This window comes from Panicum hallii, chromosome 1 (assembly GCF_002211085.1).
Source record: "Panicum hallii strain FIL2 chromosome 1, PHallii_v3.1, whole genome shotgun sequence".
Lineage (NCBI taxonomy): Eukaryota > Viridiplantae > Streptophyta > Magnoliopsida > Poales > Poaceae > Panicum > Panicum hallii.
Window position 1 is genome coordinate 32,503,456 of NC_038042.1, and position 72,089 is coordinate 32,575,544.

Genomic DNA, 72,089 nt, shown 5'->3' on the forward strand with positions numbered 1-72,089 from the left:
ATATAAGAGACCACAGTTATCTTTTATGCAGCCTTATGAGAACTCTAAGAGTATTGTCTCGTCTGAGGCAAAGACCTGCTACTTTTGAGTGCAACTGCTCAGAAGGTAGTCGATATAGCTCTGCACGTGAGCTTGTCGGGTAAGCCAGATGAAATCCGACCGAGCGGATCCAACTTGCCCGGAGCGCGCAATATGTGGCGCAGCGACTAGGATGCCTCATAACAAACACTCAAAAACTACCCTGAGTATAACGACGTCAGGGGTAGTCGATACAGCCCAGCGAAGGGACAAGCCAAACAAGTTAGATAAAACCCGAACAAGTCGAGCCCAACGAGTCTGGGAAAGACATGATTGTCATCACGATGACACAAATGCGTGTAGCAAGAAGTCGATTTGAATAATATGGGCGTGGCCATAGCCTCTGCAGTGTATTCGAGAAATTACCTTTCGGGTCATGTGGCACAAAAAGCCGCCATATTGACCCAGAAAAGGAAAATAATCGTGGCGCGTACAGGAACTGGGGACAAGTCCCCTTAAGGGTAGAAACATCGCAGGTGTTGTATATTCCATGAATTTGGTACATCCTGACCGTCGGGGTGTTGTAGTCGATAAGATCCTGGTCTTGTAACCCTCTTGATGATGAACGATCCCTCCCATCTTGAATTAAGCTTGTGCAAACCCGACTCATCCTGAACGCGACGAAGGACGAGGTCGCCTATGCTAAAAGACCGTTCCTTGATGTTGCGATCATGATATCGCCGGATCCCCTGTAGGTAACATGCTGACTGAACGAGAGCAGAGCAGCGAGCCTCTTGGATAGAATCCAGCTCCAGCTGTCGTGCTTCGTCCGCCTCGCCTTCTTTATACATCTCGACCCTTGGGGATTTCCACATGATGTCCGCTGGGAGAATCGCCTCGGAGCCGTAAACCAGAAAGAATGGAGTCTACCCTGTGGCTTTGGATGGCTGAGTCCTGAGCCCCCAGATAACATGTGGCAACTCGTGTATCCACTTCCCGCCCTTTTTGGTATTGGCGTCATAAAGTCTTTTCTTGAGACCGTCAATGATCAAGCCGTTTGCCCGCTTGACTTGCCCATTTGCCCTTGGGTGTGCCACCGAAACGTACTTGACCTCGATGGATGAATTTTCACAGAATTCCCAGAATTGGTTGGCCGTGAAATTGGAACCCAAATCAGTGATAATAGTGTTGGGGAAGCCGAAACGATGCAAGATATCAGAGATGAAGTCGACCACCCTGTCTGGAGTAAGCTTGGCGATCGGTTTGAACTCGATCCACTTGGTAAACTTGTCGATAGCCACAAGGACATGAGTAAACCCCCCTGGCGCCGTTGCAAAGGGCCCAATCATGTCAAGGCTCCAGCATGCAAACGGCCAGGAAGGTGGTATGGTAATAAGGTTGTGAGCCGGGACATGTGATTGCTTGCCGAAGAACTGACAATTCTGACATCGTCGCACCAGGTCCTCAGCGTCAGCCACGGCGGTGGGCCACCAGAAGCCAGCTCGATATGCTTTGCCGACTAGCGTGCGTGACGCTGCATGGTTAACGCATACTCCCTCGTGTATCTCTCGCAAAATGTCCTGGCCCTCCTCTGTTGTGACGCACTTCATAAGCACGCCAGACCGTGCACCACATCGATACAGCCTGTCTGCGACTAAGACGAACCCCTTGCTCCATCGCATGACGCGGGCGGCATCAGCGCTCTTGGGATCCATCCCTGCCGGTAATACGAGATCTCGGATGAAGTCGATAAAGGGTCCTCTCCAGTCCTCGCCAACCAGCATAACCTCCCGTTCTGGCTGTACAGAACCAGTGCCGGTGGAGACCTGTGGTGAAGGGCTGATGGACGGTTGCTTCAACTCTTGTACGAATACCCCTACTGGGACTTGTGCTCGGGTGGAACCCAGCTTAGACAAGGTATCAGCGGCGACATTGTGCTCCCGTAGCACATGATGAACTTCTAAGCCAGAGAATTTGTTCTCTAGTTTGCGGACCTCTTGTACATAGGCCTCCATAGTCTCTTTGTTGCAGTCCCACTCTTTGTTGACTTGCTGGACAACCAAAAGAGAATCACCGTAGACAAGTACCCGCTTGATCCCTAGTGATATCGCCAAACGAAGCCCGTGAAGCAAGGCTTCATACTCGGCTTCATTGTTGGATACCTCCCAGAGGATTTGGAGGACGTACTTGAGTTGTTCGCCTCTTGGGGATATCAACAACACGCCAGCGCCACCACCGTCAAGCTTGAGAGAACCATCGAAATACATGGTCCAATGCTCTGGCTTGTCGACTGGAATTGGAACTTGATTTTCCCTCCACTCTACCATGAAGTCGACTAGAGCTTGGGACTTGATCGCAGTGTGTGGCTTGAAGTCGATCGACAAAGCCCCTAGTTCCACTGCCCACTTTGAAATACGGCCCGTGGCTTCCTGATTGTGTAGGATATCCGCCAACGGGAAGTCTGTGATCACGGTGATCCGGTATTCTTCGAAGTAGTGGCATAATTTCCGTGAAGTAATCAGTATGCCATAAAGAAGCTTCTGGACTGCCGGGTACCGCACCTTAGATTCTAAGAGTACTTCACTGACAAAGTAAACAGGCCTTTGCACACCAAACGCATGGCCTTCCTCGGAGCGCTCGACAACAATGGCACTGCTGATAACATGGGTAGTTGCCGCAATGTAAAGTAAGAGGGTCTCACCCGGCAATGGTGCTGTGAGGATCGGGGACGACTGTAGGTGCTGTTTGAGGTCCTGCAGGGCCCGCTCGGCTTCCTCTATCTAGTGAAATTTATCTTGGTGCTTCAAGAGCTTGAAAAAAGGAAGTCCTCTCTCCCCGAGTCGGGAGATGAACCTGTTAAGGGCTGCCATGCACCCTGTAAGTTTTTGCACATCTTTGATTGTGGCAGGTGCCCCCATATCAGTGATGGCAGTGATCTTTTCCGGGTTGGCCTCGATGCCCCGGTTACTCACGATGAACCCGAGCAATTTACCCGAAGGAACACCGAAAACGCACTTGGTCGGATTGAGCTTCCATCGGTATTTCCGTAGGCTGGCGAAAGTTTCCTCCAGATCCGCGATCAGGCCCTCGGGACTTCTGGTCTTCACGACCACATCGTCCACGTAGGCTTCCACATTCCGGTGTAACTGATCAGCGAAGCACATCTGGATTGCACGCTGATAGGTAGAGCCTGTGTTTTTCAACCCGAAGGACATCGTCTTGTAGGCATAAGTCCCAAACGCGGTGATGAACGCGGTCTTGATTTGGTCTTCCTCCTTGAGAGCAATCTGATGGTATCCTGAATAACAATCAAGGAAACATAGCAGTACGCAACCTGCGGTTGAGTCGACTACCTGATCGATGTGAGGGAGCCCAAAGTGATCCTTCGGGTAATGCTTGTTGAGATCGGTATAATCGACACACATTCTCCATTCTTTATTCTTTTTCAATACAAGAACAGGGTTATCTACCCACTCTGGGTGGATTACTTCTTTAATGAATCCAGCCGCGAGGAGTTTAGCTATTTCCCGTTTGATAGCCTCCCGTTTATCAGGGGCAAAACAACGAAGTCATTGCTTCTTTGGTACAGCTTGTGGATACACATTAAGACTATGCTCGATCAGCTCCTTGGGCACCCCTGGCATATTCGATGGTTTCCATGCGAATATGTCTCGGTTAGCCAACAGGAAACTAACGAGCGCGAGTTCCTATTTGTCACCCAAGCCCGCGCCGATGATGGCTGTCTTGGATGAGTCACCTTCTTGGAGCTGGATCGACTTGAGAGCCACATCGCCTGTCGACTTGATGCCTGATTGGCTCACCTTCTTCGTCGGGATGTCCAGCTCGGCTTGAGAAAGTTGCTGTGCGGCCGCGAGTACTGCTCCGGAAGCAAATGGCACGCGGGAAGTCGATGCATACTGGATGGCCTCTTGGTTGCAATCATAGGACTTCTTCAAGTCGCCGCGGAGCGTGAGCACGCCGCTGCGTCCTGGCATCTTGAGAAGTAAGTAGATGTAATGCGGCACCGCCATGAACTTAGCGAGCGCCGGCCTCCCCAGTATAGCGTGGTAGGAAGATTCGAAGTTGGCCACCTCGAACTTGATGAACTCGGTTCGGTAATTCTCCCTCGTCCCGAAAGTGACTGGGAGAACGACTGTTCCAAGCGGGTGCGCAGCATTGCCAGGGACAATACCGTAAAAAGGAGCCTTGCTCGGAGCAAGCATGTTGGTCAGGTCCAGACCCATCTTCTTCAGCATACTGGTGAAGATAAGATTAAGTCCGCTCCCGCCATCGATGAGAACCCGAGTGAGCTTAACTTCTGCGACCACGGGATCCAGCACCAGTGGAAACTTCCCAGGCTCGGAAAAGCTGGTCCACTGGTGATGAGGACATCGCCACTAACGATACATCCACACCTACACCAGTATCTACTTCAACAACACCTCTTGGACCTATTACTCGCGCTCGTGCTCGTCGGCTTACCCATCAAGTAAGTTCACTCTTAAGCTCAGGTTCATCATATTTAGAGAATGGAGACACGTGCACTCTTGTTTTACTCAGGAACCATGGATTGGATCAAAAGGGAAGAGGCATCGCGCAGGCTGGATTCGGACTGCAGGACAGACACGAATTGTAACAGCCGCCACGACTTCATCCGGACTCCGTTTTGGTCGGTCAAGTACTTTCTGGAAAGCTTATCAAATCTACTTTCCAACGGATCCGGAATCACCTCAATATCTATTCGGAATCAACCGCAATCCTAGATTTACTACAGAGTCCTTTTCAGCCACGGTGCTGCGTCACCCTAATTTGGCCCAACGGGCCGTGTATCAAGTAGAGTCCAAGACGGATGAGTCCTAGGGTTGGAATACGACCCCAGCACCCTTGTGGTCGTTCTCCCACTTCTTTATAACCTTTAGCCGCTGTCAAGAACACTCGGGTTTTGTTAGATGCAAGTTTAGCTTTTGCTACTTCCTTGTAGACGCGCGTGCTGATCCAGCCGCCCGTCCACTTGTTTTCGGAACCCCTCCATAATTGAGATTCGGTTTGAGACCTTCAATTACATCTCGTAATTTTCAGTACTTGTTCTACTTGTTCTTGCTAGTTCTTCGATTGCTTGCAGAACAAGTGCCCTAGTGGCCGGGTGTCGCGCTCCACAAGATCGCGGCAACCAAAGGAGGTGGTGTATCGGTTGCTAAGGCGCAGCATCCTTGGAAGGCTGTAGTCGGGCCGTGAACGTCGTCTCCTCTATCAATCGAGTTATTCCACGCCTCTCATCGAAAGATCAGGAACAAACCCTAACGGGTTCACATCAGTTGGTAATCAGAGCAAGGTTGTTCGGTGAGAGACTTCCAATCCTTCGCTATTTTTATTTTCCTACAGTCCAGAAAAAGCCAAAAATAATAGAATTGTTTTTCCCCCACCGCAATCCTATAGACCCTTTTGAGCCTTTACTGGTACTGCTTAGTTAGGGCTTGTTGAGTTTTCGGTTGCATCGGTTGTGTCGAGTTGCTGGTCTTAGTTGTAGTCCTTTAGAGTTTCGAGTTCTTGTCACGTTTGGTCACGTACGTTACCTTTTTCATCACTGTTTTGGCCGAATCAGAAACCACTTTGGTTGTCAAGTTCGACTTGGAATCGGTTAAGCGCGTGTTGGCCGAGACCGATTTGAATTCGGGTAGCCTATTCATCTTGTGGTTGCCGAATCTGAGTGCCTCTTTGTTATCAAGTCTGAGTTGAATTCGGTGCTGGTTGCATCTGAGTCCGAACTGTGCACCAGAAGCAATAACACTTCACACATATATTTAAGTCTCGGCCTACTCCAGAGAGAGAGAGAGAGCGAGAGAGTATCTTTTAATTACCTGTATACCCCTACTCTTTCTGGAAAAAGCGTGTGTGGTGACTTGCTCACTTGTACTCCTTTGTTCATAGCATCTGTTTTTGAGGTTCCCCTGAAAAAAAAAAGAAAAAAAAGAAAAAAAATAAAAAAAAAGGATCATTGTTAAAAAAAAAGAAAAAAAAAGAAGCAAGGGGCTAATTCATTGTGTTTGTTTTTCCCTTCTGTTCGGAGTGGTGCTTTGTGACTTCCTTTGTGTCCAGGCTCGCGTCTCTAGCACGGTCTAGACTAGGACCAGCACAGTACCACTGTTGAACGATTATTCAGCTTGCCTTTGTGACTAACGTGGTGCTAGTACTTCCTTGTTCAAGCCCACCTACAGCTCCACATATCCGACTACAGCTCCACAGGTCTTGTTGCTGCCGCGCTGATACACTTCATTCCACGGTTGCGGACTTGTTGGTTGCCGTTCCCTCCTAGCAGCAAGGTAAGAATTGGTAAGAGCTTGTGCAACAGGTTGAGAGTGAGCGCCTTGCTGTAGCTACACCCTATTAGCTGTAGGGATTTTACTACTTCACTTGTTTTCTTGTTGTCCTTGTCTTTCTCACCATGGCAGGCTCCGAGGAGGAGGATCATAGCTTGCATCAGTCTCCACGTACCAGGGGCATCATACAACATTTTGAAAGGCAAGTGCAGCGGCACACAGAGGGACTTGATAATGATATGCAGGTGACGAATGACAAGATTGGACAATTGGAGGCTACGCAGATTGCCACCAACACCAAGCTTACGGGCCTGGAGACAGCGGTCGGCAATATTGACAAGAGTCTCGCTGCTCTTTTGCGGCGTTTTGATGAGCTCCATGCGAAGACCAACAAACAGCGTGATGATTGGGCGGATGAATATATTGCTGATACTGAACAGGATGAACAAGACGCTCGCCATCGCCGCCGGCTACGCACTAATCGTAGAGGTATGGGTGGTTTTCGCCACCGTGAGGTACGCAACAATGATAATGCATATAAGCTAGACCTGCCTGTGGATTTTGGGGTTAGTCCCACATTTAACATTGCAGATTTGAAGCTATATTTGGAAGAGGATGATGAGCTTGAGTCGAGGACGACTCAAATGCAAGAAGGGGAGGATGATGAGGACATCGCCACTAACGATACATCCACACCTACACCAGTATCTACTTCAACAACACCTCTTGGACCTATTACTCGCGCTCGTGCTCGTCGGCTTACCCATCAAGTAAGTTCACTCTTAAGCTCAGGTTCATCATATTTAGAGAATGGAGACACGTGCACTCTTGTTTTACTCAGGAACCATGGATTGGATCAAAAGGGAAGAGGCATCGCGCAGGCTGGATTCGGACTGCAGGACAGACACGACTTGTAACAGCCGCCACGACTTCATCCGGACTCCGTTTTGGTCAGTCAAGTACTTTCTGGAAAGCTTATCAAATCTACTTTCCAACGGATCCGGAATCACCTCAATATCTATTCGGAATCAACCGCAATCCTAGATTTACTACAGAGTCCTTTTCAGCCACGGTGCTGCGTCACCCTAATTTGGCCCAACGGGCCGTGTATCAAGTAGAGTCCAAGACGGATGAGTCCTAGGGTTGGAATACGACCCCAGCACCCTTGTGGTCGTTCTCCCACTTCTTTATAACCTTTAGCCGCCGTCAAGAACACTCGGGTTTTGTTAGATGCAAGTTTAGCTTTTGCTACTTCCTTGTAGACGCGCGTGCTGATCCAGCCGCCCGTCCACTTGTTTTCGGAACCCCTCCATAATTGAGATTCAGTTTGAGACCTTCAATTACATCTCGTAATTTTCAGTACTTGTTCTACTTGTTCTTGCTAGTTCTTCGATTGCTTGCAGGACAAGTGCCCTAGTGGCCGGGTGTCGCGCTCCACAAGATCGCGGCAACTAAAGGAGGTGGTGTATCGGTTGCTAAGGCGCAGCATCCTTGGAAGGCTGTAGTCGGGCCGTGAACGTCGTCTCCTCTATCAATCGAGTTATTCCACGCCTCTCATCGAAAGATCAGGAACAAACCCTAACGGGTTCACATCAACTGGTCAGTACGGGAAAATGATATGGGGACCTCCGACCATCGGAGTGGTCATGGTACCGCCGGCTCGATGGATAGAATTTCCCGTAGCAGCAACTTCTATTCTCGCTTGGAACAAAAATCTTCATCACCACCAAAGATAACATTGATGGTCTTGGAGGCATCCTGGAACTTGGCTATCTCAGATTTATCTTTTGGGTCCTCGTCTTCGGGCTCTTTGCCCATCGACTTGTTCTTCTTGCCGTTTCCAGGGGAGCCAAAGGTGCGCCTGAGCTGAAAGTAGCCGATCGCTGCGTGTTTGGAGTTGACGCACCATGGGTACTTCTTCTGCAGGAGCTTTTCAAACTGCTCCTGTGTGGTCGACTTCTTGCCCTGCGAAGGACGTTCCACAGCCGCGACGAGATCGTCTGGCTTGCATTTTCGGGAAGAACCCAAAAAGTCCTGCTGGCCTTTGTCAGCCCGGTTGTCGTTGTTGCGCTTCTGGTTGAGGTCGGTGCATCTTGGAAACCTCTCACGCATCTTTTCTTCTTGTTCGGACCAGTTGTGCATCATGTCACGTAATCCTGCAACCGTCTTTGGCCTGTTACGCCCAAAATCACGATATATACCTGGGTCCGTTAGGCCGTTGTAGAAGCAGTCGATGATGTCCTCCTCCGTGATGTTGGCGATGGTGGCCCGCACGTCGAAGAAACGGCGGGTGTAGGACCGGAGGAGTTCGTTACGCTCCTGCTTGCACTAGGCAAGGTCATGCCGGGTTCCTGCGCGGGTTATCGCCCCCTGGAAGTTGTCGATGAAAACCTTCTTGAGCCCTCCCAGGAGTCGATGGAGTCGTTGGGGAGGCTTTCCAGCTAGGTCAGCGGTGCAGGCTCCAAAGCCATTGGAAAGTAGATGACTTTGGTAGTGTTGGAGCCACCGGCCACCTCAATGGCAGTGGAGTAACAGCGGAGCCATTGTTGGGGGGGCCTGCTTACCGTCATACTTGGTGATACCGATCGGCTTGAAACCCTCCGGGTACTTGTAGCTGTTGAATCTCGTAGTGAACGCAGGAAAACGATCGCTGCAGTCAGCATCGTCCCGCTTAGCTACCTCGCATTCCCGTCGCCTCGAGTTGATGACTGGCCGGACGTCGCGCCCCTCATTGATCTTCTGGTGAAGGTCCGGTTGTTGACGTGGGTGGTTGGGCTGCCTCAGGTTGTTCGCCGGAGGTGGCTGCCGCCTCCCTCCGGTGACCTGACTCCCGCCCGCACCATCGTTGTTATTGCTGCGTTGGGGTCGTGGGCGATCGCCTGTTGTTCGACTTGGGGCCTGGCTCCGGCTGTCTCCGACGCGCTCGTCCCCAACGAGTGATGTCGGGGCCTGCTGGTCCAGCTGGATCCATGCCCGTTGGGCGTAGCGGAGCACCTGTCGAATGTTGGGATCGTTACTTCGCTCAAGTAGGCTGTTACAGCGAGCGATGTTGGCCACAGGAGTCCTGAAGCCTCGTTCATCTGCAGCGGCGAATTCAGCGTCGAGTTCGTGCTGTGCAGAACGTATGCGCTCGTTGGCCCGCCTTCTACGAACCGCACGAGCTCTGTTCCTGGCACGCCGCGCGTCGCGCTCGGCGTCGTTCTCATCGGCAGCATCGGCAGTGTCTTCGTCTTCTGATATCCCGTCAAGCACGCCGATGGGGATGAGGGCATCGTCGTCCCCCTCCTCCACCATCAACACCTGGCGGGTTGCGAGTTCTTCAGAGGAGGCTTCGACTAGTTCAGTCGAGCCCTCGGTGAGGGTAGCCAACTCCCTGCCCTCCTGAAAAGGCAAAGGTTCAAGGTGGGCTACCAAGCGGTCTTCATGTCCGAGTAGATCGGACAGATCCATCCCCTTCCAATGAACGATTCGTCCTTCGGAGGTGGTGGTGATCATCAGCCCACAAGTGGCTAGGTGATCCTCAGCCCCCCGACATGCGGTGGCATCGGAACCCCCAGCCTGGAGCAGAGAGTCCAAGTCCTTCTCCAACGCGGAGAAAGGAACAGTAGTGACAGACTCTACCTCGGTTTCCCTGGCAGAATCAAAAAACGGCAACTCGCCGAGATTGTCGATGAAATTGTCGAGCCCTGCGGCGGATGTCTTCGGCTTGATGGCGTCGTCGACAACGTGCCGACGAAAACCACCCGCGCCATTGGCGACGCAGACCTACGAGCCAAAAACGAACATCGTGCCCTCAGGGAGCACGGGACTGAGGAACTTGAAAAGAACCATTGAGTTCTCCAGGGGATCTCTGATGCGCCCCCCTACCTGGCGCGCCAGCTGTCGGGTTTTATCCGGCTGCCCACCGAGGGGTATACCCAAGGTGGTAGGTTTTGGGTTGGGATGCGCCGAGATCAGGAACTCGAAGGTGCAGACAACACAAGATTTAGACAGGTTCAGGCCCCAATATGCGTAATGCCCTACGTCCTGTATGATGGTTTGTATTGCCTTGATGTTGATTTGGTGATCTTGGTTTTGATGGGGGTCCCTGCCCGCCCTTATATATCCGGAGGAATAGGGTTACATGAATCCTAGCCTGATACTAGCTTAGGAATCATACTCAAGTACAACTCGAGTAGTTTCCTTCTGTATCGACTAGTTCTACTCAGCATGCGGGTAGAATACAACATAAATAAGGTACAGGACACGTCATATCCCCTAGCCCAATATGGACTCCTTGATGTACACAGCCCCGTGGCCCTGGGCCTGACATAAACCTCTCAGAGTTGCTCTCATTTGACCCTGCATCCGTTGGCTCGACCATACTCAAAGTGGATAATTATCAGCCACAGCCGACTGGTGTCGCTAGCCAACTTCTCCGCATAAAGGGACTGCTATTAGCTCCGATTGATACTTTGGTCCAAGACTCCGACGAAGTGAGGCAAACTCTTGAGGAGATCAAGCCCCAACTCCCGGAAGTCCTTCAGATCAAGCTCTGGCCAACCGGACATCTTCCTTTCTTTTGGGCAAAGGTAGAAAAGGCTCGGTAGAGGATTGAAGCCCGTCGCTCACAAGCCCCCTTGAAAGCCGATATTGCCGAGAGGTGCCGACTGCTCAACAAGAAGAAGGCGGCTCTGGACGCCAAAACTGACACTTCTGCATATTCTCAAAGGCTTCAACTTCTGGAGAAGGAGTTAGAAGACCTCAAGGCGAAGGTCCGGGCAACCGAGCAGCGCATCCAGGATGAGAAGAACCTCATGGCTGCTCCAAACAAGAAGCAGAGGACCTGACTGCCCAGCTGAAGATAGAACTCACAGAGCTGAGTGTTTTGAGTTGGCAGATAGTGTCAGGTGAGGACAAGGATGATGAAGCAGTGATTGCTGAAGCTGATCGCGTCCGTCTCGAGGCTATCACAGCCATGGATGAGTTCCTTCAGTAGACTACTTTGTAATCACCTCTTGTAGCCCGTTGTCATTCAAAACCTGCATGTACTCAAATTAAAATTCTAAAGTCGATGGTTATACATCGGTTATTTGACCAACTCAGTGCGTTGGGTACAAAATATGTGTGTGTTTTTATATATGGGCCGACTGAACGTGTCGGCCCCCTTTTCTTGTGTCCAGCCTAATGCGTAACATCGGCTTTCACTTGTACAGGCCATCTAAATGTATCGGCTCACAGCCTGATGCGTAGCATCAGCTTTCACTTGTACGGGCCAACTGAATGTATCGGCTCACAGCCTGATGCGTAGCATCGGCTTTATTGCCCATCATCCCACATACTTGGGAAGTATTTCTTGAGATGTTGACCATTGACCACCACCAGAAACTTGACGCCATCTAACTCCTCAAGCATATATGCGTTTCCAGGTAGGACTTGATCAACTCTATAAGGCCCATGCCAATTTGGAGACTATTTGCCATACGCTGCATCCTTAGTCAACAATGGTAACACCGCTTCCCAAACCAGATCTCCAACTTGGAATTCTTTTGGCTTTGTATGCGTGGGCTACCTTGGCCTTATTTTCTTTGATCTTCTCAAGTGACCAAAGTCTGAGCTCCGTAAGGTCCTCAACATTGTTGTTCATTAGAGCAACATATTCTTCAGCTGTTAGGTCATTTTGGAACTCTATGCGTCTCGAGCCGCCGTAATCTCCCATGGTAATACAGCCTCCTGTCCATACACCAGATGATAAGGTGAAGTTTTTGTTGCTCCGTGGCACGAAATATGGTATGCCCACAATGCCTCTAATAAGACTTCATGCCAACGCCTAGGATGCTCATCGATCTTTCTCTTGATCAACTTGTTAAGGTTCTGATTGGATGCTTCAGCTTGTCCATTCACTTGAGCATAGTATGGAGATGACCTGATCAGCTTGATGCCCATGTCAGTAGCGAACTTTTTGAACTCCTCTGATATAAAGACCAACCCTCCATCTGTTGTGATGGTCTGAGGAATCCTGAACCTGTGAATGACATGTTCTTTAATGAAATTGATGATGTCCTTCGATGCCACTGACTTCATAGGGATAGCCTCCACCCACTTGGTAAAGTAGTCTGTGATGGCTAAAATGAACTGGTGGTCTTTGCTAGATGGAGGATTAATTTTGCCGATCATGTCCATACCCCAACCTCTGAATGGCCAGGGTTTGACGATAGGGTTCATTACTGATGCTAGTACCATTTGTATCTTCCCAAACCTCTGACATGCCTGACATCGTTTATAATATTTGAAACAATCTTCAAGCATGGCGGGCCAGTAATACCCCGATCACCTAATCAGCCACTTCATCTTATGAGCCGATTGGTGAGTCCCACAAGTGCCTTCGTGAACCTCGTGTAAGAGCCAATTCGATTCAATCGGCCCCAAGTATTTGAGCAACAATCCTTCTAGGGTCCTGTAGAACATGTCGTCCCCTATCAGGACGTACTTCATGGCCTTGTAACATATCCTCTTAGGTGCCCCCCGAGCTGGATCCTTCAAGTAATTGAAGATATCGGCTCTCTAGTCTCCTTGTTCCAGCAGGTGTACCTGAAGACCGGCTCCATCTGCCATAGCTTTATATCCCGAAGCCATCTATGCAAGATCATTGGCCTCTGAATTTTGCATCCTTGGTATCCAATAGAAATTTATGTACCTAAATTGGGCCATCAGCTCCTGACATTGTACCCATAATGGGAAGAGCAACTCGCTCTCACACCTGTACTCCTCTGTGAGCTGAAAAATCACCAACTTTGAATCCTCGAAAATTTCCACTGCTTCAGCTCCGGCCTCAAGAAGCAACTCCATACCCTTACGTACCGCTTCATATTCTGCTAGATTGTTGGTGCAAGCGGTAGGTAATCTGATCCATTTCCACAAGCCGATCCATCGAAGTACATGGCCCATGCGTGCACGGAGAGTGCTGCTATGTCAGTATTGATCCTTTCTGCAATAAGATCCGCCAGCGTTTGCCCTTTGACTGCCTTCGCAGGTTGGTCGGATATCGAACTCTGACAGTGCAAACATCCACTTTCTGAGTCAGCCTTTCAACATAGGGGCCGATAGCATGTGCTTGATAACATCTAATTTAAAGATGACAATCGTCTCGGCTGATAGCAAGATATGACGAAGCTTTGTGCAGGTAAAGAACAAACAAAGGCATAGCTTTTCAATGTCAGGGTATCTGGTCTCCGTATCTAGCATCCTTCTGCTAAGGTAGAACACAGCCCTCTCCTTGCCGTCATGCACTTGTATCACCACTGAAGCGATGGAGGTGTCGCCTACTGATAAATAAACGTAGAATGGCTTATCCTGTTGGGGTGGAACTAACACGGGTGGTTTTGACAAATATTCCTTGATTTCTTCAAATGCCCATTGTTGCTCTGCCCCCCAGCAAAACTCATCATTGGCTCTAATCTTCACCAACTCCATAAAAGGCTCAATCCGCCCGGAGAGATTGGAAATAAACCTTTCTGACAAAGTTGATTTTGCCAATGAGTTCCTGGAGCTCCTTCTTTGTAGTAGGTGGCACCATTGTTTTTACCGCTTCCTAACTCTTTAGGCCGATCTCAATCCCCCTTTCATGAACCAAGAAACCCAGGAACTGACCAGCCGATACGCCAAAAGTGCACTTCTTCGGATTCATCTTAAGCCCAAACCTTCTGGTTCATTCTAGAACTTGTCGTACGTCTCCTAAGTGTCCTTCAACCGATGCAGATTTAACCACGATGTCGTCAATGTATATCTCCACCAACTTGCCGATCAGATCGTGAAAGATGTAATTCATGGCACGTTGATATGTGGCACCGGCATTCTTCAACCCGAAGGTCATGACCACATACTCAAACAATCCTACTGCCCCGGGTACTCTTAACGCGGTCTTGTGTATATCCTCCGGAGCCATGAAAATCTGGTTATAGCCGGCATTGCCATCCATGAAACTCAAAATCTTGTGACCAGCAGCTGCGTTGATCAATGTCTCCGCGACAAGCATCGGGTATTCATCCTTCGGAGTAGCTCTATTGAGGTCTCTGAAGTCCACGCAGACTCGCCATCAGCCATCCTTCTTTTGCATAGGTACAACACTTGAAATCCACTCGGCATACCTGCACGGCCTGATGAATCCTACTTCTAGCATTTTCTCTACTTCTTTCTTGACTTCTTCTAGAACTTTAGCCTTCATTTGTCGCGCTCGCTGCTGAAATGGCTGAAATCCCTTCTTGAGAGGGAGCCGATGCTCGACGATGCTCCTATCCAACCCAGGCATCTCCGTGTAATCCTAGGTGAAACAATCTGCGTACTCCTTCACCAAAGCTATCATCAGCTCTCGTAGACACGGGCTTAACTTTTTGCTGATAAATGTTGGTCGTGGCTCATACCCAGGACCGATATCAACCTCTTCGAGCTTGTCAGCGATGTAAACCCGTATCCTAGCTTTCCATCATCTATCAAGTCAATGCTGCAAATGGACAAAGAATGTGATGAAAAAATTTTTGGCCGATCATTAAGATCGGCCGCCTTATAATCTTCATTATTCCTTGAAATTTTACAATTGATGTATGGCCAGCTGCTAGAGCGGGCCTCCTTGTAACTGCTACAATTATGCAATATACTTGTCATCAGGAGTTTACATTTTATTTTTTAGGGCCGATCGCAGGGATCGGCCTTGCCAAGTGCATCGGAATAACCCATCCTTGATGTTTCGTCTACTCTGTAAGGCCAGTGGATAAGACCAGCCTCACCCTATTTTTTGTAGCTTCCACACGATCACAACCTTCCAAACTGATTCCTGAGATCGGCTCTTGATCTTCTGCATCCCAAATGCTCATGGCGGCGTGTGAAATCTCGATCGAGTCATCCACATGAACCACCTCTACTTCGTCTCCATCCCACTGAATATGACATTGGTGCATCATGGAAGAGATGCAGCAGTTGGCATGAATCCAATCCCTCCCAAGTAGGACGGTGTAGGTACTCTTGTTGTTGATGACGAAGAAAGAGGTGGGGACTGTCTTGCTTCCCATGGTCAGATCCACACTAGGGACGCCTTGTGCCTCTGATGTTTGGCCGCTCAAATCGCTCAGCGTGACATTGGTCTTGATTAGATCTCCAGTGGACCGCCCCAACCGACGCAGCACTGAGTATGACATTATGTTGACTGCTACACCGGTGTCGACCAACATCTTGTTGATAGGCTGGCCGTTGATGTAACCCTTGAGGTATAAAGCCTTCAAATGCTTATAATTCTTTGCTCGGGGCTTCTCGAATATGACTAGCCGCGGCTCCAAGTCAAACTGGGCTACTGGTTACTCCTCACGGCCTTGGGCGTTGAACTCCGTAGGGAGTACAAACACCATATGTGCGTCAGCCAATGTCTTCGCATCGGCTCTTGTTGGCTTAGGACGCCACTCTTTCTTAGGAGGGCGCGATTCCCTTTTCTAAGTGTAATCAACCTTATCCGCAAAATTCGGGCGCGCCTTTTTTAGCATCTCAAGATATTTGGCCTCGGCTTCCTCCAAACTGTGCAGTCGTTGTACCCTGCATTTCTGGGAATAGTTAAGTCCATCAGGGCACCAGTGCGGCCGGTGATATTTATCCTCCTCCTTGTGGCAGAACCAACCTGAATTACACCGGCTCAAGTACGCAAGTCCTCTTTTAAGGGCCTCAACGTACTTCAAACAGTGTAATACCTTGGCCTATCGGGTAACGTCCCGATAAACCACCGAATGCAGGATCAAACAAGGTACCTCGCACGAAGGCGAGTCCAGAGATACAATCACCGTCATATTTTACATCACAGGCATTTATATTTCATGAGTTGTCAAAAGTAATATCAGTTTCAACTGATAGGATTTATTACAAACCGGTTCAAGTTTTCAAGTTTACAGCAGCGGAATTTAAACCACAACCACTGCACACGTCACCGGTACAGATATCATGCTAAGCCCTAGCATGATATCACTCGGTAGGATCAGTGTTGGCCGGGGACGGGTTCCACTCCACGGACCAACCATCGAGCAGAGTGTAAGGCCATGGCATAGGCAGAGTAGAGTCCTCAGGGAGATTACCTGAATAAAAAGTCACATTGCAAGACTGAGTATTCTAATACTCAGCAAGGCTTACCCGTTTCATGGTATACTTTAGCCATGTAACTAGATTTATGAAGGTTTTAATGGTTGTGGATAAAGTTTTCAGCTGAAAAGCAACAAAGAGTAGATCCTTAATTTCAATTTTAGCTTTCAAGTTCTATGTGATCATTTATTCTAGGTAAGCACCTATAACTACTCAAGCATGCTAGAATCTTTAGGCAAACATCATCTTTGATAACCATAAAGTTGCTCTTGTTACTCTATGTGGCAAAGAGATCAAGCAGTCTCAATCTCCGCGAGAAATGGACGATTCCTGAATCGAATTTCAGCCTTGCAAGGGTAAACCTAACTCACACACTTGGAATATCCAGAGATTATTCCAAAGCAACCATTTGCCTTTCATTCCGATTCATGGATCAGATCCACCACAAGCGACCGTAGGACCATACGCACATCCAATGTGCAGGACATACGTCTGTAGTGCGACTACATGACCGTACACCTGGTTGCCCTGCAACACGTATTCCCACACGTCGAATCGAGTAACTGGAAAAACCAAATATGAGTGGTGGGAGGTATGTCCACTCCTCGGGCCGATTGGTTACTAGGCTTACCGCTTACCATATTTCACGGCATGTGGCTAGTTATTGTCGGTCAAATCAAATTATAGCGATAACACTAGTACGTTCAAACGCTTAACAACCACTACCACACACTGCAACCTTAGCCAAATTTACCAACACAGACGGGGCACCATCTCCTCCATGATATCTCACACAAATCCCGTTCGTCATCCTTATAGTGATTACAGGAATGCAAACATTGCAATTCCTATATTGCGCGAGTGACAGGAAATCACCCGACTTCTACCGGTCCTATTAGTGTAGCAGCTATTTGAACTGAAGTTCTAGTATTCAGTATATTGGTTCCTAGGAAAATGCAACTAGGGTTTCCCATACAACTCCTAAGAACTTAATGCATAGATAGGTATAAATAAATATAGATTGCAGTGTAAATAAAGTAGTAGGTTATGTCCGGGGCTTGCCTTCTTGAGTGGGGTTGGGGGCAGGAGTGTCAAAGTTTTCCGAACTTTGGTTCGGAGCTTCAATTAGACTTCCGATGACATTCCCGGGGTCTTCAGAAATTTCCACTTCTTGTTCCGGGATCAGTTCGTAGTCTTTGTCGGCGAGAGTAGTTGAGTCTATATGATATGCAAAGATATAGCTTAAGGAATGCATACATTTTCATTTTATTTCACACTAAAGTTGCAATCCAATGAAAACACAGTTTATTTATCACATATATTATTTACTCTTTTACTGGGCAGTCATTTATCGGGTATAAACTAACTTAGTTAGCTTCTTTAGACAACATTTTTTTTACAAAAATTAAGTCACAAGGATAAATAACAATAGCACTTAACATATTAAGTATTATTTATAACTGTACATACACACAAGATTTGGTTCTAGATTTTTGTGCGTAGGTTATACTACTCAAGAGCAATACTTCAAAATATTTTCATAATTTTTAAGCATCTAGATCTGCAGATATTAAATACACAAGATTTAATAGGTATTATCATGATTAAACTCATTCATTATAAAAATACTATACAACAGTAGGTCAATTATTTTCCCTATGTACTACATGTCAAAGCAAAACAAACTCAATTGGTTTTACATTTTTACCATTTTTCTATTATTTACTAAGCATTTTCATAGCTTACAACTACCTAAACTTAATATTTAAATTAGAGTAGAAACTACTTAGAAATTGAATGTTCACCTATAAGTAAAGTTGTAGATCTTAGAATAAGGAATCCAACAAATTTTAGTTTGTATTTTTATGATTTTTCCTTGAATTGCTATGTAATTTCAAAGTCTGCAGCAAAAATAATACACGGGGGTCCCTATAGCACTATTCATATGAGTCATATGCTTTGTAGACAGCCCCCTGGGCTTTTGTATCTTTTAACTCGAGGCCCTTGGCCGTGGTCAGAGAGGGGGCGCGAGTTTGATCGGCCAAATCTGGCGACGGCGCTCGCCGGCGGCGAGGGTGGAGGGGTGGGGAAACATCACTAAATCCTTGCGCACCTGCAGACGCTCGGGATCGGGGTGCGACGGCCTGTAGCGGCGGCGCGACGGGAGCAGGCGGCCGGCGGCACAGGAGGACGGCGGTGGCGGTGCTCCGGCGGTTGTGAGCGGCGAGGAAGGGGTCGAGGAGCTTCAGGGCGGTGTGGGGAAGCCAGTGGTAGAGTCAATTGGAGTTGAGGAGGGTCAGGAAGGGGTGCTCCATGGCGAGCAGGAGGCGGTGGCGGGTGGCGGTCGTCGGCAATGGTGCTCCGGCCGAAATTCGACGGCGTTTGGGGGCTGGTGAGCACGAGCAGGGGTGGAGGAAGCTTGCTAGGGGGTCGATGGGGGCAATGGGTGGTCGAGGGTGGCTATCCACGGCGGCCCTTAGTTCACCGGAAGGGAGGAGCGGGCGGCGGTGGTGATCGGGATCTGGGGTTGGGGACACGGCAGAAGAACCAGGGGAATAGGTTGCAGGGGCTCTTGTAGTGCTAATGCATGCGCAAGATAAGGCCCTGGGGTTCTGCAGGAAGCTCTCCACGGTGGCGGCGAGGTGGTGACCGGCGGAGACTCGGGTGGTCGTGGCGCGCGCGAAATAGGACAGCAGGGGAGGGCTAGGGCGGCGGCCGACGTCCGGGCGACGCGTGGGGAGGGCGGCAGCAGGAGGTGGAGAGGCAGCGGCCTGCACAGCGGCGGCGGCGAGGTGCTCTGCACCGGCGGCAGTGAGGGGCAGGGGAGCAGAGGGGTGCCAGAGGAAGAAGAAAGGAGGGGGGTCCGAAGGGTCTTTGTGGAAATATCAAAAATCTAAGGGACCCTACTGTAAAGTAAAATTTCCTATTGATCTAAAACCCTAATGAGGAAATGCCTAAAATAGAAGTTGGAGAGTTTTTCAAACCCTACAATATTGCTTTAGGGTTCAAGTTCAAAAACCCAAAGTATACAGCTTTACATTTTAAATTTTGAACAAAAGTGGTATTTGAATAGATTTTGTCCTTACTGAGGTAGATTTAATGTAATTTTGGACACAATTGCAAGTTTTCATGCAATGTCATGATGACTTGCATTCTTACATTTTGGCCCTAAGTAAACTTTGAAAGTTACTTTTATACTTCAATAATTTTGCATAAAAGGACCCATACTTTTGCATTAATCACATCTAGGTCCTTATTTCCACATAAACCCCCAAATTTCATAGAATTTAACATAACTATTATAATTTCTTTCCTATTGTGATACAAATTTGACACTTAGTGTCATATGTGGCAGAACCAACCTGAATTACACCGGCTCAAATACGCAAGTCCTCTCTCAAGGGCTCCAACGTACTTCAAACGGTGTAACCCCTTGGCTTGTCGGGTAGAGTCCCGATGAAACCACCTAACTTCCGGGATCGAATAAGGCTACCTCACACGAAGGTGAGTCCAGAGATACAGTTACCATCATATTTTACATCACAGGGAATTACATTACAAGAGCTTCCAAAAGTAGTACTAAGTTTCACACTTAGTAAAATTATTACAAACCGTTAAAATTAAGGTTCTTGGCAGCGGAAAACAAACGCGACGATTTACAACACGTCGTCAAGATGGATGTCATGCTAAGCCCGGGCACGACATCACTCGGTATCATCAGTGTTGGCCGGGGATGGATCCCCTTCCACGGACCAACCATCAGGTAAAGCATAGGGCCATGGCAGGGTAAGAGTAGGGCCTTCAGATACATTACCTGAAACAAAGTCATATTGCAAGGCTGAGTACTCTAATACTCAGCAAGGCTTACCCGGGATTAGGGTATACTTAGCCCATAACTAGACTCATGAAAGCTTGAAATGGTTCTGGGTTTAATTTCAACTGAAAAGCAATAAAGAGTATGATCTACTTTCAAGTTTTAGCTTTCAGATTCTAGTCTCATTAACCATTCTAGGTAAGCACCTAATCTAGACAAGCAAGATAGAGATTATCATCCATCAAGATTATTCCATCAATAGTTACACTTCTTACTCTATGTGGCAGAAGGAATAAGCAGTCTCAATCTCCGCAAGAAACGGACAATTCTAAATCGAATTTCAAACCTTGCAAGGTAAACCTAACACACACACTTGGAACATCCAAAGATTGTTCCGAAGCAACCGTTTCCCTCATATTCCGGGTTATGGATCAGGGCCACCACAAGCAACTGCAGGACCGTACGCACACCAATTGTGCAGGACATACGTCTTTAGCGCGACTACATGACCCCGTATTCCTGTCTGCTTTGTAGAACGCACTCCCACACGTTGGTGCGTGTGTACAATAGAAACCAAAATAATCTAGTGGTGGAGACATGTCCATTTGCTGGGCCAATCGGGTACTAGGCTTACCGCTTACCATATTTCACGGCATGTGGCTAGTACTTTCAAATGCTTAGCCACCACTACCACACACTGCGACCTTATCAACTTTTATCAACACAGACGGGGTAAACTTCCAGGTCACGATATTGCACATGACCCCATCCATGATCCTTATAGTGATTGCAGAATAGTAAATATTCAACTCCTATATCGCGCGAGTGGCAGGAAATCACCCGACTTCTACTGGTCCTATTAGCAGAGCATCTATGCGATAAGGACTTAGGTACAATACATTGGTTCCTAGGATTTATGCATCTAGGGTTTCATCTCAACTCTTAGACTTAATGCAAGATATAATATATAAGTATAGAATTGCATAATGTAGTAATCTGAAATACTGGGTTATGCACCGGGGCTTGCCTTTACTGGTGGGGCTGGAGTCAGGGATGTTAGTATTATTATCTTCCGAACTTGGTTCGGGGCTTCAGATAATCCCTTGGTGACATTCCCTTGGTCTTCAGAAACATTCTCTGCAGACTTCTGGGAGATCTTGTAGGTACCGTTTGCGGAAGTAGTCATATCTACATGCAATGCAACATTACATTCAAAGTGTGCACATAAAACTATCTTAATTCATGATAAAGTTGCAATCCAACACTCATTTAATATATTACTCATATAACAACCCAAAAAGATCTGAAACTAAACTTAGACAGAGCTTTAGGTGGACAACTAATTAAAATCGGCTACTTGTTGAAGGTTACAACAGAGCCGATTGGAAACAACTGGGGTTCAGTCGATAGAATCGATAAAGGAGGGAGCTGTCTACTTTGCCTTAGGAAATCGGCTTATTTCCGTTTGAAAGAGAAATTGGCAGGAGCGGTCTCCATGTATGATCCAAGGGGATTAGCCGATTTGGGTTCACCTAAGGTTAAGTCGGCTGATATAGAGAGGAACGTTGAAAGTACAGTACTCCAAGGATAGAATAAGGAAGGATCTTACCGATTGGATTATCAGCATGTTTCTAGTCTATCTAATTGGTTGGTGCATTGGTCTTGGCCTTAACCGATTCATGTGCATCAGGTCTAGTCGACTGAAGGTCTACTGGTGCTAGCCGATTGGTCAAAGCTGTATCGGCTGTGCATAACAGAGACGTGTCTACCGTGCTATCTTACTGATCTAGGGTTGTGTACTTTGGCCTGTGTAGTCGATGGATAGGTGCATCAACTTCCTAATTGATCGATGAAGGTATCGGTTATTTTAGCAGAGGGGTGTTTCCTAAAGCAGCTGTGTCTTAACTGATCTGTGTAAGTATCGGTGTACTTAACTGATCTCATGCGTATCAGCATAGTCGATCCATGCTTTAGCAAAACTAGTCGATTAGTGAATATCAGCTGAGCCGATTTGCGTACGTGTACTAGTCGATCGGTGACTTGGCCTACTAGCTGATTTAGTGCATCGGCACATTAGCCGATTTACACATTGGGTAGAACTAGTTGAGTGATGCATCGGCATAGCTAGTTGATTAGTGCGAGTAACTAGCCGATGGTGCATTGGTAGACTAGTTGAACTATGTATCCGTACGGTCTGTGTCTCGGCGTATTCAGCCAATTGGTGGGTCAGCTGTGTAGTCGGTTTTCATCCTTAATGTTCTCCTATATCTATTGGGGCATATCAACCGTGTAGCTGATTGTCCTATCCTGTAATAACTATGCCTAACTAAGATGTGCTTAAGTGTTATCCTAGGTAACTAGGTGTGGTTGCATCAGCTTGATTACGTCAGTACAACAATCGATTGACGTACAGCCGATGGGGTCATCTAAACCGAACTCGCTACAAGAACCAGGTGGGATAGAACACTAATATCGGACTAGACTACTGGGACCACAAGTGCGGGACTAGATTAAAGAGGATATGGCTGATGGGCTGGTGCCGATAGACGTATAGCTGAGAGGGCGTGTGTGGCCAAAAATTTCAGCCGATAAATCGGCCGATAGGAGTGCGCTGATAGAGAGGGGTAACTAAACATTATACACGTCTATCACAAACATATGAGCTAAGACTATTAAACTTATCAATAATGCCAAATGACAAACATACTATGTATCAAACATATTATTCACTCTTCTACTGGGCAGTCATTTATCGAGTTTATACTAACTTAACTAGCTACACTAAAAACCTGTTTACTATGTAAAATAACTAGGGTTAGTTTTATTGTGTCTTCCTAACTAGGGTTTATAACTAATAACCGCTAATCTATAGCCAAAGCCGGGTATTAAAAGTTATTATGCTATACCATCTTAAATTAGTTTCCCAAAAATATTTTCATCCTTTTACATGAATAGAATCTAGCACAAATTAATTAACCTTAGAATTAAGTCATAAATTCATAATTTAAATTAGTAAGTATTACCGACTCTGAAGATTTTTATCTTGGATTATATTCCATTAGCAAAAATTACTGTAAAAGATTTAACCATAGATTCTAACAGGATCATTCTAGAATAAATATTAGAGATTCAAGCAACGTATCACAAAGGTGTTTAAAATCCTTAGCTAGGCATCAGCACTAGATCTACAATCTTTACACAATTATCTATTTGAGACACACCTCCTATGATTTAAATTTTAGCTACAACACATGCATATAACATAAGATACAAATAAAACACTCATTTCCTAATATTTAACCTAGACCACAATTCAAAGACTTTCAGTTCAAGATCACAATATAAAACTTGTAGATTTTGACCTAAGGATTCAAACAAAACTAATTTTGTATTTTTATGAATTTCTTACGAATTTCTATGGAATTTAGAAGTTCACTGAGTTGAAATAAAGAAGGCTCTGGAAATTTTATAGAGAACACCCTAGAACCTTCTAAATCGAAGCAATTAAGACCCTGGTCGGGGAAAACAGAGGACAGGAAGAAGACGATGGTGTTCCGGCGAAAGGGTCGCTGGCGCTAGGAAGATTCAGTGGGTCATGGCGAACCTTGGGGTAGCCTTGGTTGTGAAGGAGAACGGGCGGAAAGTGAATTCCCGCGGCGAGTAGGATCGGCGGTGAGAAGTGCTCGACGGTGGCGAGGTTCCGGTACGGGAAGGACGGCAAGGTGGGACTGGAGAGGTTCATCGGGTGATGAAGAAGCTTGCCGGGGGGGGGGGTTGTAGTGGGCGGAGAATGGCCGGAGGGGTAGTCCCCGCGGTGACCCGTGGTGACAACGGTTGGCTTTGCCACGGCGGCGATGTTTCGGTGAAGGGGTTCGAAGAGGCTCGATGAGGGGGGTCCAGGAGCTTTCTCGAGGTGTGTTGTGGTCTTGCTTGAATGATCGGCGAGGGGTAGGAGCTGCTGGACATCGTGAACCCATGGGAGAAGACGATGGAGCCGGATTGGTTCGCTATGCCGACTCCTCCGCGAACCTCAGGGTCCTTCTGCTCACGGGCTGAGCCTCCTCTGCCCATGCACGTGTGCTGCTAAAGCACGGCCGGCATGCTTGCGCAGCCCCACGCGAGGCCGCCGCGCCTGGCCGCAGCCCCTGTGCGCTACTCCCGCTCTGCTCGCGCACCACTGGCTCCCAGCCTGCTCGCGCGTGGTCTGTTTCCTCGTATGCGCACGCGCCTGCGGAATCGAGTCGAGCCAGCCACCGGTCCTGCACCATGCGTCGGACCTGCGCCGCGCCATACCCGCCCCCTCTGCCTCCGCGAGGGCCGAGGCCCGCCCGCACCGGGGCCGCGCCCTCCGCGGCCCGCGCCGGGCCACCTCCAGTGCTTGACCTCACCGCCAACCCAAGCCCATAGGGGAGGAGATCCTGGCGCCGCCGCTGCTCGCCCACGGGGAAGGAAGCCTCTAGTGCCGTTGCCGCTTGCCCGCGAGGGAGGAGGCCCTGGGCGCTGCCGCCGCTCGCTCGGGGGGAGGAGGCCCCGAACGTCACCGCCTCCGCCCAAGCTCGGCGCACCCGACCGCCTCGCTCCACGCCGCCGGGTCCTTGCGCAGGAGCTCGGTGCCGCCCGTCCCGTGCTGCTCGGCCACCCCTTACCCTAGGCTCCGCTCCAGCACCGCGAGCCCCGAGCTCCACTCCAGCGCCGCCAGCCCCAGGCTCCGCTCCAGCGCCGCCAGCCCTGTGCCCGCACACGCACGCCTGCGCACCCCGCCCTGCATGCCGTCGCCGGTGCTACGCCCGGTCGGCCACCTCGCAGGCTCAGCGCCGGGCCACCTCCAGGTCCTTCACGCGCGGGGCCTCGCTGCCCCCGTGCGGGACCATGCCGAGCCGCCGCGCCGCGGCTCCTCCCGCGCACGCACGCCTGCGCGCCGTCGCCGGTCGCGGCCCGGGCTCGCCCGCCCTGCACGCCGCAGATCCTGCGCCGCCTGAAGCCGGCAGAGGGAGGGAGGCAGGGAGGAAACCCCCAGATAGGGGCGCCGTCGGTGGGGCAAAAAAGACGCCGGAGAGATGAAGAACAGAGAGGAAGGAGAAATAGGATTTCCCAAGGACTTATGCATAAATTTAGAAAATGCAAGGACCTCTTGGTAAAATAAAATTTCTCATTAATCTAAAACCCTAATGAGGAACTGCCCAAAATGAAAGTTGGAGAGTTTTTCAAACTCTACAACATTGCTTTAGGGCTCAAGTTCAAAAACCCAAAGCTTATTTCTTTACATGTTAAATTTTGAATAAAGGTTGGATTTGAATTACTTTTGTCCTAAAGAGTGTAATTTCATCATATTTAGGACCTAAATGCAAGCATTTATGACATGTCATGATGACGGGATAGACACATCATAATGATTGGATAGACATGTCATGATGACTTGCACCTTTTTACACTTTAACCCTGAGTAACTTTGAAAGTTACTTTTGTAATTCAACTACTTGCATAAAAGGACTTGTACTTTTGTAAAATTACATAAACACCCTTATTTTCACAACTTTACTCAAATTTTTACGCAATTTAGCATAAATACAGTTTTGTTTTTACAAGGGGTAAAGTGAGAAAAATATGTTTGCAAAACTATCCTTCACTTATTTTGAAATTACTTTTCATCTAATACATTTTGCAAAAACAACCCTAATTTTTTTGTAATTATAAAAATACCCCTTTTACTTGTATTTAAGTTTTTAAAAGCTTCACATAAACACACACAAGCTTTACACTAACAAGCACATACTTCACACAATAATGTGCCTAGTTTACAAATACTTGAACTGTCACATCACACTCTTTCTATGTTTTGATTCTACCTCCCATTCTTACCCAATTAACACTAAAGGGCCCATATTTTTCAAAATTACATAAATACCCTTTTTTCCCTTTGCACTTAAATTTGAGCCTACATACACAATAGCAAACATACACACTTTCACACTAAAATCTAGGGTTTATAATTCTAAATACCTGAATGTTACAGCCTTCCCCCTAAAAAGAATCTCATCCCGAGATTCTGAAGCAGAATGGAATCGGATGATTAGATTTGGGAATTGGCCTGAAGGAAATTTGGGAAATTTCATTGAAGATAAGATTCAGTTTCCCAAGTTACCTTTTCTTCGGTGTGATGATCCCATAAGATCTTATACATCTTAATTTTCTTTCTTCTGGTGACTCTTTCCTTAGCGTCCAGGATTTGGATAGGTTGTTCGGTGTAAGATAGATCAGGTTCAATCTCAATGGCTCGTGCTTCCACGATCTCAGTAGGTACTTTGATACATTTCTTGAGTTGAGAGATAGGAAGACATCGTGAATGGCAGCTAACTGAGATGGAAGACGAATTCTGTAAGCCACTGGGCCACAGACTTCAAGGATTTCAAAGGGTCCGACATATCGGGTTCCAACTTCACTTTTATGCCGAATCGCTGAACACCTTTGGTAGTAGACACTTGGAGATAAACAAAATCTCCTACTTGAAATTGCAGAGGTTTTCTCCTTTGATCCGCATAGCTTTTCTGTCTGGATTGGGCTGCTTTAAGATTGGCTTGAATAGCCTTGACCTTATTTTCGGCTTTGACAACTAGGTCTGGTCCAAAGATTTTGCGTTCGCCGGTCTCAGACCAACTTAAAGGAGTTCGACATCTTCAACCGTATAACGCTTCAAAGGGAGCCATTTGAAGACTAGACTGATAGCTATTGTTGTAAGAAAACTAGGCCAAGGCGAGATACTTGTCCCAACTTGCACCATAGTGAATAATACAAGCTCAGAGCATGTCTTCAAGAATTTGGTTGACTCGCTCAGTCTGTCCATCAGTCTAGGGATGATACACAGAGCTTCGAATTAGTTTGGTTCCAAGAGCATACTGTAGTTGTTCCCAGAAGCAGACAATAAATTGTGCCCCTCGATCAGAAATGATGGTTTTTGGGACACCATGCAAACGAACAATTTGATCAAGATAGACTTCGTTATACTTCTTGGCAGAATAAGTGGTATGCACCGGAAGAAAATGAGCAGTTTTGGTAAGTCTATCATGATCACCCATATGGAGTCATGTTTTTGGGATGTGTTGGAAAGACCCACTATAAAATCCATACTAATGTCTTCCCACTTCCACGATGGAATGGGTAGTGGTCGGAGTGTACCAGATACTCTTAGATGACTGGCTTTGACTCTCTGGCACGTATCATATTCAGATACATATTTAGCAATTTCTCTTTTCATTCTGGTCCACCAAAAATTTTGTCGAAGATCTTGGTACATTTTAGTACTACCAGGATGAATAGAGAATTTGGATAGATGTGCTTCATCAAGGATTTGTTTACGAAGTTGATGATCTTTAGGTACAACAATACGATTGTTGAACCATAGAACTCCTTGATGATCGGTGTGGAAACACTTATATTTTGCTTCTCCTTGAGATAGTTTAAACTTGATAATTTTGATACCTTCATCATGTAATTGCGACATGATGATTTTATCTTGAAGGGTAGACTCAATAGATAATAAATTCAGACTACCTTGAGGAATGATCTCCAGATTGAGTTTCCTCATCTGATTGCAGAGAGTTTCATTGAAGGTTTCTATGAATGAGTAATGACAATGTGCCTTGCAGCTAAGTGCATCCGTAACTACATTGGCCTTACCAGGATGGTAGTGTACCTCAAGATCGTAGTCTTTGATCAGTTCTAACCAACGCCTTTGCCTCATATTAAGGTTAGCTTGAGTAAAGATATATTTGATGCTCTTATGGTCAGTGTAAATGTTACACTTGGCGCCCATAAGATGATGTCTCCAAATCTTGAGAGCGTGAATAACCGCTGCCAATTCAAGATCATGGGTTGGATAGTTTTGTTCATGATTCCGGAGGGCTCGGGATGCATAAGCAATGATCCGGTTGTTTTGCGTAAGAACGCAACCAAGTCCAGTTCCAGAAGCATCGCAATAGACATCGAAAGGCTGGGTATTATCTGGCTAAGCTAGCACTGGAGCAGTTGTTAAAAGTTTTCTCAAGGTGTGAAACGCTTTTTCACACTTATCATCCCAACGGAATTTAATCTCTTTCTTAAGTAGTTCAGTCATAGGTTTGGCTATTTTGGAGAAGTTTTGAATGAATCCGCGATAGTATCCTGCCAATCCAAGGAAACTTCGGATTTGATGGACTGAAGTTGGAGGTTCCCAATCCATAACCTCCTGAACTTTGGTTGGATCAACCGATATGCCTCTACTGGAGATAGTATGTCCCAAGAATTTCACACTATCTAGCCAAAATTCACATTTTGAGAATTTGGCGTAAAGGCGATGATCACATAACCGTTGAAGAATGGCACGTATGTGATTAGCATGATCTTCTTTAGTCTTAGAATATATCAGAATATCATCGATGAAAACCATGACGAATTTGTCGAGTTCTGGCATAAAGACTGAATTCATGAGATACATGAAATATGCCCGTGCATTAGTAAGTCCACAAGACATAACTAGATATTCATACAATCCATATCTGGTTGAGAAAGCTGTTTTTGGAATATCGCTAGGTTTAATTTTGATCTGATGATAACCAGAGCGTAAGTCAATCTTGGAAAAGACCTTAGCTCCAGTGACTTGATCGAACAAGATATCAATGTGGGGAAGAGGATACTTATTTTTGATAGTGACCGCATTGAGTGGATGATAATCGACACATAGCCTTAAGCTATTGTCCTTTTTCTTTACAAAGAGAGCAGGACAACCCCAAGGTGAAGCACTTGGGCGTATGAAACCTTTATCAAGAAGATCTTGGAGTTGGATTTTTAGCTCGGCCAATTCATTTGGAGGCATACGATATGGCCTCTTTGAAATAGGAGCGGTGCCAGGTTGAAGTTCAATAATGAACTCGATGTCTCTGTCTGGTGGCATTCTAGGTAAGTCGTCCGGAAAGACATCGGGATACTCACAGACTACAGGAATATCTTTTACTTTAATATCTGTGATAGCATAGGCACAAGAGTGAAGATACTCTTGCTGAGGTAGATAGATGGTGGTGGCTCCTTGATATTGTGAGTCAATCTCGATAACTCAGGAAGAGATATCTAGCAGTACTCTATGTTCTATCATCCAATTTGTCCCAAGTATGACATCAATACCCTCTAGGTTTAACAGTACCAAATCAGTTTTGATTAGTTTACTACCTAACTGAATTGGCACACTTTTAACCATTTGGTTAGAGGTAATCTCTCCTCCAGGGGTAGAAATCATATATGACCCCTTGGTAGGACAAAGATCAAGTCCGATTTGGGTACCACAGTTGTTACTAATGAAACTATGAGTTGCTCCTGAATCAAATAATGTAACAACTGGTTTGTGATAAATAGAGAATGTACCCGACATGACGGGAGCTCCATCCGGAAGTTCTGCAAGGGTGGTGAAGTTAACTCGCCCTTGCCGGACTAGCATCATCGACCTCTATCCCTTGTTCCGGTTACTCTGATTGGAACTTTGCCCTTGATTAGGTTTCCTAGGTCGCGGACAATCTCTGATGAAGTGATCCGCACTCCCGCAATTGAAACAGCGATAAGTGCCGCTTCTCTGTTGGACTTGTTAAACATTTGGCCGTGGGCCAGATTGTTGGGGTTGTTGAAGAGGTACGGGAGCTCTATACCCTCCTTGCTGTTGAGGCGGCCTGAAAACTAATCTGCCAAATGGAGCATTCCGCTGTGGCGCTCTAGGCGGTGCATTTTGGACAAATTGATACTGCAAGGGTTGAACGCCCGCGGGTCCAGTGTAAATCCTTCGCTTCTTTTCGGCACGGTGTGCCGTGATGCAATCCTCCTGGGTCAGGGCCATGTTAACCAGCTCACTAAAGGTATTTGCCTTCACAAGGTTCAGACGTTCTTTGAGCTTAGTGCTCAAGCCCCGATAGAAACGATCTTGCTTCTTGGTGTCACTGTCAGCGTGATAACCCGCGTACTAGCATAGGTGATTAAAAGCCTATGCATATTGTAGTACGGTGCGGGTGCCTTGAGTGAGTGCCAAGAATTCATTCAATTTCCGCTCCATCAGTCCTTCGGGTATATGATGTGCTCTGAAAGCATTCCGAAATTCTTCCCAGGAGATAACATGGCCATCAGGTTGCATGGCACAATAGTTATCCCACCAGATACGGGCAGCACCACGTAGTTGTTGGGCAGCGAAGTGAGCTTTATTAGAGTCCGCACATGGAATCATAAGAAGAACAAACTTAGATTCAATGGTGCGAAGCCAAGCATCGGCATCAAGGGGCTCCTCAACTTTGCTGAATAGCGGGGGCTGAGTACTGAAGAAATCTTGGTAGTTTGCCACCTGAGGATCATCACGACCCCCTCGTGATTGTTGGCGTTGTTGGTTCTGCTGTGCCTGTACCAGCAGATTAAGAAGTTCGGTCTGCCGGGCCATAACCTCGGCTAGATTTGGAGGTGGTGGTGGCGGTTGTTGGGAACCGCTGGCCTGATCTGCCCGGAAACCTTCCGGGGTTCCGCGCGTGGCTCCAACCATCTGAAACAAAGGAGATATCCATTATTAACCACATAGCCTTACTCCCAATTTTAGAAGATATACCACTACTCAGATATGTAATTCACATACTCCATTCAACCAACTCATTTTAGATGCAAAGATATTGATCAAGATAACAGAACACGAAGCTTAGATTACATCGCAGATACTGGTGGTTCTTAATATCTTACATCAGGGTGGTTCGACTGCCACGGTTAAACTACATGTACACATGCCCATATACTACAACAAGTGGCTCTAAGTCTAGGTAATCTACTCACGACCTATATCACACCACTATTTACAACTAAGATATCGACGATTTGGATAAACTAAAAATCGTCAAGGTTGCCCATAGAGGACTGGCTGCTGAAGGAAGAATGATCTGGCTGAGGATTGGGTTCTGGATCTCCATGCTCGGAGTGGAGATCGGAAACTCCCTCAATTTCCTCCGGGTCTTCTTCTCCACCTTCAGGGGCTACAGGTACAGCAGGAGGTATTAGCTGCTCCTGGAGTTCGTCAATGTGAGCATGGGCATCATCGACCTCAAGGATAAGGTCGTGAATTTGCTCCTGGAGGAACTCAATGATCGTGTTGCGCTGAGTGATGATTGCATCACTCTCATTGATCTGATCCTCCCGATGAAGAATAGCCTCCTCCCTTGCTGTGATAATCTCCTCCTCCTCCGTGACCAAGGCTTGAAGCTCCACTATCTGGGTGACTTGCCGATCAGCATTCCGGCAATGACCTTGAGCTATACCAGTTAACTGACCCATGCTACGACGCAGCAAAATCTGATAATGGTGCTGAACATTCATAAACCGGATGATGCCACGGATCGTTTCTTCAGCTGAATCTCCCAACAAGTGACCATAATGAGCTATCCGAAAATTCCACTCGGGATCACTAGAATCTATTGTAGGGAATAGGCCCATCGGATACCGTGCAACCTCCATTGGATGCTGGTTGCAGAAGATATGAATGGCTTCCAGAGCTGCAGCCTCGATGGTTTCAACTAGACAGTAGCCCACCACATCAATCTCGATGGGCTGCCACTAGGAACGGAAAGGATGTTGAGGAATCGTCATCCTAACTCGGCATCGAGGAACACCTTCTTCTCGATACTCCACTCCGTTGTATTGTGGAGGCTTAGTGTAGAAGAACAAACTTAATGATTCCCATAGAAGATGGGGAAAACCCTCCCAGTGCAAGGCATTAGTATGAAGATGCCCTGCATGATCCCAAGAGACGTTCGAAAGAGCGGCCATCTGCAACAAGAATGCAAATGGTGAGATATATTTACCCTGCTGACAACTCACAAGGTAAATGGAACGAGACAATCGATTTTGATAACAGCAGATACTGGAAATCAGATGGATACTTAAGGTACTCAACTAAAGCTACCACAAAAATCCTATTGACCCACACTAGAGATAAACAACATGCTATACGTCCTTAAAAGAACAATACATACATTGCACCTACTTATTTTATGATGGATTATGCATGCACATATTATTCGACCTCTCAACCAAAACAACTGTCGAATATCTTCAGACTTACATGGTTAGTTTCGGTGGCATAACACATACGTCTCTCACTAATATCTAGTCGATAAGTCCTATCCATCTTAACCTCTTAATCGAGGTTATTGTACCTGCAAAAGACCACAGTATATATCCAATGAACCTTTCATGCCAGCATGTCATGAAAGCGTTCCCAATCATTACTGTTCACTATAGAAACAACATCTGTACCATTACTGCCACACAGACGACGTTAACATACGTTATCGAGACAACATATTCACGGGGGTACCGCAAAATGCGGGGATATGAACAGCGATCGCCATACCGTGCGCTAAACCATATACTCCCAATATAATCAACCTAAGTTGATATATTGGCAGCATCTCAAGTAGGCCACTGCTTGAGAAACAGCGTTCGGTTCACATCACCGACGGGAAGGCCAACTCCCCAGTTAACTGAGGATCCTTACCTTCTTACCTCATCGTCGAAGGCCTCGTTACAAATGTAAAGTTGGATTATGCATAAATTTAAGTTTTGACAGAAAAGTAATGCTGGGAGTAAAGAGTTATATATATACTATGGCCACCTCTAATTCTCTTAATAAACATCACCCTAGGGCTTTACGTACTAAGCACAGTCCTTAACGAAACCAACATAGCTTTACCAAATACTTTTGTTGGTCAAATTTTATACTAAAAACATTTCTAAGGTCAATCATATCTCCAGGGTACACTTGTTAGCTCTGATAACAGCTGTGGCAGAACCAACCTGAATTATACCGGCTCAAGTACGCAAGTCCTCTTTTAAGGGCTTCAACATACTTCAAACAGTGTAATACCTTGGCCTATCGGGTAACGTCCCGATAAACCACCGAATGCAGGATCAAACAAGGTACCTCGCACGAAGGCGAGTCCAAAGATACAATCACCGTCATATTTTACATCACAGGCATTTATATTTCATGAGTTGTCAAAAGTAATATCAGTTTCAACTGATAGGATTTATTACAAACCGGTTCAAGTTTTCAAGTTTACAGCAGCGGAATTTAAACCACAACCACTGTACATGTCGCCGGTACGGATATCATGCTAAGCCCTGGCATGATATCACTCGGTAGGATCAGTGTTGGCTGGGGACGGGTCCCACTCCACGGACCAACCATCGGGCAGAGTGTAAGGCCATGGCATAGGCAAAGCAGAGTCCTCAGGGGGATTACCTGAATAAAAAGTCACATTGCAAGACTGAGTATTCTAATACTCAGCAAGGCTTACCCGTTTCATGGTATACTTTTGTCATGTAACTAGATTTATGAAGGTTTTAATGGTTGTGGGTAAAGTTTTCAGCTGAAAAGCAACAAAGAGTAGATCCTTAATTTCAATTTTAGCTTTCAAGTTCTATGTGATCATTTATTCTAGGTAAGCACCTATAACTACTCAAGCATGGTAGAATCTTTAGGCAAACATCATTTTTTATAACCATAAAGTTGCTCTTGTTACTCTATGTGGCAAAGGGAGCAAGCAGTCTCAATCTCCGCGAGAAACGGACGATTCCTGAATCAAATTTCAGCCTTGCAAGGGTAAACCTAACTCACACGCTTGGAATATCCAGAGATTATTCTGAAGCAACCGTTTGCCTTTCATTCCGATTCGTGGATCAGATCCACCACAAGCGACTGCAGGACCATATGCACATCCAATGTGCAGGACGTACATCTGTAGTGCGACTACATGATCGTACTCCTGGTTGTCCTGCAACACGTATTCCCACACGTCGAATCGAGTAACCGGAAAAACCAAATACAAGTGGTGGGAGGTATGTCCACTCCTCAGGCCGATTGGTTACTAGGCTTACCGCTTACCATATTTCACGGCATGTAGCTAGTACTTTCAAACGCTTAACCACCGCTACCACACATTGCGACCTTAGCTAAATTTACCAACACAGATGGGGCACCATCTCCTCCATGATATCTCACACAAATCCCGTCCGTCATCCTTATAGTGATTACAGGAATGTAAACATTGCAATTCCTATATCGCGCGAGTGACAGGAAATCACCCGACTTCTACCAGTCCTATTAGTGTAGCAGCTATTCGAACTCAAGTTCTAGTATTCAGTACATTGGTTCCTAGGAAAATGCAACTAGAGTTTCCCATACAACTCCTAAGAACTTAATGCATAGATAGGTATAAATAAATATAGATTGCAGTGTAAATAAAGTAGTAGGTTATGTCCGGGGCTTGCCTTCTTGAGTGGGGTTGGGGGCAGGAGTGTCAAAGTTTTCCGAACTTTGGTTCGAAGCTTCAATTAGACTTCCGACGACATTCCCGGGGTCTTGAAAAATTTCCACTTCTTGTTCCGGGATCAGTTCGTAGTCTCCGTCGGCAAGAGTAGTTGAGTCTATATGATATGCAAAGATATAGCTTAAGGAATGCATACATTTTCATTTTATTTCACAATAAAGTTGCAATCCAATGAAAACAAAGTTTATTTATCACATATATCATTTACTCTTTTACTGGACAGTCATTTATCAGGTATAAACTAACTTAGTTAGCTTCTTTAGACAACATTTTTTTTACAAAAATTAAGTCACAAGGATAAATAACAATAGCACTTAACATATTAAGTAGTATTTATAACTGTACATACACACAAGATTTGGTTCTAGATTTTTGTGCATAGGTTATACTACTCAAGAGCAATACTTCAAAATATTTTCAAAATTTTTAAGCATCTAGATCTGCAGATATTAAATACACAAGATTAAATAGGTATTATCATGATTAAACTCATTCATTATAAAAATACTATACAACAGTAGGTCAATTATTTTTCCTAAGAACTACATGTCAAAGCAAAACTAACTCAATTGGTTTTACATTTTTACCATATTTCTATTATTTACTAAGCATTTTCATAGCTTACAACTACCTAAACATAATATTTAAATTAGAGTATAAACTACTTAGAAATTGAAAGTCAACCTATAAAGAAAGTTGTAGATCTTAGAATATGGAATCCAACAAATTTTAGGTTGCATTTTTATGATTTTTCCTTGAATTGCTATGGAATTTCAAAGTCTGCAGCAAAAATAATACACGGGGGTCCCTATAGCACTATTCATATGAGTCATATGCTTTGCAGACAGCCCCCTGGGCTTTTGTATCTTTCAACCCGAGGCCCTTGGCCGTGGTCAGAGAGGGGGCGCGAGTTTGACCGGCCAAATCCGGCTATGGCGATCGCCGGCGGCGAGGGTGGAGGGGTGGGGAAGCATCACTGAATCCTTGCGCACCTGTAGATGCTCGGGATCGGGGTGGGATGGCCTATAGCGGCGGCGCGACGGGAGCAGGCGGCCGGCGAAGGAGGACGGCGACTGGCGGAGGAGGACAGCAACTGATGAGGACATCAACTACAACACGAGTACGTCTACGCCAGCAGCACCTTTTCCGGCGACACCAGATGCTCCTCCACCCCAGGCGCCACCTCCTTTTGGGCCAATCACTCGGGCCCGTGCAAGAGAACTAAACTTCGTCATGCTACTGAAGAACGAAGGCCCAGAAGAATAGATGCTGGCCCAACTGAGGCCTTTGCGTGGGCGCCTAGGGCTGACCACCACTAGGGGCTGCGCCCCCTTCCTGGCCGCCCTTTCCTAGGGTTGCGCCCCTCTCTTCCTCTATTTAGATAGAGTCATCATTGTTTTCCAGACTTGAGTTTTGTTTTACATCTAGCTTTAGCTACTCTCGAACACGCGCAAATACGCGCTGTCCTCGTGAGATTCAGAACTCCACCTTCGAGTGATATTGTGATTGCTCGCATCTTTTTCTTGTTCGTTCTTCGATTGCGTGCAGGAAACGATCTTCGTGATCAGGCTGATCTTGCATCAACAAGGTCGGTAACCACAGGAAGTTGGTTCAGCGATTGCATTGGCGCTTCGGGCTCACTCGTCGTAGTCGGATCGTGAGGGTCATCTTCCACCAGATCGAAATTAACTCCACTCACCGAAAGATCGGGCACTCCGACTCTATCAGCAACGGCGGCGCTCCGGCGGTCGTGAGCGGCGAGGAAGGGGTCGGGGAGCTTCAGGGTGGTGTGGGGAAGCCAGTGGTAGAGTCAATTGGAGTCGAGGAGGGTCGGGAAGGGGTGCTCCACGGTGAGCAGGAGGCGGCGGCGGGCGGCGGTCATCGGCAATGGTGCTCCGGCCGAAATTCGACGGCGTTTAGGGGCTTGTGAGCACGAGCAGGGGTGGAGGAAGCTTGCTAGGGGTTCGATGGGGGCAATGGGTGGTTGAGGGTGGCTGTCCATGGCGGCCCGTAGTTCACTGGAAGGGAGGAGCGGGCGGCGGTGGTGATCGGGGTCTGGTGTTGGGGACACGGCAGAAGAACCAGGGGAATGGGTTGCAGGGGCTCTTGTAGTGCTAATGCTCGCGAAAGATAAGACCCTGGGGTTCTGCAGCGAGCTCTCCACGGCGGCGACAAGGTGGTGACCGGCGGAGGCTCGGGTGGTCGTGGCGCGCGCGAAATAGGACAGCAGGGGAGGGCTAGGGCGGCGGCCAACGTCCAGGCGACGCGTGGGGAGGGCGGCAACAGGAGGTGGAGCGGCAGCGGCCTGCACAGCGGCGGCGGCGAGGTGCTCTACACCGGCGGCAGTGAGCGGCAGGGGAGCAGAGGGGTGCCAGAGGAAGAAGAAAGGAGGGGGGTCCGAAGGGACTTTGTGGAAATATCAAAAATCTGAGGGACCCTACTGTAAAGTAAAATTTCCTATTGATCTAAAACCCTAATGAGGAAATGCCCAAAATAGAAGTTTGAGAGTTTTTCAAACCCTACAACATTGCTTTAGGGTTCAAATTCAAAAACCCAAAGTATACAGCTTTACGTTTTAAATTTTGAACAAAAATGGTATTTGAATAGATTTTGTCCTTACTGAGGTAGATTTCATGTAATTTTGGACACAACTGCATGTTTTCGTGCAATGTCATGATGACTTGCATTCTTACATTTTGGCCCTAAGTAAACTTTGAAAGTTACTTTTATACTTCAATAATTTTGCATAAAAAGACCCATACTTTGCATTAATCACATCTAGGTCCTTATTTCCACATAAACCCCCAAATTTCATAGAATTTAACATAACTATTATAATTTCTTTCCTATTGTGATACAAATTTGACACTTAGTGTCACACTCTTTCTATGTTTTGATTCTACCTCCCATTCTTACCCAATTAAGACTAAAGGGCCCACATTTTTCAAAATTACATAAATACCCTTTTTTCCCTTTGCACTTAAATTTGAGCCTACATACACAATAGCAAACATACACACTTTTACACTAAAATCTAGGGTTTATAATTCTAAATACCTGAATGTTACACTCCTCTTCAAAGTCCTCCCATTTGCGTGGTGGTTGAGTTTGCTCATGCTGGGGCGTCACAGGTCCCAAACATCGAAACACCAAGACCCCTTCTGCATCACGCTTCTAAGATCTGCACTCTGGGCAATCCTCGACAGTAGGCAATTGGCTCATATCAGAGTCCCAGCAATATTTGAAGAACGGACAATGCCAATGATCACGCGTATCTCCCCGCTTCTTCAAACTTTTCCCAGTACGGCGCTCATACTCTTGACCCTCCGATTTACACTGGAGACTTTGCTGGTACTGGTATTCATACTTTTTGAGGAGATCGGAAGAAGCCGGCCGCTGATTCCTGACGTGCCTTACTTGCTCTTCCGTGATGTATCCCTTTTCCCCCTTTTGGGGCCGATCGCAGGGATCGGCCTCTTCATTCCTTGCATAGCGACATGGCGCAGGCCCTGCCATATTGATGCCAAATGCGAAATCCAATTGTTGTCTCACAGATCAGTCACAACCCTCTACCATATTCATGCTTGGGAAAGGCTGGGTGTCTACCTTCATGGCATACTAACCTAAGATCAATCAGCCTTGTTCAATAGTCGATTGGATCTATCAATGGAGTTCTTTGTAGTTGCTGGTGTTGTGGATGAAAGAATGATGCCATTTGCAGTATGACCTCCCTTGCAGCTCTTGTGCTGTAGGAAACTTACAGCCTTTAGGTAACTTCAACTACTTTTTCTTCAGTAACAGATCAAATATCTGCTCAACCTTGCTCACATCGAAGTCAAACCCTTTTGCGGGTCCTTACTGCTTCACCCACATACAGGACACGGGATTTGCCCCCTGAGTCCACTCTGCAACTGCTACTTCTTGATCATCCCCAGAATCTTCAGCGTCTTCTGCGTTGATCAATAACACCTGACACTTGAACCTATCCTGGTACAGTTCTAGGTGGAGCTACTCATATGATGTCAACTTTTGCACTAAGTGCGCCAAAGAATTAAACTCCAATTGAAAAATCAAATCCTTGATCGGCTTTACCAGTCCTAAGGATGCCAACTCGACCGCCTCCTTTTCTGAAATTCGAGTCAAATAGCATCGATTCTTGACTTCCCTGAAGCGCTGGATATACTATGCCACGGTTTCCCCTCGCTTCTGCCGGACTTGCGCCAGATCAGCAATCCCAGCCTCCGCAGCTTCCGAGTGGTATTGTATGTGGAACTGCTTCTCCAGCTGCTTCCATGTACGGATCGAGTCAGGACCCAACAAAGTGTACCATCCGAAGGCTGTCCCTGTAAGAGACTGCGAGAAGAACCTTACTCGCAGAGGATTTGATACTGAGATCATCCCCAATTGCGGCAAGTATCGGCTCACATGCTCAATAGAGCTAGACCCTTCCGACCCACGGAACTTGGTGAACTCAGGGAGCCGATACTTGGGAGGCAGGGGAATCAAGTCATATTCGCTTCGATACAGCTTAGTATAGCTGATCGCTCGCCTTTTCGGTAAAATACCAAATTGATCCATCAAGATAGTACTAATATGATCCATGGTTTGAACTCCTGGGGCTGAGTGCGTGCTGTCATGACTCGGCCTAGTGGCATATTTGGCTAGCGACGCTTGCTTATCGGCATCTATTCTAGAAACTCCTTCACTTGCCCGCTGCGCTGAATATACCGGGTTGTTGCTGTCCGGTATATATGCACACATGTACCCATGTGGAATTTCCTTAGGCGGCTCACTGAAGAATTAATGATCCGTAGGGTCACCTCCCATCTTGTAGACGACGTATGCCAGTGGACCTTGCGATTCTGGAGCTGCGAATGTATAGGGCAGTGGTGGCCTGGCCTGGAATGGCAATTCCCCTTTGTGACTCCCCAGGGCAGGTTCCGATGGAGAGTACTGTTTCTTCATGATCTCTTGGACCACGCGCAGTGCGACACGCTCAAAAGCATTCACCAAGCTCTCGGAGTGCCGATGCAGTGAGTGGGCCACCATATAGTTCACCTCCTGGCGTAGAGCTCTGGTATGATCCTCTAAAGGGGTGGATAAGTCCACGTCATCAAGAGCACCTTCAGGTGAGAACCCCTTCCACCTAACGCCGTGGTGGCGGGTTTTCTCAAAAGAGCTGATAAGATCGACTTCGAAAAGAGCCTTGATCTCATCGTACTTCTGCTTGTGCTCAGCAGGCAGCTCCTCTTACGTGATTGGATCCTCCCTTGACATCCCAACGGCGGAAGTTGATGTAGTCGATGAAGATGGTCCCACCGGGCGTGCCAGAATGTGTTGTCAGTCAAAACCCACCAGCGAGCAGCGATAGGAAACACGAGGAGCCAGGAGACTCCCGGGACTGCTGGTGGGCCCCGGTCCCTCGGTCAACGGCCTAGGATCCGGCACACGACCTGGCGTCTGGGTTGCTAGGCGTGCCACCTGACCTTGTACCTGATCAGGAAGGTGTAGAAGTAATTTCAGTTACTTTCCTGCATGCACAGACACGTTCAAACATTAGTCCGAGCCACGATCGGCTCATTGGGTGATCCCCGATATCGGCTGTAAAGAGCCAATTGTCTTCCAGTAGCAGATTGGATCTAAGTATTTAAACAAAGCGCGTATATCTGATACTAATGAAAACTTGCTCTGTAATCAATAAGCTAATTCAATCTATGATGGTTAAAGCTTTCACCACATAATCGGAACATCCTACACGTAGCTAAGCCTAACAGATACGAAAGATAACAGAATAGCAACTTAAATAGAGGCCTAAAAACTAATGGAAAGCCGATTCCTGGAACAATTCCTCTTTAGATTAATACAAAGCATCAAACGTACTGCCGGATCATTTAACTCGTTTGAAGGGCCTAATCATGCGGATATTAAGCTAAATCTTTGATGAACAAAGACTAACCCTAACAGATTGGATCTACTAACTGAAACAGAGCAAGGTGCTGCCCTTACACCCGAGATCGGGCACGAGGACAGCTAAACGCTTACAGGTGACAGGCAACGTATGAATACAGTATGAAAAGCCGATGCATCCCTATAAACGTTAAGATTACTAATGTTACTCACCATCAACAATGCTTTAGCACGAGGAACACAAAGATAAACAGGCAGGAACGATGCTGCCCTGACCACATCGCGTGATCGGGGCTACGCGGCACTTACCCGAGAGAAACCCTAGAACAGGGGTGGCGATGCACCGAGAGTTGTTTGCGTATGGTTGTTGTTTCTGTTCGTAGTCTAGGGTACATATTTATAGTCTGGAGATTTGTTTCTCCTAACTAATCCTGACCAACTACGATACGAATCTTGTATATCTCTATCTAAACTAACTTAAATGCACACATCTATCTAGATACATGGCCAATCCTAGCCTTAAAACGCCCGCGCAGGGGCCGGTTCGCAAGCCCGTTACAATTATCCTTTGGGCCCATCTTGCTCGCGGCCCACCTTCTGGCCCAGCCAAATTATGGCGATAATAGATGCAATGTTTAAGTTTTCTTGCTTATGATTTTAAACACATAGGCTGTGGCAGTAACACCCTACGTACTGTGTTTTGAGTTGCATTGAATGGCTAGGGTTTCTGTGTTGTGTTTGATGGGTACCTTGTTAGAAATATGTCCTAGAGGTAATCATAGAAATGATCATATTTCGTTCTATCCATGATGTATTATGTGTTCATTGAATATCCATGAAAGACAACTTGTATTGATTGGCAATTATGTGAATTGTTTATGAGACTCTTAACTTGTATGGTTATTCTAAAGTTGTTCCTAGTCAGAGTTCATGTATGGACACACATGAATATTAGACTAGCACATGTATTAGTTGATGACTGTGTTTCACAAGTCATAGACATGGATATGTCAAACTAATATTGTGGGTGCATGTATGACATGAGGCTGGACCGACCCAACTCGAGAAATAGTGATTTCTCATTACACAATGTGCACGCTGTGTCCTTAGACCTGAGATTGTGGTATGTACTCAAGATGTGAACCGACCTACTTAGGAGCCATCAAACGCTACTACGTAACTGGGTAGTCAAAAAGGTGGTTCTCGGGTTTGTTAAGAAGCATGCAGTGAGACATGGTCACTCAAGATGGGATTCGCCCCTCTCTGCTTGAGAGAGAGATATCTCTTGGCCCCTTGAGTAACCGGATCAAAAAAATGCATGGCTGTGCTAGGGTTAAGTGTTAACCAAGAATTCCGGATCACGGCATCGAGAAAGAGAGGTCATCTTGGAGCTACACCAAATATCATGAGGTAAAGGGAATAACATGTATATGAGATTATGACGGCTCGTCTGATATGATCTTTGCGCGCGCATAGGAGTTGACATATCTTGCTAGAGGCCACTGTCAACTATTGGTCGAGTAGGAGTACTCGGGCCATGTCTATTCGCGCGTGAGCCCATAGGGTCACACACTTAAGGGGCTGGAAGCCTAATGAGGATATGATCCAAATTAGACTGGGCTTAGGTGCACTAATGGGCCTCGGTTAGGAAGCTCAATAGTGGGCGACTATAAAAGAAGGGGTGGGGCGCACGGAGGGACTAACCCTAATTCCACCCCTGTTGGCAGCTGCCTATTTGCCCTCGTGGACCTAGCAATTTGGATTGCGATGCTTCTTCCCCGTACATGTGGATACCTTTGAGGTGTTGCATCTGCTGCATGAGGATGAGCCGCACGTGAGGAGATGTTACAACTGCACTGCCGGTGACCGACTGCACTACCCCGACGCGCTATAGAAGTTCCGCACCAGCGCATCTAGTGGTAATTCCGTGATCTATAACAACAGTTTTCCTAGTTTATGCGGTGAAAATTTTTGTTTATCACTAGTGTAGCCCACCTTATATCCTTTCCGTGGTATCAGAGCCATAGCTGCTTCGTTATAGATTTGGATGTGTGCATATGGAGATATGCGTGGATATAGATGAAACCCTAATCTTGTTTCGTGTCCTCGCTACGATGGTCGTGTAACGACATACTCCTACTGGTCGGGTATCCACCATCGGAGTTAAGTGATACACGTAAATATAGTCAAAGCTAGCGGAGATCAATGGGATTTGTCAAATCGAAACCTAGGATGAATCACCAGATGCATATGATGCGTGGCGTGGCAGATTGGATCTGTTATCGGGTTGAGAAAGTTGCATAAACGTGCTGTTTGGTAAAACAGCCATAACTTTTGCAAACGAACTCAGATTGAGGCAAATTTTATATGAAAATTCATCTACAGAAATTTTTACACATGAAATTCAATGCCTTTGGCATTTTCACTGAAATTAGATTTCCCAAAAATAGCTTGAAACATGGAGTTTCGGGCGTTCAAAGTTTAGACGTCGTTACGCCTAACTTGGTTTTGCAGGATCATGTGTCATCCGTATGGCCCTTATGTGTATGTGATGCATGTATGTAAGTTTCATGACCTGCGTGTCATGAGTAATCCAATACGGCAGGAGCCAAATGTATTGCCAATTTGTGTAATGGCCTGCGTGCCAACCTATGGTGATCCGATCTGACTATGTAACTAGAATTCGGTAGTTATAGTTCTTGGAGGATTCATCACTTGAAGGATGGTGCACATGGAACATGGAGATGGAGATCATTATGATGGACAGATTCTATGGAGATGGAGATCACCATGTGAATATGGGCCATACTGATTCACAATAATGTATTTTTCGTTCTTATTGTTTTACATCTACTTGCGATAATGTGTTTTCTGCATACGGTAGAAGTAGACCAATCGATCCCTCGCAATGTTTAAGTTTAAATGCCTCCCAACTAAATCTTGTTCCATCGCGTGTCTTGTACAATTAGTGGTGGGTCTATGAAATTAGGGTGCCACTAGTTTTCCTTGACTTGATGAGTTTGTATCGGATACTTACACGCATAGAGGGTTGGTAAACTTAAACAAAGTCATCTTAATGGTTAAGGACCTTGGGGCATGAGGGTTGGGAGCCGAGACATAAAGATGTCACCCAACAACAAGAGTTATATGTGATATGATTAGCAAAGAGTTGCTTACCGATCTACCTATCTTCTAGCGATGATGCTAAAGCTCACTAGTCGACTTGATAGTTGTGGGTCTTGAATCACTAAGTATCAATGGAGGGATATTGATTTTAGTGGGAGTAGATTCTGCTAAATGTTTAATGTGATTTACTCTATCATGGATATGTTTATCTTAGTATTTTCTGCATTATTATTTTGTTGTAGATCAATGGCACCTAGTACCACCACATCTTTTACTTTGTGTTCAATCCTTAAGAAGGATAAGTTGAATGGGACTAACTATACGGATTGGATCCGTAACCTGAGAATTGTTCTCAGAGCTGAGAAAAAGGAAGATGCTCTGGATACCCAATTACCAGAAGAGACTGATGATGATGCAACTGCTACTGTCAAGAATGCTTACAAGAAAGCATGCGACAACAATCTTGAAGTGAGTTGCCTTATGCTCGCTTGCAAGGAACCCGAGCTGTAGATGCAATTTGAGACAAACCATGAGGTGCACGATATGAACGTGGCACTTCAGGACATGTTCCAGACACAGGCCAGGGCTGAAAGGTTCAATGTGTCCAAGGCCTTTGTTGAGAGCAAGCTGGCAGAGGGCGCAGCAGTGGGGCCGCATGTGATCAAGATGGTTGGTTACACGCAGAGGTTGGAGAAGCTGGGCTTCCACTCAGCCAAGAGTTCGCCACTGATTTCATTCTTGCATCTTTACCGCCGAGTTATGGAACTTCATCTCGAACTATCACATGCACGGGGCTGAAAAGGGCTTGAATGAACTATGCAGCATGCTCAAGATAGCAGAAAAGTGACATCAAGAAGAGCACGGGCAGCGGCCATGTGATGGCGGTCCAGAACAAACCTAACTTCAAAAAGAAGGGTACTTCTTGGAAGAAGAAGGGCAAGGCTAAGGTTGAGAACCCCACGCCGAACCCAGATCCTAAGGCTAAAACTCGACCAGCTGCTGACATTGAATGCTTTCACTGTCATGAAAAGGGTCACTGGCAGAGAAACTGCAAGGTGTGTCAGACCTGGGACTACGGGACTGCGTACATAACGTAGTTCATACAGGATTAGAGAATAGGACATGTCCATACCTTATCTATGTTGTACTCTACTTGCATACGAAGTAGGACTAGCCGATACAGAAGGAAGCTACTCGAGTTGTACTCGAGTACGGTTCCTAGGCTAGTGTCGGACTAGGATTCATGTAACCCTGTCCTCCCGGATATATAAGGGCGGGCAGGGACCCCCTAAGAATATCAATCAACACCCAAGGCAATACAAACCACCATACAGGACGTAGGGTATTACGCACATCACGGCCCGAACCTGTCTAAACCTTATGTTGCTTGCACCTTCGAGTTCCTGATCTCGGCGTCACCCTACCTAAAACTTACCACATCGGGTATACCCCTCGGTGGGTAGGCGGTAAAACACCGACAGCTGGCGCGCCAGGTAGGGGTGCACATCAAAGATCCACCGGCGAACTCGATGGCATCGTCCAAGTTCACCAGTGCCGTGCCCCCCCAGGGCACGACGTTCATTTTTGGCTCGTGGGTCTACATCGCAGACGGCGCAGGCGATTTTCGTCAGTTCACCATCGACGTCATGAAGCCAAAAACTCTCATAGCGAGTTTTCATAGCGAGCTCGACGAGTTCGTCGACAATCTCGATGACTTGTCAACTCATGGCTCCGCTAGGAAGATCGAGGAGGAGCCCATTTTCAACGCGATTCCACCCCGTGCTGCAATGACCACGCTCGGATCGGACCCGCTCCAATCTGAGAACTTGCGTAACCGATCACGACTCAGTCTACGCAATTCGGCCACTGAACATCAGGAGGCCAACAACTCCGAGTCCCTCTCCGCATTGGAAAAGGACTTGGACTATTTACTCCGAATCGGAAAGCCCGAAGCCAACACACGTCGGGGGGCTGCGGGTCACCTTGGTGATAATGGTTTGATGATCACCTCCACTCCAGAGGGCCGTTTCATGCATTGGAAGGGCATGAAGCTCTCCGATCTACTCGAAGACGAAGACCGACTCGTGGCACACCTCAAGCCCTTGCCTTTTCAGGAGGGTAGGCCATTAGCTACCGTGGCGGAGGAGTCGACTGAGCTAGTCGAAGCGAGCTCCGATGAGCTCATATCACGCCAGGTGCTGATGGCGGAGGAGGGCGAGGATGATGGCATCTCACCCATTGACGCACTTGATAGGATATCTGAAGACGAGACCACAGCCAACGCCGGCGATGAAAATGACACTAAGCGTGAGGCACGAAGGGCTAGGAACAGAGCCCGTGCAGTCCGGCGAAGGAGGGTCAACGAGCGCATGCGATCTATGCATCATGAGCTAGACGCCGAATTCGCCGCCGTGAGCGAGCGGGGCTTCAGAACTCCCGTGGCCAACATCGCTAGGGTAACTGCCATACTCGAGCGCAGCAACGATCCAAACCTGCGCCAGGCACTTCGCTACGCGCAGAGGGTATGGATTTAGCTCGATCAATAAAACCTGGCGTCTGCCGTCAGAGAAGAACACGTGGGCGAAAGCCGCAGCCAGCCTAACAGTCGAACGGCAGGCAGCCGTCCTCGACCTCAGCGGAGTAATAACAACGACAACGCTCACAGGAGTCAGGTCACTGGCGGGAGGCAGCAGGCACCTCTAGGAGGCAACTCGCGACAGCCCAATCATCGGAATCCTTAGAAGACCTGCGCTAGAAAATCAATGAAGGGCGCGATGCGCGATCCATAATTGATTCCAGACGCGGAGAGTGTGAAGTAGCCGATACAAAAAGGTACCGACTGCAGTGATCGCTTTCCGGCGTTCACAGCACGGTTCAGCAGCTACAAGTATCTGAGGGCTTCAAGCCGATTGGTATCACCAAGTACGATAGCAAACAAGCTCCTCAGCAATAGCTACGATGCTACTCCACAGCTATAGAAGTCGTAGGCTCCAACATCACTAAGGTCGTCTACTTCCCGATGGCCTTGGACCCTGTGCCGCTCACATGGCTGGAGAGCCTTAGCAACAACTCGATCGACTCCTGGGAGCGGCTCAAGAAAGTCTTCATCGACAACTTCTAGGGGGCGATCACCTGTGCAGGTACCCGTCATGACCTTGCTCAATGTAAGCAGGAATGTAATGAGCTCCTACGGTCATACACACGCCATTTTTTCGATGTGCGAGCCACCATTGCGAACATCTCGAAGGAGGACATTATCAACTGCTTCTACAATGGCATCACCAACCCAGGCATCTACAGAGACTTTGGGCGGAATAGACCAAAAACTGTTGCAGGACTTCGTGACATGATGCATGACTGGTCCGAGCAAGAGGAAAAGATGCGGGAGCGGGACATGAGGCTGTAACGACCCAACTCGAGAAATAGTGATTTCTCATTACACAATGTGTACGCTGTGTCCTTAGACCTAAGATTGTCGCATGTACTCAAGATGTGAACCGACCTACTTAGGAGCCATCAAATGCTACTCTGTAACTGGATAGTCATAAAGGTGGTTCTCGGGTTTGTCAAGAAGCATGCTGTGAGACATGGTAAGTCTAGATGGGATTTGCTCCTCTCTGCTTGATAGAGATATCTCTGGACCCCTTGAGTGATCGGATCAAGAAATGCATGGCCGTGCAAGGGTTAAGTGTTAACCAAGAATTTCGGATCACGGCATCGAGAAAGAGAGGTTAGCTTGGAGCTAGACCAAATATTGTGAGGCAAAGGGAATAGGATATATATGAGATTGTGACGGCTCGTCTGATATGCTCTTTGCGCGTGCATAGGAGTTGACACGTCTTGCTAGAGGCCGCTATCAACTATTGGTCGAGTAGGAGTACTCGGGCCATGTCTATTCGCGCTTGAGCCCATAGGGTCACACACTTAAGGGGCTAGAAGCCTAATGAGGATATGATCCAAATTAGACTGGTCTTAGGTGCACTAATGGGCCTCGGTTAGGAAGCCCATTATGGGCGCCTATAAAAGAAGGGGTGGGGGTGCATGGAGGGGCTAATCCTAATTCCATGCCTGTTGGCAGCCGCCTGTTCCCACGCCTGCGTCCACGGTTGCCCTCGCGGACCTAGCAGTCCGGAGTGCAATGCTTCTTCCCTGTATGTGTGGATACCTTGGAGGTGCTGCATCTGCTGCACGAGGACGAGCTGCATGTGAGGAGGTGTTGCAATTGCACTGCCAGCGACCGACTGCACTACCCCGACACGCTACAAAAGTTCCGCACCCACGCGTCTATTGGTGATTCCGTGATCTATAAAAACAATTTTCTTGGTTTATGCGGTGGAAATTTTTGTTTATTGTTAGCGTAGCCCATCTTATATCCCTTCATACTCCCACGGCCCCCTTATATAGCTGAGCTGTTGTAGGTTACAAGATAAGCTATGATCTACTCCCTTATATAGCCGAGCTGTTGTAGGTTACAAGATAAGCTATGATCTACTCCCTTATATAGCCGAGCTGTTGTAGGTTACAAGATAAGTTAAGGTCTACTCGGGTTGTTTACAAGGAAACGAGTCAGTTAAGATACAAATATCAAGGTTATCCGATTCAGCTCAGACCATGATCCCTAAGGACCCTTCCCACCAACCAGCCGAGTGCCTGTACGTCAGGTTGTTATGCAGAGTCATCTCCTGGAGAACCGAACCCCACTCGGCAGGGAGGTACTAGGGTCTACCTCCGTCACATACCTCGGTATGGCCAGAGTAGGACTCGTAAGCTCATAAAAGACTAGGATATCTGTAACCCTACCCCCAGAGAATATAAGGGCGGGTAGGGACCCCCTCCAAATCATAACAAATCCCAAGCAATACAAACAACCATAGAAGACATAGGGTATTACGCTACTCGCAGTCCGAACCTGTTTAATTTTATGTTGCTAGCATCTTTGAGTTCCTGATCTCGGCGACACCCTACCTACAAATCTACCACCTCGGGGTATCCCTCGGTGGGCTTGGCGGTACAACACCGAGAAACATCGGTTCTAGTATTTGTATGTTTGCTCTATTGCAATGTCTATCGATCCGAAGGACCGGGCTCTGCGTGGGGTGCAGAGTATCACTTATCAATGCAAGCATAGGACCTTAGTTGGTCAAGTGTTGCTGGATACGGGCCTATCCCACGGTTTGTAGAGGTAGGCGGTAAGTGATAGCCCTATCCATCCTCCGTAATCCTCCATGTTCGGATAGATCATGAGGTCCATAAAGTAGCCGAGTTAGCTGGTGGCTCCTCTGCCAGTCATGTGTGGCTCTCTCGGTAGTGTATGGGAGCTTAGAGCTAGATCCTAATCATGCGTATGTGTATGTGTATGTGTATGTGTATGTTTTCGTACAATATAAGCTTGTATGTTTAGATTAGAAGCATATTATTCCCTGGTAGTTCTCTTCTACCTTTCTCCCTGCCTAAATCTTCTTGTTGAGCTTGAGTAAAACTTATATGTCACACTACCTCAATCCATATTATACTTACCCCTATTTGTGCATTGGATACTCAATCAAGGTTTAATCATAGACTTAGTTATTCTTTAACCGTCACCTTCCCTGTGGAAATATAAATACAACACCCGGAATACTCACGGGGAAAATATTATGATGGTATATCCGTGCACTTGCGGATTTATTTATGACCTTAAGAAATACCAACATTTGGCCGAACCAGCACTGCACGTTCCCCCATCACGACAGTTTGTGTATTCTGTCCCTCAATTTCTTTAGTCCATGAGTTTAAATGAAAACTTTTATTACCAATCACTAAAAATTAAACTCAATGGCACTCTCTGATCATATACTTCAAACTTGATCTGCTTGCGTATATTTTATTCTTTGCTAAGCCTAAACTTGTGAATCATATCTTTGGAAAACCATAATGTTTAAGTTGTTGAAAAGTGAAAGATGATTTGATGAAAGAATGCTTACTTTATTTGCTTATATGTTTGGAAAATTTTATATCAAAAAGATAACCCTCCGTAGCTTTATAAACTCCTTATATTTGTCCTACCAAAACCATATGTCGACCTTCATGAAAGAAACCATATACATATGTGCCTTGTTTCTACATTGAGTTTTATGAAATGTTGCCACCCTAGTGAGATAATTTTCATACTTGCTTGACCATGATAATGTATATTACACATGCAAACTTCTACACTGGAAGTTAGCTATTCCATTCCATCCATTCAAAAAATAAAACTCCGTGTTTGATGATCTCTCTCCATTGTTCCTGCAAAAGAGACATGAGCAATCTAAAAATAAAAAAATACTTATTAGAAAAAATGCATTCTAAAGAGCCATGATAAAAAGAAAGAAAGAAGAGATAGTTATGTTCTCAAAATTCTCTAAATAAAAGAGAGATAGTTTCATACAAATGAGTCTTTTATTTTGTTCATCCACCCTTCACATATATGTACAATCTTGATCAGCTTGTATGATGTGTCATCTTCATAGATCCAAGCTTTAATTTTGCAATATATGTAAAACAAATGCATGCTTCCAAATCTCCTACCATGAGCTCCACATAAGCTATCTTTAGAAGTAGGATGATAAGAGGCAATAACTTGGTGAGGATACACACTAAGCAACCTTAGACATCCTATGGAGAATAAAGATATGGTTCGTTTTTCTAAAAGTCTATCGACCACCTAGTTATACAATGGAGAAGTGAAAAGACTTAAGTCAATACCGTTCCACTCTTGAACTACCGAAACCATTATGGTAGACACATTAAGATTCACAAGTAAAGGTGAAGCCCATGCAGGTATCGTATTAAAAGGAAGTGGTCTTCTACCTTAGTTGTAACATTTACTTGAGAACAAGCAAAATAATCTGCAAATATCGTATTAAATGTCAGGGATTTTGTTAATGATCGTTAAGTACCAAAATCGTTCGTCGGATCCTGCATAAAAATGTAAAGGACAAAGTACCAACACCGGCTAACATTAGAAATAGAGCTTTATTTAACAAATTTTACAAGTGTTTGTCTAAAATATGTACATATACATTTGGATAAAAGTGAGAAAAAACTCAAGCAAGTTCCAAGCAAAACCCTAAACCCTAGTATATATACATCTCTTCTGTGCAACTTGAGAATAGCTTAACTTTCAACATTGATAAACTAGAAATGGTTAGCCATCTTCCGAAAGCAAAATAGGAAGAAATCCTTACTAGAAGTGCGAGGGCATACCTACCCCTTTCAGTTTTTTTTTGGCGTTGCTGGTGCCCGGACATCCGACGCCGGGCACTAGTATTGGATGCTATAATCACCGTCAGAGAGTACGGAGCGTCATAATCTAGATAGAAAAAATTCCCATTAAAACATGTTTCATGCAACATGCTCCTCCTCCCACCGATCCGAGAACTCAACTCGATATTACAGATAAATCCATCCACTTCTTAATCAATCATGCATAAAAATCAGAAGAATCACGCTCCTAATACAAAATTAATGTTCCTCTTTGATGTCACAAATCTCTATATATTTATCTAAAAATAAAACTGTAACATTTGCCAACAATGATCGTAACATTGAACAACTTGAAACATGAGAAAACTTGCAACGAAGTCGTCGAAGTGAATAGATATCAAACGATACAAAATATTCATCTTGTGCAACATAGAAGGATGCACATGGCAACAACTAAAATCAACTTTTACAACACATCTGTTGCGCCACCAGAAAGCATAAACATAATAGCGCAACACCAAAAATATGGGATGCAACATTTGAAAACAAGATATATAACATTGAGAAGAACAATACTGCAACAACCAAGATGCATCCGCAACATTAATAAAAAAACTGTGAATTTAAGAATTTTGCGAAATCTATAATCACTTGCAGTAACATTCACACTAACCAATTTTCAACATTGGTAACCATCAGAGCTCAGCAAATTGGCTGCTTCAACATTCCTCCGACGAGCAGTTCCTGGTTTGTGTGTCCTGGCGCGAGAGAGGAGATCGTTGGTGTGCCGCAACGTGTTAGCTCGGGTTTAGAGGGCCCCAAAGTAGAAGAGCCCGCTGCACGCCTCTCTCGTCGCACCGCCCGGCATGAGGGCTCGGTCGCTGGAGCTCACCGGACGCCACCGGAGCCGCACGTGCTGGAGCTTCTCCTAGCCTATCTCACGGGGCTCCGTCGCGAGGGGCCACCTAGCTCCACGCGCTGTCGCGGTGCTCGCTATGGAAGGAGGGGGACGGAGTAAAAACGAATGGATAAGGGCGTAGGAAAAGCAGGATAGGCAGCGAAGACTCCAGATGCGGACGGGTGGTGATGCTTGCGGGCCGCGTCCGATCATTCGACCTCACGTCGGTCGCCCGGGCCTAAGCATTACCCTTTTTTTTCTACCAAAGGAAAGAAAAGTCTTAAGTTTGGCAGTTTCCCGGCTGCTTCCTTCTCTCAAAACAAAGAACAGCCGCAAAACACGCCAACCAATTCACGCGACCCTAGCAATCAGTTTTCCTCTCGCACTCTCGCACCCCTGCCGGCCACATCCTTGACCCAGCCGTAACCGCGTCGATAAACACGTCGATTAATAATTTTCCCAACCAGAACCGCGTGTGCCCGAGCCGTATGCCCCCGCGCACGCGGTCGCACGACTGGGTCCTTGCTTTTACGGCTTTCCTTGCTCCCTTTCTAGTCGCTTGCATTCCTTGGTCCCTTTCTACTCGCTTGCATCAACGTGGATATATTATCTTCGCGTTCTTCCACTGTTCTATTACCTCCGCCCTCCGGCGCCGCGAACTCCTTCCTCTTCCTGGTGTGATCCAGTTCTTGGCCGATCCCCACCCGCGGATCCCCCGATCTTGCCTGACTTCGTCCAGGTGCTTGATTTCAACCTTGTTGCTTTTTTCGCCGTTGTTTCTTTTCTGGAGGGGTTTCTTGTTAGTCGATTCGTTATTAGATGTTGGTGTTCTTGAATTATGTGTGACGGTGAAATTCGGTGCCCAAAATTCTCCGCAGGGACGGCAGTTTCCGCGAAAAGTGACTGCCTTCCCGTCAGTCACCATGAGCGGGAAGCGATCCTTCTTCGCATCCAAGAAGAAGGCCACCAATCCTTTCGATTCCGACTCTGACGACGGCGATAACAAGCAGCAGCGGCCGGCGCGGGCCTCCTCCGTGCCGCCCCCGACCGAACAGCGGAACTCCCTCTTCGGCGCCGGCGCCGGCGGCCAAGAAAGGGGCGGGCTCTTCTCCTCCTCGGAGGCGCCGAGGAACAGCCACTACCGAAACGACTTCCGCGACGCTGGCGGCCTGGAGAGCCAGTCAGTTCAGGAGCTGGAGGGCTACGCAGTGTACAAGTCCGAGGAGACCACGCGCCGGGCTCAGGAATGCGTCAGGATAGCCGAGGAGATGAGGGATACCGCGTCCAAGACCCTCGTCACCGTCCACCAACAGGGGCAGCAGATCCACCGCACGCACATGATGGCCGTCGACATCGACCAGGACCTCTCCAGGGTAACCGCGACTACAGAAATTTCTTCTGATTGATTTGCAGACAATTATCCCAAAAAAATTATCAAAAAAGAAATTGCAGACAGTTTCAGAAATTCTGAGCACCAAGTAGGGAATTCCATGTCACCAGTGATAACTGACTAATTTGCAGAGGGGAATCGGAACCTGCAAGCACTAACATTGCTTACAAGTTTATGGTGCTCCATTTACACATTACTTACCAGGATGAATAAATTCTTGTACTAAATAGCCTTATTCTGCTGATGTAGGGGATTATCACAGCACTCCTAATTGCAAACCAGAATATAGACAGTTCCAGAAATCCTGAACTCTATAGGGTTTCCGGCTAATAACTTTACTAGTTGTTTGAGGGGAGGGGGGTTTTAAAACCTGAAAGTGTAATGGTAACATGGCTTCTACTTTGGGTTGTAAGTTTGTAACTGCAACTGCAACTTGCAAGTCATGGTGCTTGTTTGCACATCGTTAATATGTCAGGGACAGGGCTGAATAAATGCTTTTTGTTTTGCACGCATTTTTCAGAGTGAGAAGCTATTGGGTGATCTTGGGGGCCTATTTTCCAAGAAGTGGAAGCCAAAGAAAAACGGCACAATCAGGGGCCCTATGCTAAGTAGAGGTAATTTCCATTGCCACCTTAAACTAGACTGCAAGATGACAAGAGAAACTTGTACTGCGTGGTATTGGCTATGGTGCTTGTCGTGTGACTAAAAGGATGTATCAATTTGGATGCAGATGACTCCTTCATAAGAAGGGGCAGTCATTTGGAGCAAAGGCAGAAATTAGGGCTGGTCGATCATCTGCCTCGATCGAATGCGCGCGAATTTCGTTCTGAACCGACATCAGCACTTGAGAAAGTTGAGGTATTGTAGCCACGTGTGGATCTTATGCTGCTCCTTCTTGTGATGAAATTTTGATGTGTCTGATATACATGGGTGTTTCATAATGATCTGATTGTTTCTTTGTAGATGGAGAAGGCAAAGCAGGATGAGGCTCTGTCTGATCTAAGTGACATACTGACTGAGCTGAAAGGGATGGCCGTTGACATGGGCTCTGAGATTGAGAAGTAACATCACATTTCTCTATTTTTTTCATATTTTTTTGTGGACACGTTAATTCATGCTTACACTTTATGTTTTACTTGAATATGCCAGTACGTTGCTATGGTCCCGTACGAGTCGTGCTGATATTCTTTTTCTACGATGGGTTTCCTTCGATACAGATTTTATTGTGTTTTCATGTTCTCATTGTATTCGACTCTCTTTAGGTTATTATAGTGCTATTGTTCAATTTTTATTATATACGCTTCGCGTCCACCCGTCGGTGATATTGTTGGACCCAACTAAACTTTTTGGTGGAAACGTTATTCCGTGCTTTAGAAATAGTTAAAGATAGTCACTTTGTAGCAAATTACATGGTTAGATGTATAGCCAGCATGTGACTATGTTCTGCCACACTTTCAGTTGTCTTGGTTATCTTAATACCATGACAAGGAATGTCGTTTCTCTAATCTGTAGATTCCAATGTGAAATTATTCTGTCATGGTATTTCTGTAATAATGTTTGAGTATTGTTGCTTCAACCTCGGATATGAGTTTGACATTCTCTTTTTATATTTGTTGGATTTAGGCAAACAAAGGCAATGGGAGATGCAGAAAAGGATTATGACGAGCTAAACTTCAGGTTTAAGGGAGCAAACACTCGAGCTCGCCATCTGCTTGGCAGATAAAAAGCATTAATTCTTGTCTCTAGATGTTCTATATGTCATTGACTAATCTTGAGGGTGCTCTCGACCCCTCTTTTGCACTACATGGAGCATCAATTCTGATGGTTTTGTGCATCGAATTTTGATCAGAATGGTTGGCTGTGGACATTTCAGCGTGTATTGTACATATGCCATTAGACAGTATTGTATTCTTTATGTTTTACCCTTTTCCTTAGGATGTGTTTGGTTGGAGAACGAATCGGAATGGAACCGCTCGCTCCTTTTTCCTGGGCGTTTGGTTGCAATCGAGATGGAAGGTAATGGCTCCAGGAGCCAAAAGATGCGAATATTCGCATGATATGCGGGACCATCCCGCTTTCCCAATCCGACCTGATGCGAGCGCTCCTTTTTTCTCTCCCACGCGCGTGAGATAAGGGCACCGCTCCCTCTCTTCCCCCGCGCGGCCTGCCCCCCGCCGCCGGCCCCTGCGCGGCCCGCTCCCCGCGCCGCCGGCCCCCCGCGCGGCCACCGCGCGCTGGCCCCACGCGCACTGCTCCCTGCCGGCTGGGCCCCCGCGAGCCGCCCCGCGGCCGCCGGCCCCCCGCGCGGCCACCCAGCGCCGCCCCCCGCCGTCGGCTTTGTGTGCACGTACTTGTGCGCTAAACAATTGGAAATATAGGGGTAAACTCACCTCGAGAAAGGAGGAGGTAACCACAGTCGACTGGCTCTCCAACCAAACACAGAATGGAATGATTCTATTCTAGCGCACTCTCCAACCAAACAAAAAATGGAACGGTTCTATTCTCCTTACCAAACGTAGAACAGAGCGGCTCCATTATCAGAAAATGGAATGGAACCATTCCATTTAAGTTGGCTCCCCAACCAAACGGACCCTTAATCTCCCAATCGTTTAGCGTTGTATGAGTTTATTTACTACTAGGTTTGTGCCCTTGCGCAGCTACGGGCAGCACAACATTATAGTTCAGAGCATTTAACAAGGTAATAATAGTGATTAATCATGAGATATCATTTTAGTTAATTCAAGAATGTGTTTGCGATAATTAAATACCACATAGTAGTTTTCGATATGTATTTGTGGTGGCGTTGGGCAACTCCCCGAACGGAGTTTTGCTTTGTACATTGTTTACTAGATCCATGAACACAACCTTAAAGACGCACAACAGATAATCAGAAGATATGATTTGCCACATGAAGTAGATATACATATGCACAAGATTATGGTGACCAAAGTTAAAAGGACACAAGCAAGTGGTACAATGAAAGGCTATGAAACCAAGTGTTCACTTATAGACCATTAGTCCAGCCAAACAATCTTGAAAAATATTACACAACCATCACAGAAATGACTGCCACATCATTTGCAGAAACATCATAATGTGATATAGGGTATGATATACCAAGACAAATCATAAACTTTGCAACAAAAACCTATCAGAACTGTATGGGGCGTGCAGGAACTTGAACCAATGTTAGAAATCTTGTATCAGAAATTACCATTCTGAGAAATAATTTGTGTAAAGAGATTGGGAGAAAATGCAACCACTTGTTGGTGCCTCCTGTTAAATATAAATAATTAGCAACCATCAGCAAAAAAAAAGCATTGTAACCATGGTAACCTCAAATTAATCTGTAAGCAGTTCGTTAACCAGTGGACAAAGCAACACCAAAGCAAATTTCACAGTTATGAAATCTGATAATCACCAAGGCAAACCTGAACAGCTGAGTAATTAAGAAATAGACCAATTCACTGAAAATCAACCTTCAGCATCGCCTTCCGATTATTTGATCTACATCTCAGTACAAGAAGGAATTGTTTAAAGATAAAATAGTGTAGGATACTGTCAGGAAAGAATAGTACTACTGCCATGAAAAACCAAGCTGAAAGTAAAAATAATACAATTAAAAACTATACTGAACTCATCACATCCAGTGTCATCAACATTAAAAAAAGAATTATTCTATTTCTTAAGCATCATATACCTTATCTAAGTTGTTTTGCTATGCACCGCCTGAAAACTGAAGTCATCAAAGACTCATATTTCGTACACATAATTTGGACTGTTCTTAAATAGGAAAATGGTTATGAATAATGTTGATGACACTGGAATGCAGTCTGCCCAAAAAGAATCATATATTATTTGGTTAACAGTACATAAAAATCAAACACTGTATTAGCACATGAGTACTCAAAGATGTGTGCCAGTTAAAATTAAATACTATGTATGGTTGATGCAGCAATAGATTGACCATGTAATTTATAGAATCCAACAAAAGAATGTGATTACATAGGAATATGACTGAAAATGTTGCAGCCATTCAGAGAAAAAAATTTAATCTAGTCTAATGTACATTATGGATTGTAGTTTAGGGCATACTCCTCAAAGAATGATAATCCAATTTGAGCGTAATGCCTAGAAGTACGGGGCACACATCTCAAGTTTGATTATATTCTAGGTAATCAGATCATGTGGTATTTGTTAAACTGAACATTGGCTAATAATTTTCAGTTAAGACCCATCATCCTCAATTACCGAAATAAATTGACACTCAAGCTTAACTATATTCATTTAGAACAGGAACATTCGTGCGTAATTTAGCCAAGAACTGCATCCATAGAAACAAGATCACTAAACGAATATAATTGATCCAGGAGCCATGAATTATGCATCCACGTGCTAACGAATCTGTTCCCTAACTATATCAGTAGTGATCTTAGGCAGATGTGCCAGCTGACTTGAACTATTTTTTCTGAAACAAACACCAGGGGACGAAAAGTCCCCATCTGAATAGATTTCACTGATGCCGGCAAGCCAGCCATGTAATCAAACCTCTCCCAGTCACCCTGTTCTAAACCCAGCAGCATGTTCTGCTTGTAATGCGCTGACTTGAACTATGAAAGATACATGGCAGCTTTATATTGGAAGATATGAAGGGGTATTTTTTGATCTAATCCTAGGCATTAATTCGTTCCTGATCAAAGGGCTCACAGCCATTTGCTGGTTTCGCTGTCCAGGCCGACGAAGGAATAAGGCAGCGACATGCAAGGACGGCAGTTCTCTACCAGAAGTTCACCGGAGATATGCAAAACCAAGCTACAATTGACAGATTTCGCTGCGAATAGGCAAAACGGAAATAGTAGATGATGAATAACTGACTTGTGATCCCCGAATCGCAGAAGGATGAGTCGTTGGACGGAGGTGTGATGCCCTCGTGTTCTGCGGAGGTGTCGTTGCCCAGCCAGGCTGTGGTGGTGGTGGTACGGTGGTTGTGCGGTGTTGCTGCATTGCACGCCAAGTGATCGGCGGCCTGCACAACGTAGATCGGGCAGAGGCGTCGCAACGGATCCTGGTATCCGCACGACGATGGCTCTTGGCCCAGGTTAAATCGAAGGGCACGGCAGGAGGATGATGGAGTCACGAGGACGCGTCGTAGGAGGAGCCGAGGCGATGCGAGATGTGGGACGAACTCGATGAGATGAGATGCAAAGCGAGGGGGACGAACTCGATCTGGAATTTGGATTGCTGCTAGGAACTGGTGCGCGAATTACGGAAGGGTTAGGTGCGATAGTGGCACGATTTCAATTTCATTGCACATCAGACGGAAGGCAGCGCGAGGACTGGTCGTGGATGCAATGCCTGATTCATCAGACGGCACACGTTCATTAGCGGCTGGATGAAGACGCATTAGTGCGGAGATCGCACCCCCGGCGACACACAACGGAGGATTTCATCCCGCTTAATCATTTTTTATAGTAGAGATTCTAGTGCTTTACCTAAAACGTTTACCTAATTAGAAAATATTGATTCGTGGTTAGAGTACGTCCAACAAATTACTCATCTATTATACCCTATATATTTTCTCTCTCCACCAATAACACCTTTTGTATTTTTGGTAGTTAATGCTACAGTATATTACTCAATGGACAGGATGGAGAGAGAAATCCTCTACATTTGAGCAAGATAGAGGTGTATTTTGGTGACACTATTAGAATCCATGTGTTTCGGGTTATTTGAAGTTTACAGCGAAAGATGGTTTCCCTGTAGTTTATTCAGGTAGCTTAGGGAAATATTGAATCTTTCTCTATAACTTTACCATATTTCTAAGTAAATCCCGTGTACCACTGTACAGTCCTATGTATTCAAACAGAATTTACATCCCTCCACTCCTCTCTCTCCCTTATCCTCATCCCCAAGCTCTCTCTCCCCCTCCCTGGTCCCTCCACCTCTCTCTCAAGCCACCATCCACCTCTCTCCCCATCTCTCTCTCCCCCCTCCATCCACCTCTCTCTCACGCCGGTGACTCCGGCGCCCTCCTCTGCCTCCCATCCCCTACCCCGTTCGCTCATCTCTCGCTCGCAGCGGCGGAGTGAGGCGTGGCGGCTGCGTGACAAGGAGTGGCGTGGCGGGCGAGGCTCCAGCGGCGGCATGAGGAGGTTGCTGCGGAAGGGTGGACGCGCGACTGGGCACCGCTAGGCGGCCTCACGTGCCCGCCGCCCCTCTTGACCACGGCGACACGCAGCGCAAGGGCAACAGCATCGCGCTGCGTGAGCGGCCGTGGCGTAGCCGCTCGGCAGCGCGTGCGGGCAGCCGTGGCGGCGCGTGGGCAGCGGCGAGGCACGACGCGAGGGGTAGCGACGTCGCGGCTGGGCAGCATGTGGGGCAGCCGCGGCGGCGCACGGGTAGCGGCGTCGCGCCATGCGAGGGAACGCAACGTGGCACGACGGGATCAGTGGAGGCGCGCGGCGCAGGGCGGCGGCAGCAATGGTGTCGCACTGCGTGAGGATGCGGTGGTGCGGCTCTGCAGCGCGCGAGGCGGCGGCGGCAGTGCGTGGGCCAGCGAGGGAGCACGGTCGGCGGGACCTTGGGCCGACTTTTTTTCTATTTTTTTCTAGGCAGGTTCCTAGGGTTCCAATTTTCCTAGGGAATCTTTCCATAGGGTTCTCCGTAAAAAACGTAGAGCAATCGTTATTTCCCCTCGAATTTTTCCCACCAAGTCTTTCCACACCAAATTTTATAGGGAAATAGTTTCCCTAGGGTTTTTCGACCATTTCCCTAGGATTTTGGCTCTAGGGAAACACGTCGATTCGAGTAGTGTGATCACCAAAAATATTTTAGTATTGGCAGTAGAATTAGTAATCTGCTGAAGCACCATCCACTACTAAAAGGATAATTTTTTGTATCAGAGTGAGATGAGTAATCTGCTGGAGATACTTTTATAATGAAAAATAGAAATCCACGTAGAAAGGAGTTTATTCCATACTGGAGCCAACCTTGGGCACGCGCCAGGCCGCCAACCCCGCCTCCCGCATTGCGCTCGATCCCATCCCGCTCTGGTTCTTTTCCTCCTTGATTGCACCGGTTCGGTTCCCGCGTAGGCCTGAGTGGCTGAGCCTAGTTTCCATTTTCTTTATTCCAATTTTTTCCTACCCTAGTTTCCGTTTTCTTATTCCTATTTTTTCTTGGGACGTGTGACGGCCTGATTTTTTACGATTACACAGTACAACTTAGACACTCATAACGCACGCACACTCATCCGTATGAACCATGAACGCAGACCCACCTGTATGAGCATCTTCGAAAACTAAGCCGGCAAATCATCGAGATTGACAAAATGCCTCGCTGTCGACGGGAACGTCGGCTATCACTGGAAGCACAATGGTTGCCCCGTGCGGGGAAAAAATATATCTACCAGCTGCACGGTAATGTGAATGATAAAACTGATGGTTTGTCCGCGTGTGATGGTTTCTCACCCCATGGCAATCAATGCGTCAGTAGACAATTAGGCAAACAATCAGGCAGCTACTAAAGTTCTTCATTTTTAACAAAAACGGAGTCACCAAAATACAAATATGTAACTTTCACATGCTTATTTGATGTTCTTTTGCCCCTCTCCCGTATGATTGCTTCAAGTTCAAAATAGGAATGTCTATGAACGGAATATTTGGTGTACAAAACTCGCTCCACCCCTCTACTCTAAATTTAATCATCCAGCTGTATAGGCTAGCATCTTCCACCCGCCATCTCAGTCAAGCAAGCAAGCAAGGACCAAGGAACTCCTCCAGGCTCCAGAACGTGCGATCTTCGGCTAGCAAGGAACTCAAGCAAGCAGTCCCGCGGCCGGCCTTCTGCACAATATACAAGCATAATTGATGAGCTGGTGGCTACTAATTGATATTTGATCTGCTACTGATCTACTGATATGGTAGACGCACACAATTCAGATATAGATACCTACTGCAAGCACGCCTACAATCCCTCTCCAGGAGATTTGTGATATGTGAGGGACTAAGCACATAGAAGAGCCTGTACACATACACATTCAAATGAGATATGTTTCAGGAGCTGATGATATGAAATGAAAACATGTAAGCTCAAACTAGTCACACCTTTGCAGATCCCATGTCGTTCCACTTGGCAGCCTCCCTGGTGGCCTTCCACATTCTTCTCCTTCCTCTACACATATGAAGAAACAAAGAAAAAGATAAGAATAATTGAAATAATTTAAGAGTTTTGCTCACTACTAGAAAACATAACCTTACTGCCGGTTGAAAACCGGCCTGGGTCCTGGTTCTTCAACGCTACAACAGAACCAAGACCGAAAGTCCCGAGCCTTGGACATCGAGTATTTTACCCGGTGCCCAAGACCTCCTTTGGTACCGGTTGGAAAGACCAACCGGTACCAGAGGGGACTGGTTGAAAAGACCAACCGGTACCAAAGCGTGGTACCAAAGCGTGGTGTCCCCTCTGGTACCGGTTGGTCTTTCCAACCGGTACCAAAGGTTCCTCTTTTTTTTCCAAATCATATTTTATTTTAATTGTTTATTACTATTTATTCTTTTATAATCCACGCGTACCCGAATTATTCCCTATTTTACGTTCATTAGTCACGTTCGACTTAAAATAATGTATGAAAATAACTAAATGTAACTGCTAATCATGTAATTAAGTTATTTAGATATAATAATATTTACAAATATACAAACATAACAAATACAAGTACTACAAATGTAATGAGCAATCATTTATGTCTCGATTAAAAATACTTTGCCCCTCTTGATGTAGATGCGGATACTCTATTAATATGGCCATCGTGCTAGAACTCGCTTTTAGGATCTAGGATCTTCCTCATAATAAATCCTATGAGCTGCTCCGACACGGCCGTGATCCTATCCACATGGTGAACTTCCTCCTTGATTCGCATCATCTATCATTTTGAAAAAATAATGCTTGATATATTAATTCATCGTGTCAGCATAATTAGAAATGTATTTATGAACAGATTGTACATAGTCTTAGGCCCTTCATCATAGCCTTTCCGAAATGGGTTAGAGTATGGATGAATTCACATACATAGTACCGACACCAATTATTTCGGCTTCTTATCTTGAACAGTATAAAAGGAATAAATTAGATATACAATATTTGTGTATGCGTATATAGAACACCAAATGAGATAAGCAAAATGGTTGCGACCCTACATACCGGAAAGTCCATTCTAATAGTCAATTCATCCTTCCATTCACTGTCAGACCTGGGGCCACGTGACTGCGCACATGGTGTATATATTCTAGTATAAAGGATGGGATATGGCCCACACCCTACACTAATTGTAACTAATCGTACAGGAGTAGGACTAGTCGGAACAGAATGAAACTACCCGAGTAGTACTCGGGTAGGACTCCTAAGCTTGTATTTGGCTAGGGCTTCCATGAAATCCTGTCCCCCCAGACTATATAAGAGTGGGCAGGGACCCCTCCAAAACAAACATCATCTAAGGTGATACAAACTACCAGACAGGACGTAGGGTATTACACATACTGCGGCCTGAACCTATCTAAAGTTTTGTGTTCCTTACACCTTCAAGTTTCTGATCTTGGTGACACCGTACCTACAATCAACCACCTCAGGGGTATCCTTCGGTGGGCTTGGAGGTTAAACACCGACAGCTGACACGCCAGGTAGAGGTGTTCATCGAGCATCCACCGGAGAACTCAATGGCATCTTTCAACTTCACTAGCGCTATGCTCGACCAGGGCGCAACCTTTGTTTTCAGCTTCTGGATCTGCGTCACCAATGGCACGGGTGGCTTCAACAGCCATCTAGCCGACTCTAGGGAGCCAGAGACACTTGCAGCAACTCAACACAGTGATCTCGACGAGTTCATCGACAACCTCAACAAGATGCTTCTCCCTGACTTTGCTAGGGAGATCGAGGAGGAGTCCGTTCTTGACGCTATTTTGACTCATGCTGCACCAGGTCTTCTCGGGTCGGATTTGATCCGATCTGGGGAAGAGCGTACCCGAGTCCTATTCAGGCTATGCAACGCACCTTCTTTCTACCAGGACTTCCTCTTCGCATTGGAAGAGGACTTGGATAACCTACTCAAGATCGGAGAGGAGGGTGCCACCGTCTGCCGGGAGGCCCCCGTCTTCGACAAGTACTCGGACTCAAACAATGACTCTAAACCCTTCTCGGGTCATCACATAAGCTTGACTATAACATCAATGCCACAAGGCCGGTTCTTGTACTGGAAGGGCATGGAGCCCTCTGAGCTCTCGAATATGACTCCCGCCTTGTGGCCTTAACACAAGAACTGCTTTTTCGGGAAGGCAAGCCTCTCTCTCCTACTGCAAAAGAGGGAGAAGGCAGGACAATACTCATCGACTACAACTCTAGCGGAGAAATTTCACCACAATGTCACATCTACATGGCCTCCCTTCATGAGCATGGCGACGAGGACAAACCAGAAAGAGAGTACGATGATGAACTACTCGTGGACGTCTTTGCCACGAGCGCACGACAAATGCCCGCCAAGATGAAGACGAGGAGCACAGGAGAATCTGGAGGATCAAGAATGCCAAACATGCCAAGTGCAGACGGAACGCGGAAGCCCGTGCACAGAATGCACCTCACCGCAGAAACCTCAACGGTGCCTTTGCTGCAGCTGATGATTGCCAGTACAACACTCTGATTGGGAACATCGTTGAAGCGTTTTTGTTAATTCAATGGTTACCCCAAAACCCGGGGACCGAGAGGTTGCTGCATCTGATGCAGAGCGCTATTGTTCAACCGGACCAGCAGGACCCTATGCTGCCGCTGCAGCGCAGCCACTCAAGATCGGAGCATCACGTGAGCTCCATCCCCCAGGCTAGTCGCACCCTAGGAGGAGGACTCAATCCTCGAGGGAACGACAGCCGCCACCACAACCAAGACAATCGGGGTGGCCACGGACACCAGCACACCTAGCAATCCGCATGTGGCCACACAGGCCAAGAAGTCCAATAGCCTTCACGTCAGTCGGACAACCACCAGGTCGCAAGGTCTCGCGCCGGCGGTCACTCTGCAGGAGGCCACGGCCACCATGGAGATCTCTGCGATTTGCCTATAGTTGACCTAAGGTAGAAGATCAACGAAGGCCGTGACGCTCGAGACATCATCAACTCGAGACGCCGCGAGCGCGGCGGTGATCCATGCGACATCGACGATAGTGATTGCTTCCCAGCTTTCACCTGCAATATCACCTCCCGCGACTGCCCAAGGGAGTTCAAGCCAATCGGCATCACCAAATACGAAGGCAAACAAGACCCACGACATTGGATTCGCTGCTACTCCACCGCCATTGAAGTGTCGGGCGGCTCCAACACGACCAAGGTTATCTACTTCCCGATGGCGCTAGAATCCGCACCATTTATCTGTCTCGAGAGCTTCAAGCCAGACTCCATCGACTCCTAGAAGGACCCAAAGAAAACCTTCATCGACAACTTCCAAGGCTCCATGCTCCATGCAAGTACTCGCTATGACTTGTCACAGGTTAAGCAGGAGGAGAACAAGACCCTGAGGTCCTACACCCGGCGCTTCTTTGAGATGCTTGCCACCATCGTTAACATCACCGATGAGGACATCATCCACTGCTTCCAAAATAGCCTCGGCTCAAAGAACATCTACCGCAACTTTGGTGCAATCGCCCCAAGACTGTTGTGGAGCTCCACGACATGATGTAGCGATGGGCTGACCACGAGGACGAGGAGAATGAGCGCTTCCCCAAGTGCAACAACGGCAACCGCTCCAACAAAAGCCAGTGGAACTACTTGGAACACTCCCGAAACTGCAAGCCAGACCACGAAGGTAGAGCGCAACCCGCATGGCAAGAAGTTGGGGAACCAGCAGGATCAGTTCGAGAAGATCCTACACAAGCAATGCCCAGTGCACCCGAAGTCCAATCACACACTCTTCCAGTGCATCAGCTTCCGCGAGTCTCTCAACGCACCTCTCCCTGATTAGGACAAAAAGGGGAAGGACAAGGAAGACAAGGAGGGAGACAAGTCGAGGGCACAGGGATATAAAGATTCCAAGAATGTCGTCAATGTTATCTTCGGCTACGATGGTGGTTTCCCAACCAAGCGCTCGTAGAAGCTTACTCTGGGAGATATCTTATCTATTGAGCCAGCCATGCAGTGGCCCTTGAGATACAGCGAGGTCCCAATTTCTTTCTCTCGAGAGGATCAATGGACTAGCTTCTCCGAGCCGGGAAAATTCTCGCTTGTTTTGGATTTTGTAGTGGCCAGCTCAAAGCTGACCCAAGTACTCATCGATGGCTGGAGCGGCCTCAACCTACTCTTCGTGAGTACTTTGAAGAAGATGGGACTGGAGATCTCCAAGATTCTCACCCCAAGCATGGCTTCGTTCTACGGCATCGTTCCAAGAAACACGTCTACACAGATTGGTTCGGTAACATTGCCAGTTACCTTTGGGATAAAGGAAAACTATTGTACGGAGTACATCAAGTTTGAGGTGGCGAACTTTGAGTCTTCATACCACACCAGCCTCAGCAGACCTGCTCTAGCCAAATAAATGGCCGTACCCTATTTCGTCTACCTGCTTCTCAAGATGCCGGGCAAGATAAGGGTACTCACCTTCCGCGACGACTTGAAGAAGTCGTACGACTGGGATCAAGAGGCAATCGAGTATGCCTCGACTACATGCATGCCAGAACCTTCATCTGAAGTTTTCGCGGCCACGCAGTAGCTCTCCAAGTCGGAGATGGTGATTCCAGCTGTACCTCCACAGAAGAAGTTGGGCCAGTCGATGGTGAAGCCTAACATCAGCAACGTCGGTGTGAAGACCATCCAACTGCAGGAGGGCGACTCATCTAAGACGGCACTCAATTGTGCCGGGCTGGACGACAAATAGGAACTTGCACTTGTCAACTTCCTTAGGGCTATGTCAGGGACAGATCCCCTGGGTACCGCAAGGAAGCTACCCCTGAGGAAAAAGAAGTCCGATTCCTACTAGGATTCCACTGTAATCCTATTAGGACTTATACCTTGTAATCCTACTAGGACTCCTACCTTGTAATCCTACTAGGAACCCCGTCCCCTGGGATATATAAAGGAGGGCAGGGATACCTAGATAGGCGGAGAACCAACAGAGAGCAGCCAACAGGCAACTCAACTCCCAAGCACAGGGCGCAATATACAACACCCCAAAACAGGACGTAGGCTATTACGCTACTCTAGCGGCCCAAACCTATCTAAATTTGTATCTTGTGTCCTTGCGTTCACCTTCAGGTTCCAGATCCGGCGATCCCTCACCAAATAATCACCTACGTTAGGGTATCCCTAGGTAGTTTGATGGTAAAAACACCGACAGGCTAACCGAGACATATTTGCATGGACACCATCAGATATGCCACTGGTGCCCAAAGAGTTGATCGAGCATTGCTTAAAAATCTATCCAAAAGCCACCCCCAAGTAGCAACGACTGTGCTGGTTCTCCCCCCACAAGAGGGAGGCCATCAAAAAGGAGTTAGCAAAACTACTCGCGGCTGGTTTTATCAAAGAAGTCTACCACCCAGAGTGGCTAGCTATCCCTATACTCATCTTGGAAAAGAATAATAATAAATGGAGAATGTGTGTGGATTATACCGATCTCAACAGGCACTGCCCTAAAGATCCTTTCGCGCTCCCACGCTTCGACCAAATCATCGACTCCACGGCTGGCTGCGTCCTACTCTCTTTCCTTGATTGCTACTTGGGCTACCATCAGATTGCCCTCAAGGAAGAAGACCAGATCAAGACAACGTTTATCATTCCGCTTGGAGCATACACGACTATGTCCTTCGGGCTAAAGAACACAGGAGCCACATATCAGCGAGCCATCCAGCTATGCCTCGCCGACCAGCTACATTGCAATGTTGAAGCCTGCATGGATGGCGTGGTCATTAAGACCAGAAGCTACGATGAATTCATCTCCGACCTTGAGGAAACCTTGAACAGCTTGCGTAAATTCTGGTGGAAGCTCAACCCAACCAAGTGCGTCTTCGGCGTACCGCAAGGGAAACTACTCGGTTTCATTGTCAGTCACCAAGGAGTTGAAACCAACCCAGAGAAGTTAATTCCATCACAGACATGGGAGCTCCACAGACGATCAAGGATGTCCAGAAGCTCATAGGGTGCATGGCGGCCCTTAACAGATTCATCTCACGACTTGGGGAAAGAGGGCTACCTTTCTTCAAACTTTTGAAGCAGCAAGACAAATTCCAATGGACAGAGGAGGCGGCGCAGGAGCTGGAAGATCTTAAGCATCATCTTCAGTCGCCCCTCATCCTCACGACTCCATTACCAGGCGAGAACCTACTACTATACATCGTCGTGACTACTCACGTCATCAGCACAACCATCATGGTGCAGCGCCTCGAGGAAGGCCATGCATTTGATGTGTAGCGGCTGGTGTATTTCGTCAGCGAAGTCCTCTCTAAATCTAAGGTTCGTTACCTATCAATTTAGAAACTTCTCTACGCTATACTCATCACTTCTAGGAAGCTTCGCCACTACTTCGACAAATACAAGATCTCAGTTTTCACTGATTTCCCATTGGTGGATATACTCAATAATCGGGATGCCACTGGACGTATTTCCAAGTGGGCATTGGAACTAGGGCCCTCAGCATTGATTTCAAGCCTTGCACCGCCATGAAATCTCAAGTAGTAGTTGATTTCATGGCGGAGTGGTGAGAAAATCAAGTCGCAACTCCAGCCAACATGCCTGAGCATTGGGTCATGTACTTTGATGGTTCTCTCAAGCTCGGAGGCGGCGGCACAGGAGTTCTCTTCATATCTCCAACATACGAACAACTCAAATATGTTTTCCAGATACTGTCTCCAACAACGAAGCCAAGTATGAGGCATTACTGCATGGGCTCCGCCTGGCAGTCTCTCTTAGCATCAAGCGTCTACTTGTCTATGATGACTCCTTGCTGGTAGTCCAACAAGTCAATAAGGAGTGGGACATCAACAAAGTAACCATGGATGTGTATGTTGTTGAGATACACAAGTTGGAGAACAAGTTCTCGGGTATGGAAATCATCCATGTGATCCCAGATAATAATGTGGGGGCTGACGTGCTCTCAAAGTTGGGCCCTGATCGAGCAAAAGTCCCACCAGGAGTATTTGTTCACAAACTACATCACCCATTCATTAGGCAACCAGATCCTATGATCATCGATCAAGGTTCGTCAGAACCTAGTCGAGAGGTCATGATGATCGAGATCGACTGGAGGGTACCATTCATCAACTTCATCAAAGATCAGAAGCTACCCCCCAGGCGTTGATGAAAAGAGCACTGAGGCTGCACGCATCATCCGGCAGAGCAAAGGGTACGTTCTGGTCGGCAACAAGTTATACAAACATGGTTCAGCAATAGGCATCCTTATGAAGTGCGTTCTTTTTGAAGAAGGTAAAGAAATACTGCAAGAAATTCATGAAGGAGTCTGTGGCAATCATGCAGCGTCAAGGACGCTAGTCGGGAAAGCATTCAGGTCTAGGTATTACTGACCGACAGCTTTGGCTAATGCCAAAGATCTCGTTCGTCGGTGTACCAATTGCCAGTTCTTCGGCAGGCAGGCTCGCGTCCCGGCGTAAAACCTCATCACCATACCACCATCCTGGCCTTTCGCTTGTTGGGGCTTCGACATGATTGGGCCTTTGACCACGGCGCCAGGAGATTTTACCCATGTGTTGGTGGCCATCGAAAGTTTACAAAGTGGATCGAGTACAAGCTTCATATGGCAATTCTGCACCGCATTAGCTTCCCCAACACTATCATCACATATCTAGGATCTAATTTCCACTCGCACGAGTTCTGGGAATTCTGCGAGAATAGCTCTATTGAGGTAAAGTACATCACGGTCGCTCACCTGTGGGCCAATGGCCAGGTTTAGCGTGCCAACGGCTTAATCTGATGGGCTGAAGAAAAGACTACGATGAGAACAGCAAAAAAGGGGGCAAGTGGATTCATGAGCTCTACTCGGTTGTCTGGGGGCTTCGTACTCAACCAAGCAAAGCCACAGGTCAATCGCCATTTTTTCTCATCTATGGGTCAGAAGTTATCCTCCCTGCGGATTGTCAGACCCGGGGCCACGGGGCTGTGTACATCAAGGAGTCCGTATTGGGCTAGGGGATAGGACGTGTCCTGTACCTTATTTATGCAGTATTCTACCTGCATGCGGGGTAGAACCAGTCGATACAGAAGGAAACTACTCGAGTTATACTCGAGTACGATTCCTAAGTTAGTATCAGACTAGGATTCATGTAACCCTGTCCCCCCGGATATATAAGGGCGGGCAGGGACCCCCTCAAAACATAAGATCACCAGATCAACATTAAGGCAATACAAACCATCATACAGGACGTAGGGCATTACGCATATTGCGGCCTGAACGTGTCTAAACCTTGTGTTGTCTACACCTTCGAGTACCAGATCTCGGCGCATCCCAACCTAAAACCTACCACCTTGGGTATACCCCTTGGTGGGCAGCCGGATAAAACCCGACAGCTAGCGCGCCAGGTAGGGGGGCCGCATCAGAGATCCGCTGGAGAACTCGATGACAATTTTCAAGTTCCCCAGTCCCGTGCTCCCTGAGGGCACAACCTTTGTTTTTGGCTCGTGGGTTTGCGTTGCTAACGGCGCAGGCGGTTTCCGTCGGCACATCGTCGACGACACCTTCAAGCTAAAAACACTTGCCGCAAGGCTCGACGACTTTGTCGATAATCTCGATGAGTTGCCGTTTTCTGACTCTGCCAGGGAAACCGAGGCAGCGTCTGTCTCTATTGTTCCTTTTTCCATGTTGGAAAAGGACTTGGACTCTTTGCTCCAGGCTGGAGGTTCCGAGGCCACCGCATGTCGGGAGGCCGAGGATCACCTGGCCACTTGCGGGCTGATGATCACCACCACCTCCGAAGGACGAATTGTTCATTGGAGGGGGATGAACCTGTTCGATTTACTCGGACATGAAGACCGATTGGTAGCCCATCTTGAGCCTTTGCCTTTTCAGGAGGGCAGGGCGTTGGCTGCCATATCCGAGGGCTCGACTGAGCTAGTCGAAGCCCCCTCTGAAGAACTCGCAACTCGCCAAGTCCTGATGGCGGAAGAAGGGGACGATGATGCCCTCATCCCCATTGGCGCACTTGACGGCATCTCAGAGGATGAAGACACCGCTGCAGCCGAGAACGAGAATGACGCTGAGCGCGACGCGCGACGTGCCAGGAACAGAGCTCGCGCGGTTCGCAGAAGGCGAGCTAACGAGCGCATACGTTCCGCACAGCGTGAACTCGACGCCGAATTCGCCGCGGCAGATGAACGTGGCTTCAGGACTCCCGTGGCCAACATTGCTCGGGTAACTGCACTACTCGAGCGAAGCAACGACCCCAACGTCCGACAAGCACTCATCTATGCCCAACGGGCGTGGGTCCAGTTGGACCAGCAGGCTCCGGCATCGCTTGTCAGGGATGAGTTCGTCGGAGACAACCGAAGCCAGGCCCCAAGTCGAACAACGGGTAATCGTCCGCGACCCCAACGCAGCAACAACAATGATGGCGTGGGTGGAAGCCAGCTCACCGGTGGGAGGCGGCAGCCACCTCCGGCAAACAACCCGAGGCAGCCCAACCCTCCATGTCAACAACCTGATCTTCGTCAGAAGATCAATGAGGGGCGCGATGCCCGGTCAGTCCTCGACTCGAGGCGACGGGAACGCGAGATAGCCGAGCGAGACGACGCTGCTGCAGTGATCATTTCCCTGCGTTCACTGCGAGATTTAACAACTACAAGTACCCGGAGGGTTTTAAACCAATTGGTATTACCAAGTACGACGGCAAGCAGGCCCCCCAACAATGGCTCCACTGTTATTCTACTGCCATTGAGGTGGCTGGCGGCTCCAACAATACCAAAGTTGTCTACTTTCCGATGGCTTTGGAGCCTGCACCGTTGACTTGGCTGGAAAGTCTCTCCAACGACTCCATCGACTCCTGGGAAGGCCTCAAGAAGGTCTTCATCGACAACTTCCAGGGGGCGATATCTCGAGCAGGAACCCAGCACGACCTCGCCAGTGCAAGCAAGAGCGCAATGAACTCCTCCGATCCTACACCCGCCGTTTCTTCGATGTGCGGGCCACCATCGCCAACATCTCGGAAGAGGACATTATCGACTGCTTCTACAACGGCCTCACTGACCCAGGTATATATCGTTATTTTGGGCGTAATAGGCCGAAGACGGTTGCAGGTCTACGCGACATGATGCACGACTGGTCTGAACAAGAAGAGAAGATGCGCGAGAGGTTTCCAAGACGTACCGATCTCAACCAGAAGCGCAACAACGATAACCGGGCTGACAAAGGCCAGCGGGACTTTTCGGGTTCTTCCCGAAAACGCAAGCCAGACGATCTCGTCGCGGCTGTGGAACGTCCTTCGCGGGGCAAGAAGTCGACCACGCAGGAACAGTTTGAAAAACTCCTGCAGAAGAAGTGCCCGTGGTGTGTCAACTCCAAACATGCAGCGATCGACTGCTTTCAGCTCAAGCGCACCTTTGGCTCTCCTGGGAACGGCAAGAAAAACGAGTCGATGGGCAAAGAGCCCAAAGACGAGGAACAGGAAGACAAATCAGAGACACCTAAGTTCCAGGACGCCTCCAAAACCGTCAATGTCATCTTTGGTGGTGACGAAGATTTTTGCTCCAAGCGGGAACAGAAGTTACTGCTACGAGAGATCCTATCAGTTGAACCGACGGTACCACGACCACTACGATGGTCGGAGGTCCCCATATCATTTTCCCGTGATGATCAATGGACCAGCTTTTCCGAGCTTGGGAAGTTTCCATTGGTGCTGGATCCCGTGGTCGCAGAAGTCAAGCTTACTCGGGTTCTTATCGATGGTGGGAGC

The 72,089-nt window shown here is 47.1% G+C and overlaps 1 protein-coding gene and 1 long non-coding RNA gene across 3 annotated transcripts; one reads left to right on the forward strand and one right to left on the reverse strand.

Moving 5' to 3' along the window:
• Positions 1-49,664: 49,664 nt before the first annotated feature.
• On the reverse strand, positions 49,665-51,948 carry LOC112886381. Of its 2 annotated transcripts, XR_003227382.1 has the most exons (3): positions 51,547-51,948; positions 50,878-50,979; positions 49,665-49,913 (listed from the first exon to the last, which is right to left on the reverse strand). It is a non-coding gene; the product is annotated as an uncharacterized LOC112886381 (long non-coding RNA). The 2 variants fall into 2 exon arrangements; XR_003227379.1 differs by having other exon boundaries at positions 49,665-50,979; positions 51,547-51,944.
• A 242-nt stretch (positions 51,949-52,190) lies between these two features.
• LOC112886372 (SNAP25 homologous protein SNAP33-like) lies at positions 52,191-55,095 on the forward strand. The gene is made up of 6 exons (XM_025952268.1): positions 52,191-52,510; positions 52,650-53,144; positions 53,682-53,775; positions 53,892-54,019; positions 54,125-54,222; positions 54,785-55,095. The coding sequence occupies exons 2-6, from the start codon at positions 52,695-52,697 to the stop codon at positions 54,882-54,884; spliced, it is 870 nt and encodes a 289-aa protein (XP_025808053.1). The 5' UTR covers positions 52,191-52,510; positions 52,650-52,694; the 3' UTR covers positions 54,885-55,095.
• Positions 55,096-72,089: the final 16,994 nt, after the last annotated feature.

What these genes read in the sequence shown, in the direction of transcription:
- LOC112886372 (XM_025952268.1), top strand. Translation starts at nt 52,695, where the DNA reads ATGAGCGGGAAGCGATCCTTCTTCGCATCCAAGAAGAAGGCCACCAAT. An exon ending in TCGACCAGGACCTCTCCAGG is followed by an intron (nt 53,145 to 53,681) that starts GTAACCGCGACT and finishes CGCATTTTTCAG; the next exon opens with AGTGAGAAGCTATTGGGTGA. An exon ending in CAGCACTTGAGAAAGTTGAG is followed by an intron (nt 54,020 to 54,124) that starts GTATTGTAGCCA and finishes GTTTCTTTGTAG; the next exon opens with ATGGAGAAGGCAAAGCAGGA.